The sequence below is a fragment of the Cetorhinus maximus genome, chromosome 9, assembly GCF_964194155.1.
Source record: "Cetorhinus maximus chromosome 9, sCetMax3.hap1.1, whole genome shotgun sequence".
Lineage (NCBI taxonomy): Eukaryota > Metazoa > Chordata > Chondrichthyes > Lamniformes > Cetorhinidae > Cetorhinus > Cetorhinus maximus.
Genome location: NC_135887.1, coordinates 9935512 through 10007600, shown reverse-complemented (window position 1 = coordinate 10007600; position 72089 = coordinate 9935512). Strand labels below are relative to the sequence as shown.

The window sequence follows — 72089 nt, the reverse complement described above, 5'->3', positions numbered from 1 at the left end:
CTGACGCACAGTGGCAACAGTGTGTACCATCTACAAGATGCACTTCAGCAACTCACCAAGGCTCCTTTGACAGCACCTTCAAAGCCTACGACCTCTGCTACCTAGAAAGACAAGGTTGCAGATGCATGGGCACACCACCACCTGCAAGCTTCAGTCCGAGCCACACGCCATCCTGATTTCGAACAATATCGGCACCAGAGCAATATCCTGGAACTTGCTTCCTATCAGCACTGTGGGCGTACTTGCACCAAATGGGCTGCAGTGGTTCAAGAAGGCAGCTCACCACCTTCTCAAGGGCAACTAGCGATGGGCAGAAAATTCTGGCCTTGCCAGCGATGGCCAAATCCTGTGAAAGAATGTTAAAAAATAATTCATTGGATTTGGGTGTCACCAGCCAGGCCAGCAATTATTGCCCATTCCTATCTGTGCTGAATAAGATGGTAATGAAGACCCGCCATATGGTGCATGTTAAGGGCTGAATATTACCAGCCCTTTAGGGAGGAGGCTCAAGAAAGTCCCAGTGGTTCAAGAAGGCAGTTCACCACCACCTTCTCAAGGGCAACTAGGGATGGACAATAAATGCTGGCCCAGCCAGCGAAGCCCACATCCCGTGAATGAATAACTTTTAAAAAAGATAGGTTAGAAATTGGGAAGGTTGGCAAAATGGCGAGGGAAAGCATCAGGTGCATGCCTGTTATCACCATATGCTGAGGCCCAATTTCAGGTGAGCCTAGCCTTTGGCTCCAGACACGCCCTCCCTTTGCAGCACTCACTTCAAGTCCAAAGTAGGGCACAATGAATTTCCAGCCTACAGTTTTTATTGAGGCAAATTAAGCTCATGTTATAGAAAGTAGCAATTTGGTTGCATCTGTGTGTGTGTGCTCTGGAGGTGCCTTCAGCACCCTCCAAGAAATAAGCTAGCAAACGAAAAATACTCAGCTAACTGCATTACCTCCTTAGCACATTGCTAGTCAGTTTCGGACTGTAGAAGACAATCTGAAAATGCACAAATCTCTTGACAATTGAATAGGGGATTCAACTGTTTAGTTATTAAATGAAAGCAGGCTTACCGTATAGAAAATTCAGGAGTTTGTTCATTCCACAAGCAACATATTCGAAAGTTAAGTCCTAGTGTGAACGCACCACAGGAGTCTCTGACTATAGGAGAGAGGGAGGGAAACTGGATTGAGGTATTGGGTGGTGGCTGGTGATTAGGTCGTGTGTAACCTGATAGCTTCCAAGAACATATCACATACATAACCTAACAGTGCTCTCATTGGGTAGATCTTCACTTTGTGCAGCAGATTATAACTGGTGATAGCAAGCCAGCAGCTCATGGCCTCCCTATCTCTGTAAGCCCCCCCAGCCCTACAACCCTTCCAGAAATCCACTCTCCTCCAATTCTGACCACCTGGAGCATGCCTGATTTTAATGGCTCCACCATTAGCAGTTGTTCCTTCAAGTTGTCAAGATCTTCCTAAGCTCTGGAACTCCTTTTCTAAACATCCCCGACTCTCTAGCTCTTTGCTTCTTTAAGATGCTGCTTAAAACCTGCATCTTTGAGCAACTTTTGATCACCTGTCTTAATATTACCTTATGTGGCTCAGTGTCAAGCTTCATTTGCAAATGTTCCTGTGAAGCGGCCTGCGATGTTTCACTATGTTAAAAGTGCTATATAAATGCAAATAGTTGCTATTATTTTGCATCTCTACTGATTTTTTTTCATTGACTTCAAGACCTACTCCACTGTGTGGACCGTAAGGAATTTCTCACCCAGCACTCAGCGCCAAAAATAATTGGAGATTTTGTCTTGGCAGATATGTGATGAATGGATCACAGATTTTCTATCTGACCATTCTTCACTCACTTCACCACAGCAGAACTTAAATGAACCCTTCCTTGCTCAGGGTCCATATACATATGCATTTCCAGCAAGGTCACTGGAAAATAATCAAGTAGAAGTCTTTGTTAATATTTATATTTCTTCCTCTCTAGCACAGGAGCATTTGAGGGTCAATTGTAGCCACCCTAGTGGGGATAAGTTAATCCATCCAGCCCAGGCTTAAATCTGGGAATACACTTCAATCTCAGCAGACTGGTAAGGTTGCTTCAGCGTACCAATAAACAGAAGCTTTCCAGGGCTATGGACGGGGTTGAGATAAAGCGGTTATAACACAATTAATGCTGCCACGATCAACCAAAGCTCAGTGGCTAGCACTATTGCCTCTGAGGCAGAAGATCATGGCTTCAAGGCCCATTCCAGGGATTTGAACCCGCAATCCAGGCTAGCACTCCAATGTAGCACTGAGAGAGTGCCGCAGTGTTGGATGCGGCGTCTTTCAGATGTTAAACCGAGGCCCTCTTGGGCGGGTATACAAGATCCCATAACACCGTTTTGAAAAAGAGCTCGAGTGCCCTGCCCAAAATTCACCCCTCACTCATAAAATGGAAACAGATAACCTGGTCATCAGACCTGCTGAGTTTTTCCAGGTATTTCTGGTTTTGTTTTTAACCTGGTCATCATCTCATTGTTGCTTGTTGGACCTAGTGGTGTGTGCAAATTAATTGATACATTTCCTACATTACAATCATGACTACAACTTCAAAAAGGTTGGCTGCAAAAGCAGCTTAGGATGTCTTGAAGTTGCGAAAGGTGCTCTACAAAATGTAATCTTCCTTCATCTCCTATCACAGCCTCTTTGCGATCCTAATGTAGAAAACAATATGGTTGCAATTGAGTTTTGAGCAGATGCTGCTGTTTATCAAATTGAGAAATGCCTCTTGACATGTAGCATGTGCTACGGTTCAACAGTCAGCTCCCCGGACCCAGTGGAACTTTTAATACATGGTCTATGTAATGAATAATTATTACCCCGGGAGCTTTAACACTTTACTGAAACACTTGTGAATTTATTGTGGAAACATCTCCAATCATCAGTAAAGGCTCTGCACTGAAATCTGAGGAATAAATATTATCTGTGTATAGCGACACCCTCTTTCTGGCTCCAGGATGGAAATGATTGTGTAATTTCCCCATCAGTCATGCATCGAGATCGTACTGCTGTAAGTGACTAAGTCTGATTTGCCACCCAGAGTTTGTAACTGTCCTCCAATTATTTCATTTTGCTGCTTTTATGGGGAGACTTTGCTGGAATTTCAGTCATGTGCCCTGTTTGCTGTAATTCTTGGAGACTCTTAAAATAGACTCTGTAGACAGTTTGCCACAGTGCATTGTTTAAACTGACTCTGTTTGCTAAGTAAATAGACTTTGTTCGCTGTAACATGGACCCTTTGCTGTGAGTCCTGCCATAAGCCCTGCCGTCATTGGCTGACACAATGGTATCAGTCAGCATTCTGTGAAATATCAACTCCAATTTTAACTCTCCTGCCCACAAGGTGAAATGGCCAAGTGAATTCAAAAGCACCAGAATGGATTTTTCTGTTATTTTGCACTCTTCCTTTGCTGCCTCCCTTTCGTCCAAATATCCTTCCTCTCTTTAAAAACAGTGGGGTAAATGGTTACTCCGAGTGCACAGCTTTGCAGAGCACTTATCAAGAATTTGAACCTGGAGGCCAGAATACCCAGTTTGTGATGTGCATCAGTTTCCATCCATTACATTTGACTTGTGCGGTGAGCATGAGGATCCCTGCAGCCAAACTCCTCATTGCAATTTCGTTCCTACAAAATGAAGAGCAAGGAGTGCTCAATTAGGAAAATACCATAATAAATCCTGCTGGGTTCTGAGGGTGTTAAAGGTCCTTCAAAGCCTCACTAAGATGATATTCCGAATGTGTGAGCCTAGCTTGTCAACGTAGCCAGACTTGGTTAGCTGTGATGGTCACTACAGCTGACCCCTGACCCCTGTCCTCACCTGGCATCAGGACCAGTGCAAAATTTCCACCCCACCGATGCCGCCACTGTGCTCAGCCCAAACCAGAGATTGAACCTTGAATGTACCTGGAATTGTTGCTTAATGCCTCATCCGGCAGTGAACTGGGATGGCTTTGTTTGTTTTCAAATGGGTCCTCCTGGTCTAAAAGAAACCTCGAATGTTGTTGCAGCCAAAGACTGACAAGAGTTCAAACAGCACTGCGTTATGAAAAAAAGGAAGTAATATTGAGCAATGTCTTTTGAGGTTCAATTCACTGAGCTAATTAAGGAGGAAGTAGTTGTGCCAGAATGAACATTCTGGGCCAGGGAACGATAAGGCTGCAGTACATGAGTGTTCGGCTGCATCTCCCACTATATTCCACAGGTCCACAAACTCCACCCTAATAATGCAGTCCAGACACATGAACAGCTCCAGGGTCAGGAAACGGCCATCTCCTTCTCAGCAGGTTATAATTTGTATTTCAAATGCTGCAAATTCTGACGAGCTGCGGCTGACAGCATTTCTTCTTTCAGCAATCCAAAATATAATTACGGGATGATGAATTGCTGGTTTGTGAATGTTCCAAGGGGTTGCACTGGCGGTAGTGCATTGTATTCTGATGCCAGCCGTATTCCTACTAATATTAAATTCTAGCTCGTACCTTTGACCTCAAAGGATGGCAGGGTAATCGGAGTCTTAATGTGAAATGGAAAAACCATGTTAGCTGTGACAAGTATTTCCCATATCTGGTGCTTCAATATATTAACAGGCGTGTGACCTATGTGAGTTGGGAAAATGGTACAAATCATAACTGGAAAAATCATCTGCTTGTGTGAGTTACCAGAACAGTGCAATAGGGTCAACCTGGGTCAGAGACTTCAAGTACCTATCTATGCGATATTTTCTTTGATGCACTGAAACATAGCATATATATATATGTGCAGGATCCATGCACCTTTTAGATTCACCAGTAGTTGAGATGCTATTGGCCTCTCCCTCCTCAAATTTCTTTATTTGTGACACTGACTTTGCTCCTCATCTCTAAAAAGGTCTAGTTCCCACCCTTTGGGACTGATTTTAACTCAGTCATGAGCCAGTCACGGAGTTAAAATTGCGCCCTTTATCTTTGAGGAATTGTGTAGTCCAGATGCATATTTCTCATGATTTTTAGGGTTATTCTCATCGTTCTTCTGTCCTGACAAAATAGAATGGCATTACATCCACTTGCAATATTGAAATGTTGGTTGAGGGATAAATATCAGCCAGGATCCCTGTTCTTCTTTGAGCCACTGCCATTGGATCTTTTGCATCCACCTGAGAGGGGAAACAGGGCCTTGGTTTAAAGTCTCCAGTAGTGCAGCACTCCCTCAGTGGAATGTCAGCTGAGGCTTTGTGCTCAAGTAGTGCAACTTGAACCCATAACCTTCAAACTCCAAGGCAAGAGCGCTACTAACTGGGCCATGACAACGCTAGTCTCCTTTCCCAGAACTCCTCTATTCCTACCCAATTATATAGCCTGAAGCAGCCCCGACTAGAACCTCACGAAAGCATAATATAGAGACTTGCCCAATTATGCACCCAGTGAGTATTTGGGCACACAGCACATGCAAGGGAATATACACTGATCTATTTCTCTTTGTTGTGTTTCATTTAACGAATGTATGCACATATGAACATAGGAATTAGGAGCAGAACCTGCTCCGCCATTTAATAAAATCAGGCTGATCTGACTATAACCTCAACTCCACATTCCCAGCTACCCTCTATAACCTTTCATCCCCTCGCTTATCAAGAATCTATCTATCCCTGCCTTAAAAATATTCAAAGACTCTGCTTCCACCACCTTTTGAGAAAGAGAGTTCCAAAGACTCACAATCCTCTCAGAAAAAAATTCTCCTCAGCTCTGTCTTAAATAGGCAACCCCTTACTTTTAAACAGTGACCCCTAGTTCTAGATTCTCCCACAAGAGGAAACATCCTCTCCACATCCACCTTGTCAAGACCCCTCAGGATCTTATGTTTCAATCAAGTCGCCTCTTATCCTCTAAACTCCAGCGGATACAAGCCTTGGCTGTCCCAGCCTTTCCTCATAAGACAACCCACCCGTCCTGGTATTAGTCTAGCAAACCTTCTTTGAACTGCTTCCAATGCATTTACATCCTTCCTTAAATAAGGAGACCAATACTGTACACAATACTCCAGATATAACTGAAGCATAATCTCCCTATTTTTGTATTCAATTCCATTTGCAATAAATGAGAACATTCTATTAGCTTTCCTAATTACTTGCTGTGCCTGCATGCTAACCTTTTGCAATTCATGCAGTAGGACACCCAGACCCCTCTGCATCTCAGAGCTCTGCAATCTCTCACTATTTAGATAATATGTATTTTTTTATTTTTCCTGCCAAAATGGGCATTTTCACATTTTCCAAAATTATACTCCATTTGCCAGATATTAGCCCACTCACTTAACCTATAAATAACCCTTTGTAGCAACCCCCTTGTGTCCTCTTCACATCTTTGTGTCATCAGCAAATTTTGCAACTATGGCCAGGATTTCCCGAGTGGGGGGGCGGGGTCTGCTCGCCGACGCGTGAAATAACGCGGGATGACATTGGGCAAAACTCCCGATGTCACCCCGCCCCATTTCAATTTTCAGGAAGGCGAGGGCTCAGCAGACTCAGCTGTGCACCCGCTGACCTGTCAATGGCCAATTGAGGTCATTGACAAAGTCATTAAAGTAATTAGTGGACCTGCCCGTCCAACCTTAAGGTTGGCGGGCAGGCTGGGAGCCCTGGCGGCATTAGAAAAAGCATCAAACCTTATCCACGGGCGGGATGAGGTTTCATGTTGGTTTTAAAAAATGTAATAAAAGTGTCTTTTAAAGTGATGAAAATGTCCCAACAGTGTCACATGAGGGGACATGTCGGGGATTTTTTTTTTTCTCTATTTTTAAGATTTTTTATTGTGGAGCTGATTTCCCTGAGGCAGCACTTAGCCTCAGGGAGATGAATGCGCTCTTTCATGCGCATGCGCAAAAGAACGCACTCTCAGCTCAGGGAATTCCCCCACCACCCGCACTGGGAGTGCATAGCGCTTCCTGGCGGACGTCACACTGGGCGGGCCTTAATTGGCCCGCCCACATAAAATGGAAGCGCGCCCCCGATTGGGGGGCACCGATCGGAGGCGCGCCTCCACGTGCCCGCTCCTAAACTTTCCCCCCAACAGGGGGAGAATTCTGCCCTATATCTTCTGTCCCTTCATCCAAGTCATTTATTGTAAAAACTAATTGTAAAAGTTGAGACCCCAGCACTGATCCCTGTGGCACACCTTTCATTACATCTTGCCAACCATAAAAAGACCCTCTTACGCCTACCCTGTTTCCTGTTAACTAGCCAATCTTCTATCCATGAGCTTTTATTTTTCGCAATAGCCTTTGATGTGGCACCATATCAATTCCTTCTGGAAACCAAAATACAGCACATCCTCCGTTTCCCCTTAATCCACAGCACATGTTACTTCTTAACTCCAATAAATTGGTTAAACATGATTTCCCTTTCTCAAACACTCATTGACTCTGCCTGATTACCTTGAATTTATCCATGTGCCCTATAATGTCTTTAATAATAGTTTCTAACATTTTCCCTAAGACAGATGTTAAGCTAACTGACCTGTAGTTTCTTGCTTTCTGTCTCCCTCCCTTTTTGAATAAAGGAGTTACATTCGCTATTTCCCAATCTAATGGAACCTTCTCTGAGTCTAGGGAATTTTGGAAAATTAAAACCAACACATCAGCTATCTCCCTAGCCACGGTATTTAAGACCCTAGGATGAAGTCCATCCAGATCAGGGGACTTGTCAGTCTGCAGTTCCAAAATTTGCTAAATACCACTTCCCTGGTGGTTATAATTTTCTTGAGTTCCTCCCTCCCTTCCATTTCCTGATTTATAGCTATTTCTGGGATGTTACTTGTGTCCTGTATAGTGAAGGCCGTGCAAAATGCCTGCATAATTCATCTGCCATCTCCTTATTTTCCATTATTAATACCCCAGACTCACTTTCAAGAGAACCAACCCTCACTTTGTAACTCTTTTCTTTTTAAAATATCAATAAAAACTCTTACTATCTGTCTTTAAGTTTCTAGGTAGCTTTCCCTCATACTCTAATTTTTCCTTCCATCTCGATCTTTTAGGCATTCTTTGCAGTTTTTTATATTCTGTCCAATCTTCTGACCTGTCACCCATCTTTGTATAATTATATGCTTTTTCTTTAAGTTTGATGCTATTTTTTACTTTTTTAGTTAACCACAGATGGTGGGTCCTCCCCTTGGAATTTTTCTTTCTGTTGGAATGTATCTATTCTGTGTATTCTGAAATATCCCTTTAAATGTTTGCCAATGCACCTGTATGGATCTATCCCTTAACCTCATTTGCCAGTTCACTTTAGCTAGCTCTACTTTCATGCCCTCATAATTGCCCTTATTTAAGTTTAAAATACTAGTCTTAGACCCCTCTTCTCTCCCTCAAACTGAACGTAAAACTCAATCATATTATGATCGCTGCTACCTAGGGGAGCCTTCACTATGTGGTCATTAATTAATCCTATCTCATTGCACAATACCAGGCCTAGTATAGCCTGCTCTCTGGCTAGTGCCAAAATGTGCTGCTCCAGGAAACTATCCTGAAACCATTCTATGAATTCCCCTTCTCGGCTACCATTGCACATCTGATTTTTCCAGTCTACATGTAGGTTAAAATCCCCCATGATTATTGCCATGCCTTTCTGACAAGCTCTCATTTTCCTCCTTTATACCCTGACCTACCATATCATCACTGTTAGGGGGCCTGTTCACCACTCCCACAAGCGACTTCTTGCCTTTATCATTTCCCATCTACCCAAATCACTTCTACATCTGGTTTCCTGAACTTAGGTCACTCCTCTCTGTTGTGCTAATACCATCCTTCGCTGACAGTCATTCCTCCACCTTTTGCTAGCTTCCTAAGTATCATGTGCCCTTCAATATTTAAGTCCCAATGTATGTTATCCTGCAGCCATGTTTCTGTAATGGCTATCAGATCACATTTATTTCTATTAGTGCTATCAATTCATCTATTTTGTTTCAAATGCTATGTGCATTCAGATACAGAGCTACTAGTTTTGACCTTTTATTATTTTTGTAACCTCTATCATTATCTGCTGATTAACTCTTAGATTTGTACTCTCTGCCCCTTCCTGTCATGGTCTGTTTATCATTCCCCACATTAGTACCGCTCTCTCTTGCCTTGTCTCCACTCTTTGGTTTACCACATCTTCCCAAATTTGATCCTTTGCCCCCACTACTTAGTTTAAAACCCTCTCTACTTCCCTAGAGGTGGAGTCTGCTCCGCCATTCAATGAGATCATGGCTGGTCTGATTGCGCCTTCAATTTTAATCTTAGGGCACTGGTCAGCCAAGTAGTTGATAGAAAATGATGGGTCGGAAGCAAAGCAGTAATGGGAACACGAGTGTTTTTTTGGGGTGAGAGAAAGGAGTCCTTCAGTTTTATAGATTGTTAGTAGAACAAAGCACGACACCAGAAGCAGCAGCAGTGGCTGCGAACTAAGCTATTAATGTCCATATGCTGTTGGAAATGGTGTTTCAGCTTATTTTCACCTTCCCCAGATTATTAACACATTCTGGAGCCTTTGTTAGGTGACTGCTGCTCGATGATTAACACTTCAGGCAACAGGACAAAAACACTCAACGTCCTTTATTTCATCAGTTGACCGGAGGCCAAGTGAAGCAAACTTGTGTCAATGCTGACACTGTTGGTGAAGCTGGATCCCTTGACCCATCAGGAGACCCGTAGACCCATGAAAGCCTGGTCTCTATTGCCGGAATAAGGGAGTCGGAATTAACAATGTAATCACTGAGAGCTGAGGGGCAGACACTGGTATCCAAGTGACTGTTTGTGTTTCCCTTTATAGAGTCACTACCCACCTGACTTTGAACAAGGCAGTCTTATTTTCAAAGATGCCGTCTTTAAATTTAAAGTGGGAATTATTCACCAATAATCTGGCTGTTAAAACAGAAGTCTGTTATTTTTCCCCACCAATTCTCTTTTTTCTCTCTTGGTCAGGTGCCTAATGAGATAGATAGGCTCTTGATTGGTAAGGGGATCAAAGGTTATGGGGAGAAGGCGGGAGAATGGAGTTGAGAAACTTATCAGCCATGATTGAATGGCGGAGCAGACTCGATGGGCCGAATGGCCTAATTTCTGCTCCTATGTCTTATGGTCTAACATACAGAAACTCATTATAAAGTCTTCAGTTCAAACTATTAAGAAATCCATGTAAGCAGTTTCCATTTGCCTGATATAGAGTGTGCACTCCTCCACTAAACAACACCACTCATTTGTCTAAATCTAAAGGATTTGGGTACAAGAGCCAAGACTTAGGAATTCACAAGTCTGCATAAAGTATATTGTTGTGTCTTCTAGTAAAAGTCACATCGACTTCATTCTGCTTGGCCATCTAGGGCTATCCATTACTGCATTGGCTTACAGAATTATCTGGAGCTGAATGGAAACATCAGAGAGAGGTATACCCCTCAAGGTCCCAACAAGGGCCTAGATTACCCAATCAATCAACAACAGTGCCTTGAGTGTTTTGAGCCTGTCTGTTTCAGGTTTTACTTTATAAAATCCCCTACAGAGAATGAAATCAATTCCAATCCCTAGATCCAAAATATCTTGAAGCCAACTCAATCCAAGTCGGTTTTTTTTCTTTGCCCCTTTCATGTCTTGGGTAAATGAGTTTGTTAGCCAGCTGAACTCTAAATGCACGCCTTCCTACGTTCTCATCAATTACTGCTTGCAATCAATAACGGGGAGAGACTGATGTAAGAATAAACAGTGATGGTTTATTGAGACATAGGGCAGAGCACCAGATCATACGTGCTCACTCAGAAACCTCCAGAACTAGGCTTACAGTTCCCAGTTGCCCACACTGTACAGTGACTCATCAGTGCTGTCACATGATCAGTACACTTGCATTCTCTTAAAGGGACAGGGTACCTCACTTTACCACAGCCCCCAACCCCCTCGCCCCCACCCCCCCAACCCCCCCACCACCTGTCTCAATTACTCTGGTTCTCTAAACATAACAGCATTGGTTATTAGGATTTATAATGAATCAAACTCATGTCATGGTCCCACCCTCTGAACTTGATCAATGGTGGCCAACCAAAGCCGCATTTGACGCAATTAGGAACTTGACGCAGGAGCCTGAAGAACTCAAAACTACAGAATTAAACCCCATCAAGGTTGGATCGTTGTCAACAGGAGGATGTTGCAGGAAAAGCTGACAGATTCTGAGCCTTCAGCATTGAATTGGATTTCTCTATTTAAAACCACAGAAAATGGATTGTATTTATTCTTGTCAGTGAATGTCATTTGTACCCAGTAATTTGTAAAGTATGAAATTTTGTTCTCACTCTTCCTTCGCAGCTGTAAAAGGGCATTAAAAGACAATCTCAATGTTTGCCACAGAGAAACTATTAGAATAAACTGCTTGCAATGATAATTGGAAAAAAATTATTTATCTTCCCAGATTTATGGCCTTGCTGAGATTTTGATTATATTCTTTAGAAGGAGGTATAGACAATGCTGTAACTGCTGTTTTTTTTATATTGATTTATTCATGGGTTGTGGGCGTCACTGGCTAGGCCAGCATTTATTACCCATCCCCAACCTTGTCCTGAGAAGGTGGTGGTGGTGAGCTGCCTTCTTGAACCGCTGCAGTCCATGTCCAGGTACACCCACCGATGCTGTCTGGAAGGTTAACAGACATGTGGATGAGCTACTGAAGTGGTATGAGAGGATTGTGTGACCCAGTGTAGCAAAATCAAGTCGGGGCTTGGATATTTTCCCCATTTTTGCTTTGTCACGTTCAAGGCATTTCAGTTTTGTCTATATTCACTACATTGACTGTATTCGGTATTGACCAGGCTGTCAACCTTCCTTGCCTTCAACACCAAACTAGATTACCCTTCTCTGGCACACCATCTGCATCAAAACCTCCTCCCCAAACATCAGAGACAGCAAAATACTGCGGATGCTGGAAATCTGAAATAAAAACAAAGTGCAGGAGAAAATCAGCAGGTCTGGTACCATCTGTGCAGAGAGAAACAGAGCTAATGTTTTGAATAGTATATGACTCTGAAGAAGAATCATGTTTGACTTGAAACATTAACTCTGTTTCTCTCACCACAGATGCTGCCAGATCTGCTTTGCTTTTTCCAACACTTTCTGTTTTTTGTATCACAGAGACCAGTGTGACCCACATGTGGCATTATAAGCAACTTAAAGTCCACTTTAAAAAGTGAAGCCTCACCAGATTTCATGCTTCTCTGGCAAATGTGCTGTAGGCAAAGTTCCCTTTCCTATCGAGCTCTCCTGTCCCACCCCCCTCTACCAGCTTATATTTCATCTCATTTCTATATGTCTTAGTTCTGATGAAGGGTCATACGGACTCGAAACGTCAACTGCATCCCTCTCCACAGATGCTGTCAGAACCTGCTGAGTTTTTCCAGGTATTTTTTGTTTTTGTTCCCTGTCCTTATCATCTTTTGCCTTTTCCCATGTCACATGGGTTCACAATGCTGGTTGACCACCTTGAGGTCAACCATCATATTTTGAATTTGGTGGGTCATTTCGGAGCCAGATACCCTTCCTGCCGCTAACCTTCCCCATTTACCGGGGGCTGGGAACCAGAGAATGGCTGACCAGGAATCTCTCCCACTCTTACTGCCTCCCATTGTGAATAAACCTTCCTTGGCCATCAAGTCCTGGAATCCAGAGCTTCTGGCTTAGAAGTAGGGGCACCACCCACTGCACCACAAGACCCCCTGTGCCTTTCCTGTTCCTGTAGCCAATTCAAACCAGGAAGAACGCTTTATAACTGAAAACTCAAGGCTGACACCCCAACACAGTACTGAGGGAGTGCTGCACTCTTTGGGATGGGACATTGAGCCAATACCCTGTGCGTCCTCTCAGATGGACACCACTTTGAAGGATATCAGAAGAGTTTTACCCAGTGGCCTGGCCAGTTTTTAAACCCCAACCAACGTCATACAAACAGATCATCTGATCATTATCACCTTGTTATTTGCGGGAGCTTGCTGTGTGTAAATTGGTTGCCGTGCTTCCTACATTCCAACCGTGTTTACGCTTCAGGAGCACTTCATTGGCTGTAAAGCACATTGGGATATCCTAAGGTTGTGAAAGGTGCTATATAAATGCAAGTCTTTCTTTGTATCTTTAAATCTTTTGAGAAGCCACCCCCTCCCACCAATCCCTCCCCCCACCCCCACCAACCAATCCTCCCCCCCACCACAAATACACACACCATTGTTTCAAGTGCATTCGTTCTGGGTCTGTGCACTAACCTAATAGAGGCTGGTGTTTCTGGGTGATTGAAATTGGCTGCTAGATAGCAGCAGACACTTACCACCAGACTGTGTGGTATGGGAACATATCGGAATGAGACAGTAATGCTAGACCTGCCCGTGCAAGAGCAGCTTACAAAAAAATTCCCTGTAAGTGGCTAGAGTAATGAGTTATTTCCCTTTAATTTCATTCAAACTGGTCAGCAGAGAAACTGGCATCATCGACTGAAAGTAAGTAGGGCTAAACGGTCCAAGTGACAGGAACAGGCAGCAATAAAACACAAAGCCTTTCCCAATGGCCCAGTTGGCAAATCCCCACCATATGGTGCAACATACAGGCCAGGAACTCGAACAGCTGGAGGAGGGGGGGCGGTTTTCTCTGTGCATTTGTAATGCTTGTCTTTATGAATGGGTTTATGAATGATTGCAAAGCAGATAGACGAAGACTTCACTGCCAGGATCCTGCCCTAGCCTGAGTCTAGTGAACTGATTTCGGGTTGGACTGGTTTTGGGGCGTGCGGCAAGTTGCTTGAGGCCCTGGGTCAAATTGAAGAGAGAGGGTAATAAAATCGGTCAGTGTTGCTCCCTCCCTCGCCCCGTGATTAATACCCAGTAACCCTTTCCATTGCATAGGCGTGAACAATATAAGATTATACACATGGTGTCCCGGAACTAGCACAATAGTCCCACCGATGGCCAACAGAATTTCCCAGCAACGAATAAGGCTCCAGTTGCACTGACTCTCTCCGTGTTCCAATTTGGCCTTCGGAGAGACAGAAGCTTCCACTCACCCTTTACAAAGCAAAGAACGCCGGAGGTGCTGATTTCACTGGGGTTCTGAAAATGCATGAGCTGCAATCTCAATGGATTGGGCCTTCTCACGTCCTCGCACTCACCTCACAAACTCCAGTGAGGTCAGCACTGAAGGGGCCTGGGATTGGCAGCAGGCGGGGCGTCTGTGAGGCCTTCCTGACCACACCACTGAGATTCCATGGGGCTCCACCCTTAGCTCCTTGTGTAACCGGTCTGACTAGAATTTATGTATTTATCTTCAAGGGTCCTGCATGGCCAATGCCTTGGCTTGAACATTTCTGATCTAGGGTCATATCAGCATCCCAGCCTCCCATCTTACACTGGGTCAAACCAGGATTTCCATCCTGGGGATTTGCTTTTTTTCATTCATTCGTGGGATGTGGGCTTCGCTGGCTGGGCCAGCATTTATTGCCCATCCCTAATTGCCCCTTGAGAAGGTGGTGGTGAGCTGCCTTCTTGAACTGCGGCAGTCCACGTGGTGTAGGTACACCCACAGTGCTGTAAGGGAGGGGAGTTCCAGGATTTTGACCCAGCGACCGTGAAGAAACGGTGATATATTTCCAAGTCAGGACGGTGAGTGGCTTGGAGGGGAACTATCAGGTGGCTGTGTTCCAATGCGTCTGCTGCCCTTGTCCTTCTAGGTGGTAGAGCTCATGGATTTGGAAGGTGCTGTCGGCAACACCTGGACATCAATTACCCTGCAAGGGGCAAGCAGGTGTTTGGCTGAGGGAACTCCCGGGGTCAGTGAGACTCAATATATCCATTGCCAACACATTTTCCATTTCTAGGCTGAGAGCCCAACGGAATCATGTTGTACATATACCATCCTCATGGGTACACACACACACGCATAGAATGCTCAGTGATGTAATACTCTCCGCTAGCCTGGATGAGTGCAACCCCAACATTCAAGAAGCTCAACACCATCCAGGACAAAACAGCACCCCATCCACCACCTTAAATATTCACTCCCTTCACCGCCAATTCACAGTGGCAGCAGTGTGTACCGTCTACAAAATGCACTCCAGCAACTCACTAAGGCTCCTTAGCCAGCACCTTCTAAACCCGTGACCCCCTCCTACATAGAAGGACAAGGGCAGCAGATGCATGGGAACCCCACCACCCGCAAGTTCCCCTCCAAGTCAAACACCATCCTGATTTGGAACCATATCTTTGTTCCTTCACAGTCGCTGGGTCAAAAGGAACTCTTTCCCTAACAGCGCGGTGGGTGTACCTACACCACACGGACTGCAGCGGTTCAAGAAGGCAGCTCACCACCACCACCTTCTCAAGGGGCAATTGGGGATGGGCAATAAATGCTGGCTTAGCCAGCGACACTCATATCCTAAGAACAACTAAAGGAAAAAACAGAGCAGCAGAAGGTTGGGGGAGATGGGACAACATTGACTGATTTTACGCCTGATCTACTTGTAATGCTCTTTCATCCCACTGACTCGTATTTTCCAACCTCACACATGAAGAATGGCCATCTTGGTACAATGCAGGATATACGCTGATGCTTGGCACAATTGTTTGCTGCCTCCAGGGAACAAACGAGGAGAGTAAAACTCCAAACCTTTTGGAAATTGTGGATTATTACTGCCCCCAGGTGGAAAGTCCTGGTACAGCAGGCTTCCTCTGATGGCCATAATTTGAGAACACAATCATCCATGAGAAAAGGTCAGAGTTCATGGCATATAGGCCGTTGTGTGTTGCAAAGCAGTAATGTACTTCAGACATCAGATGGTGGCAAACACCAGCTGGAAGTGAAGGTCAAACTGTCCATCAACATCGTCTGAGCTCTGTGATGTGTAACTAGCTGCTCTGAAATGTGCTTCTGCCTGAATTATTCTGTATAATAGCGTAGATTTGGTCATTTGTATTGTTAAAAGAGAAAAACATTTAAAACCGATAAATGGAGGGTGCAATTGATTCATGCGAAATAAATTGAAGGAGAATGGAACAGAATTCACACTGCAGTTACATTTCAGCTGTCTGTGTGGTTCTCAGTCAGATCCCCTGCTAAGAGCTACCACCCTCCCAACCTTTAACCTCGTTCTCGGTGGCAAGATTTTTTGGGGTGGGGTGGGGGGGGTGGGGGGCAAAGATATCGATTAACTGCATTTGACCCTCCACCGTTCGCTTCAAATGAGGCATCAACGCACAAACTCGCAGGAGAGTTTTCTAACGTGTGGGACTGTTGTTGGCAATGACTTAATGTTAAAGTTCTTAACCCGCAGCGTTTTCAAAATCTTCCATGGGCTCTCCCTCCCTATCTCTGTAACCTTCTCCAGTCCTTAAACCACTCTGCAGCCCTCTAACTTAGGCCTCTCGCGCATCCACAGTTTTAATGCCATTGGTGGCTGTGTCTTCAGTGGTCTCAGTCCTGAGCTCTGCGATTCCCTTCCTACACCTCTCTGCCTCTCTACCTTACTTTTCACTTTTATGATGCTAGTTGAAACCCACATCCTTGACCAAAATTGGTCACCTGTCTTAATATCTGATGTGACCCAATCTCATTTGATATTGCAAATGTACCGTAGCTGATTGATGTACAGAGTGGCAGGCAGAGGGAGGGGAAAGTGGGGGAACAGAATTCTATTAAATAGATTCAGTGAAGCTAATTCTCCTGTTTAGGGGAATCCAGAACACGGGGCACAACCTTTAAATTAAAACTAGGTCATTCAGAAGTGAAATGAGGAAGTGCATTTCCACACAGACGGTGGAAAATCCCAGTAGCGAGCAGGAAAGAGGATGTTTGACCCGCTGGCCGCAATGGTGGGTTTTCACGCTGTATCATTCCATCCCCAGTGCGTCCCACCTCATTGATAATGCAGCCCAGGGAAACACGCCGGATCGCTGGTGGGGCAGCCCCTGATTCGCCCGCCCCGCCATCACCTCAGGCCTTCAGTAATCCGGGCACCATATTTAAAGGGTGTCCCTGCACAGAGCCAGCTCTCTCTCTCTAAGGGATCAGAAGCTGCTGCAGAGTCATGGCTGCCAAAGGGAGGAAACATGCTACCCCCCAAATTTAGCGACACCTCCCTCGGGCACCTACTAGATGCAGTGGAGGCCCACTATGAAGTCCTCTACCCCCCCGGTCTGGGCAAAGACCAGTAAGCAAGGTCACCGATCCAGCATGGGAGGCGGTGACAGCGGTGTTCAGCGCCAACGCCCTGCAAAAGAGGACAGCCACCCAGTGCCGCAAGAGGATGAATGATCTCCTCCGCTCCACCAGGGTAAGTCACTCTTCTCATCACTCTCAACTCACGCACACACAAACCCATCACACACCCACAGGGATCTCTCTCACTGCCAGTTCAAGGGACATCACCATTCACTCTCTCACACACACCTTCATCTGCCCTGTGGATCATGTCCTCATCCCATCCATGGCACCGCTCACCACCCACAATGCCAGGCACCTTCTCAACTAGCCCAGCAGGCATTCTGCTTACACTCTCCATCTGTCTTCATGCAGGACAAGCTGGCACATAACAAAAGGAAGAGGTTGCAGACTGGTGGAGGAATGTCCGACATCAAAGTCCTCGCGGACTTTGAAAATAGAGTCATCCAGCTGGCCAGTGAGGATCTGGAGCGTTCCTGTGCCGATGGTGAGGTCAGCGTTGCTCTACCAAGTGAGGATCCAACAGTGCAACATCCATCAGACAACCATGCTGTGAGTCACTTCCCCTGTTCCACAGTCCCCTGCCACACACTAATTATCTCTCCTCACTTTCACAGGCACATCTGAAAAGCAGCATCCAAGGGGATCCTCGACCCAGGTCCTTGTCTCAAGCCCTGAAGACACCTCAGAAGAAATATCTGATGACAGCCTAATTGAAGACCTGTCACAGCGCTCACCCACACCCTCCACCAGTGCAGAAACACACACCTAAGTGGGACCTAGTTCTAGAGTGGCCTCGGAATCACAATCTGCTGAGCACACCGCACTGTCTGATCCAGAGCAGGCAGAAGCAGGGACTCCCCGGGTTTCCGGCATTCAGAGGGCTGCTGGAGACCAGAAATCTGCTGAGTCTGAGTCAGATGAGGAGCCTCTGGACTCGGTCATACCCCAGTTGCTGGAACTGTAAAGGCAAGCTCGGGAACATCAGGAAGGGATGTCCGCTGCATTCCTCAGATTGCAAGGCACGATGGAGGAGTTCATCCACCTACAGACTGAGCTGATAGCGCCGGTATATCAACGCACCGAGGTCAACACTGGCAGGATGGCAAGATGGTCATATCATGGAGAAGCAGCCCTGAAACTTTAAATGCACCTGATCCTTTGTCAGCCTTCAGCACCTGTCCCCTTCAGGAGCACAGCGTCACTGGTCACAGGGGCTGAAGAGATGGAGGGCCAGCCCCACCTCAAGGTGCTGAAAGCTGGACCATCACTTTGGTGAGACCTTGGTCCAGGGTATTGGCCCTGCGCTGCTGCACAGGCTGCACTCTATCGCTGACACCATAGCTGGCCAGTGTCAACGCAAGAGGGGTTGGGGGCAGCTCGCTCTTACTCCAGCTTCCCCTTCTCCTCACGGAGTCAGCCAGAGGCTGTCGGGCACCCATAGGGAGGAGGATCAGCAGGTGCACACTCCGGGGCCATCCATCCAGGTGACTCCAGGAGTGTCTGGCCCATACCAACCCCCTCTTCCTGTGGCCTCAGCAGCTCCAGCTCCACAGGCCGATGAGGGTGCCACTCCCACACAGCAGGAACCAGAAAGCAGGTCCTCCAGACCTCAGCCTTCCAGAGGACACCCTTCAAGGTCATTCCAGACAGTGTGTAGCAGTCAGCAGCTGCCTCCACCTCCACTGTGGATGTTGGGGGAGCACCAAGACATAGCAGCAGAGTTAGGCAGGTTAAGAAGATGTAACTCTTTTGAGTTATCAACAGATCGCATGTAACTCTTTCGAGTACATTCACAGTTCTTGGTTTCCGGGAGTGGGACATGAACCCACAACCTTCTGATTTAAAGGCGAGGGTGCTATGAACTGAGCCACAGCTGACACCTCGTTAAGAAGATGTAACTCTTTCGAGTACATTCACAGTTCTTGGTTTCCGGGAGTGGGACATGAACCCACAACCACTTGTACATAATGTTCACTCTTGTTAATAAACTCCCAAGAATGACTCCCTGTCTATGGCTCCTTGTTCTGATGAGCTGTGTTCTTGTCACTCAGATGTGAAACCTTGGTTCCTGCACAAGATAAAGGCAGGTGTCTCAGTCCAGGGCCTCTTCCCTGTGCTTTGTGTAGCCTTCAGACCAAAGTGATGGTCCGGCTTCACACTCACTGGACACATTACTGATGTCTGCTCCTCGATGGTGCTTGTCATTGCTGCCAGAATGTCGTGGGCGGGTGTCAGAGTTCCATCATTCTCTCTGTGAGCTCTCAGCACCTTTGAGCTGGAGCTGGCCCCCCATCTCTTCAGCCTCTGTGTCTCTGAAGGGTTGTGTTCCTGAAGGGATCAGGTGCTGAAACCTGACAAAGGATCAGATGCATTTAAAGTTTCACTGCTGCCTCTCCATGATATGACCCTGATCACAGAGCGCAAGCGAGCTGCCCCCGGCCGGACAGGAGTCCGACGTTCTCAGAGGCTGTGTGAAGATCTATGGAGTGTCCTCACTGCATCTCGTCATCATTCTCCTGGAATCTAGTGACTATTAGGGCCTCCGCTGCGTCTCCATGACATGAGCCTGAGCACTGAGGTTATGTGCGCTGCCATCAGCCAGACAGGAGTCAAACGTTCACAGATGCAAGGTGAGGATGTCAGGACTGTCCTCACTGCATCTGGTCATCATCCTCCATGGGCCTTGAGACTATGAGGGCCTCCCGAGCAAGCCTGCCTCATCTGGCCAGTGCAATGGCCTCATCGCCAGCACCCTCACATTCGAGGACCTCATCACCATCATCCCCTTCGACGCCTTCCTCATCGGAGGAGATGAGCAGCTCCACCATTTCCTCCTCCGTCAGGTCCCCCCACTGTGGCAGCGCCAGGTTGTGTAGCGCCCAGCAAGCTACAATGTTGTGTATCACCCTGTGGGGACTGTATTGCAGAGCTCCACCAAACTGTCGAGGCACCAAAACCTCATTTCAAAAATGCTTATCATTTGCTCCACCAAAGTCTGGGTCACAACGTGAGCTTCACTGTGCCTGCAGTCTGCTGTAGTCTGAGGCTGCCACATGGGTATCATGTGGGGGTGCCCCTCCCTTTGCTGAGCCAGGCTCCTCCGCCGCTCTCTTTTTCTTCTTCTCTGCTCCCTGTAAGCCATGAGGCATTTCGCTAAATCACCAGGCTCCATGATCCTGATGTTCTCCTCCTGCAGGATCAAAGAGAGAGACGTGGGTTAGCATATGTGTCCTAAGAGCCTCTCTTGGCTAAGTCTGAAGGTCCCTTTGCACATCCAGGACAGTGCTGGCCACCACTTGGATGGCCAGTGTGTAGTGCAATTCATGGCTGTCTGAAACCCCACCCACCTCCACCCCACTCCACTGGACCGATTGGCAGCAGCTTTGCCCATTGGACCACATGCTGTGCTCTCAGCTCAGGTGCAGACATTCTCCTAACCCGCCTGCAAGGCTGAGCTGTTAGCTTGAACCATGAGGGATACTGTTCCAAACCTTAATAAAGACATTACAAGGGGCTGTGAGCATCTCCACCAGTGACTGCACCATGGCCCTTTCACAAGGGGATTCTACAACCTGCCCAGTCGCCAATTGCTCTGCTGCCCCCGAAAACACATTAATTTTCAGTCTGCGCCCGAGGGGGATAAAGTTCTGGAGCATTTTGGTGGCAGTCAAGCGTTGCTTGAGTGGGCAGATAAGCTTCAGAGTCCCGATTCAGAGCATGTGAATGGAGCTGCAGCTGAATGATCTCAGCTGCAGAAGGATGCTCACTTTTACACGTTTTTCCGTGTGTGTGGCCACTTCCCTCACCCTCCATCCCCCCAAAGCGTGTGCTTGAGTAATTCCTTCAGTCAGTCTGTGCTGCCTTGCCCCCCACCCCCACCCAATGCCGCCTGACCCACACGGGAGCCCTTGCCCGGGCACCGCACTGAAAACCAGCCGGGAAAAAGCGACTTGCTTGTGCCCCCCTGTGAATGTGCCGCCTCTTCCTTGATGTCCCCCGGGCGATGTTCACAAGCGCCGCGCCAGGCTGTGCGCGCTCGCCGAATTCCCCTCAAAGTTCAGCTCACCAGGCGCACGCCTGTTAAAGGCAGTGGTGAATCATGCCGTTCTGAAGTCACGCCATAAGACCATAAGACATAGGAGCAGAAATTAGGCCATTTGGTCCATCGAGTCTGCTCCGCCATTCAATCATGGCTGATAAGTTTCTCAACCCCATTCTCCCACCTTCTCCCCGTAACCTTTGACCCCCTTACCAATCAAGAACCTATCTATCTCGGTCTTAAATACACTCAATGACCTGGCCTCCACAGCCTTCTGTGGCAATGAATTCCATAGATTCACCACTCTCTGGCTAAAGAAGTTTCTCCTCCTCTCTGTTCTAAAAGGTCTTCCCTTTACTCTGAGGCTGTGCCCTCGGGTCCTAGTCTCTCCTATTAATGGAAACATCTTCCCCACGTCCACTCTATCCAGGCCTTTCAGTATTCTGTAAGTTTCAATCAGATCCCCCCTCATCCTTCTAAACTCCATCGAGTATAGACCCAGAGTCCTCAAACGCCGAGGTGGGGGGTAAATTTGACATGGGGGCGGGGGGAACGATTCCGGCAAGCGGGGCTGATCATTAGATGTAAATGTATTAAAATGATGTTCCTGACATGCGGCGGAGTAAACGCAGCCCTGCCATTGGTGGCTGGAGCGGGCCATCGCAAACTGGTTTCACCACGGCGCGAAACTGACTTTTGGCCTTCCCGCCATATTGTCCCCCCCCCCCTCACCTCCCCACCTGCCGTGACCCCCCCCACGACCCCAATGGGGCCAGAAAATTCCAACCACAGAGTAGTGAAAATTTGAGAGCTCTCTTCCCCAAAAGGCTGCTGTTCGATTGAAAGATTAACATCAACACGTAAAAATGTCAGTATTTGGCGGGGACACTTTATAAGATGTAAAGCGGGCAGCTGCTAATGAGCTGTGGCTTGTTGCTGGTACACTCGCCTCCCAGTCAGTGGGTCGTGAGTTTAAGTCCCATTCCAGAAACCTGAGCCTTATAGGCCAGACTCCGCTTCGGCGAAGGAGAGCTCAATTGTCAGTGCTGTCTCTCCGGTCTAATGTTAAACTGAGGCCCCATCTGCTCTCTCTCTCAAGTTGAAGATCCCACGGCACTTCTTTGAAGAACAGGGGAGCTCTCCCTGGTATCCTGACCCAGTATTTATCCCTCAATCAACATCACTTAAAGCCAATTAATCTGGTCATTATCTTATTGCTGTTTGTGACCTCTTACTGTGCCACATTTCCTGCATTGCAACACTGACGACTCTTCGCAAGTACTTATACGAAAGCAAGATACTGCAGGTGCTGCAAATCTGAAATATAAATATAAAATGCTGGAAATGCTCCGGAGGTCTGGCAGCGTCTGTGGCTGACCTTAGTGGGGCTGCCAAGGCTTCAGAGCCGCTAGGGCCTCCGATTGAGCTGGCAAGCCTGCCTTAAGGGCAGCGAACTCATAGGCAGCTAATTAGGAGCCCGTCCATGGGAAAACAGCTACCCAATCCCCCTAATCCCCACCCGCATCCCCACCACCCCCCCACCAACACTCCTCCCAGTCCCCTTGGCAGGCAAGTGCAGGATGTCCCTCATTTGGCCCTGGCGCCAGAGTTCCAAAGCCCAGGGGGAAAATCCGGCCCCTTATCTCTGCTTCTCTCTCCGCAGATGCTGCCAGACTTGCTGAGCATTTCCAGCATTTTCTATTTTTAACTTCAAAAGGTTCGTCGCTGGCCTGTGAAGTGTTTTGCGACGGCAGCTGCCAAAGGTTGCGCTACGGTGCGAGTTTTGTTTTCCCTCTACAGGGGAGCCGTCCCTCTGCCATTGCCCCCGCAGGGAACTGACTATGACTCAGTCACAAAGACAGAGGGAATGGGGTGGAGACTGGCATTGCTGGCCAGCATTGTGCCAGCACTTTCACCATGCCAATTGCAGCAGCTGAAGAAGCTGACTCACCGCCACCTCTTCAAGTGAAACTTGGGGTCAGACAATGAGTTCAACAATCCCGGCAATGCCCATCCTCCGAGAATAAATTTTTTTAAAGAAAGAGCAATACAGTTACATGACATTGAGTTAGAAACTGAAAGTGTGCCACATCTCACAACCCCAGCAGTAAGCTGTCGACATAACACCATCGACCAAAGAAATGGGACTTCATAGAGCTGTGATGAGCCCAACGGGCGGAAGCCGCTCCCATAACCCGGAAAGACTACAAAACAAACAAGGAAACTGAATGCATATGGACTGTTCCAAGATTAAGAAAAAGGTGAAACCATTTATCTATTTCTTGATTGTTGTTGCCTTTTATTTCCGGAGGGGTTTTATCAGCATTGTTGAGCCGCACTCTTCTTATTAAAATAAGTAAATGGAGCACCCATGGTTAGCTCAGCTGTTTAATGGCAGTGTTCAATATAATTGCCCAAACAAAAGCCCCATGTGCCATGTGTTTGTTTGTTTTTATCTCTGTGTTTAATTGACTGCCACTTCTCTTCAAGGAATGCCTACCTTGAAGAAGTATTGTCCTACTCTCCGTTGGGATTTTCGTATCTCTCTTTTGCCTTGTTCACCTTCATTGCTTTCAATTTCTCTCCTGGTGTTTGACAAGGTGTTTACTAAAACCCGCTTTCACAGCCATATTTCCTTCCTCAGTGAACTCTTAATTAGCACATTCCTTTAGATAATATCACCACCTTCAACACCTCTTTGTCCTTTTGTCTGTGACATCTTTTGGTTATCTCCTCCTATCACTGCTTGCTTGTCCCAACAACCCCCCCCCCACCTTCTCCCACTCCCCCACCCCCCCTTTAACCAGCTTATATTTCACCCCTTTCCTATTTTTACTTAGTTCTGTTGAAGGGTCATGAGGACTCGAAATGTCAACTTTGTTCTTCTCCGCCGACCTGCTGAGTTTTTCCAGGTATTTTTTATTTTCTGTTTTGGATTTTCAGCATCCGCAGTTTTTTTGTTTTTATCCCCATGTGCCCATGCCAAGCATAAGCTGGGGCCAATCTTATTGACAAATCCAAAATGAGAAAATGTAATATAACTGTTGCTGTTAACGGTGAAAGCAATTGGAGGACTTCTCACTACTTTGGTTCATAGCTCTGCTGGACTGGTGGATAGAGGAATGTCATGTGAACTCAGTAAGGGTGCATCAAGTTAGAGTTAGAGTCATACAGCACAGAAACAGGCCCTTCGGCCCATCGTGTCCGTGCCAGCCGTCGAGCACCTATCTATCCTAATCCCATTTTCCAGCACTTGGCATTTCAAGTGCTCACCTAAATACTTCTTAAACGTCGTGAGGAGTTAATCTTGTGAAGAGTAACTTTGAGACTGTAATTTCTCAATCTGTCCCGTCTTCAAACAGCAACGTTTTATCTGTAATACATTAACTGGTTCTTTTTAACAAAAAAAAAGACAATTGAACTGAAAGAAAGAGACTGTGTTAAAACCCACGCACGATTTCTGAAAATTTATTTCCACCCTTTTCTGGTGTCCACTTAACATCTCTTACATTTGCTGCCGGCTTGTCATATTTTATATCACAGCCCTATTTAAAACATTCTTTCGCAGGGCGTCGCTGGCAAGACCAGCATTTGTTGCCCATCGCTAACTGCCCTTGAACTGAGTGGCTTGCTAGGCCGTTTCAGAGGGCCGTTAAAAATCGTCCACATTGCTGTGTAGGCCAGGCCAAGTAAGGAGGGCAGATTTCCTTCCTTAAAAGACATCAGGGAACTAGATGGGTTTTTACAACATTGGTTCCCCTAGTCGCCATTACTGAAACTAGTCTTTTAATTCCAGGTTTATTAATTGAATTTAAATTCCACCATGTCCCCACAGCATCAGCCTGGAAGCCTGATATTACCATTATGCCGCTCCCCCCCCAATTGCCAACTTACCACACATTTCAGTGTCACAGTCAGGAAGAAAGAGCTTGCATTTCTGTAGTGTCTTCCACAGCTGCTGGCTGTCCCATGAGCAGAGAAAATAATGCACGTCACTGCATTACGCAAAAGCGTCACCTGACTAAACCGGCAACTGTGCCCTGTGCTCTTGCCTCGTGGAGACTTCCGCGCATTCCAACGAGAGGAAAAAAAAAACCAACCAAAAATATTTATTCCTGTTTTTGACAAAAATGTGTGCGAGTTTTGAGGAAGCTAAACATGGAACCAAGGTATCATCGTTTTTTTTTATTACATCTTTTATTTTTAGCGCTTTCATCAGATTGCGGCCTTCACCTTGGGTTTGCAGCGAGCGCCATTTCGAGATGCTGCTGACTTTTTAACCATCCCCCGATTTGCATCAGCGCAAAATCCCACCCAGGTCCTGATTCAAAAAATAGCCTCGCCAAACCTGGCACGCTATTGTGGGGTGCATTGTTCAAGTGCAGCATCTATTATTTTGCGAGTTGAATTGAGAGTATTGTGAGTTGTTTGAACCTGTGGTTTTACTGGGGCCTTACAAGGATTATGATGGGCAGAAGGGCTTGGGGGGGGGTGCTAGCTGACCACCCAGATTTTAAATATTTTGATCTGGGTTCAAAATAGTCTTGCTGCAGCATCTGTTGGAATCACTTTATTTCACCAGATGCTAACCTTGTAACAAGAGTGATTTCCAACTGAGACATTGCACATCAGCATTTTTTTTTCTGTTTGTTTTTCGTGCAGTTTAAAAATACTTGTAAGACATACCACCTTTCCTTCAATTAGTTCACTATGTAGTGGTGGCCCCTATAGGATTGTGAGGCTGATTGATTTGCAGAGGTTGCATTGATATAAAAAATATACAGGCCTGAGGCCTTGTCAGAAATAATCCCCAAAAAAAGCACAGGAATGCAACAACTCCATAAATCAATCAATTTCCGTGTTCACGCTTTGAATTTGACATTAAATGATTTGAATTTGAAAAACATCACAGCAAAGTGGGAATTAAACGCTTAAAAATGTTGAACGATTAAATAATTTGAATAAAGTAACTTTGAAAGATGTGTAGGTTGTACGTGCAAAGCTAGTATATCATTCAAAAAAACGCTGAGCACCTAAATTTATAAAGTGCCTTGGACGTGTCCTAAAGTGCTTTGTCGGGCTTATTTCCGACAAGGCCTCAGGCCTGTATTTTTCTGTCAAGGGGGCCTCTGTAAAGTGGCACAACTGTTTAATGAACTTAACGTGGGAAGGTTGACGAGTTTTCCAAATATCCATAACTGTGTAAAACAGGTGCACAAAAGACTTTTGAATATCTCACTGGGATCTTCTTACAACATTGCCTTGAAATAATGGACAGGATTTTGCACTTTGGACCAGCACCCCAAAGTCAGAGTCTAATGCGGGGTCTCGACCCTGCACTAACTGCGTCAGGAGCAGTCACCCGGCTGTGATTTTCCACACGGCGGGTGGGCTCTCCAAGCCGGAAGGCAAGTAGGAGGCCTATGCAGGTAAGGTAGGGAGGGAGGGCACTTCCATCTCGAGGCACCCTCTCAGCAACTTTAATAATTTTGAAATTAAAAAGTGGCCACGGCTTCCGGGCCCACCATTGCAGAGCGGGGCACCTTTCACAGGACAACCTACACTCACAGCTGTAGCCAAGTAGATGGTGGGGGTAGGGCCTCAAAGTCTGTCAGGAGTGCTAGCCCCCTGGTCTACTGCCAGACGGTGACCTCCAGGCAAATGTCATCCTGTCATGCAGTGGGAGGCCTACAGGCCAGCTGGAAGATTCCAATTCTTCACTAATTTATTAGCCTTTGAATTAGCTTAACACAAGCTACTTGCTGCTTATGCACAGGTAGGCATTCCACTCCCAACCCATCCTCCTGCAAAATGGCAGTGTGAGAGGTTGGGGGGGGGTGGGGGGTGGGGGGTGGGGATTGTGTCCCCATTCATGCCCACCTACTTCCTTTCTCACTCCCATATCAAGGAGAAAACCCTCCCCAGTGATTCGAACAGTGATGCGGCAGTGACTATTTTGAACTGAGATCAAAATATTTAAAATGTACATCAGCAAGGACGGAGGCTGATGGGATATAGGCAGCAGAGCTCTGGATCGTAAGATCTAAAGGAATAGGAGTGGGAGTAGACCATTCAGCCCATCGAGCCTGCCCCGCCATTCAATAAGGGCGTGGCTAACCTTATTGTGACCTTGGCTCCACTTTCCTGCCTGCCCCCATAACCCTTCACTCCTTTGTCGATCAAAATCTGGGAGTTGAAGCTTGCCTCGTATGGGTTGATGGGAAGCCAGCCAGGAGCGTCTTGGAATAGTCTAGAGTGAAGGTGATAATGGGTGAGGATTTCAGGGAGTTATGAGCCAGTTATCACATTACAGGTGTGGGTAAGCTAATTGAGCCTAAAATTTCCTAGTATAACTTCCACCTAAATTCTGGTTGGTGAGGGTGTAGGTGAGTCTGCCTGCCCCTCCATTATCAAGATGGCATGAGTAGGGCTGTTTTTCAAGACTTTTGCCCATGTAAGACCTTAGTGGAACTTGCAGCCAGTGCCATCTACCCACAACCCTTTCAGTTCAACCTCTGAAGTAATAGAGGCTTTAGTGAACTGATTTCTTAATGTGAATCTGAATTTTTGATGTTGAATTTTTTTATTAATTAGAGCCAATCTGCATTTCAGTTGACCAAAGAGCCAGATCTAACCTGGACTGAATCAGTCCAAATTCACATTCAAATGCAAATTGAAGGCTGAGGGGGTGACCTAATGGAGGTCCTTAAAATGAAGAAGGGGGTTTGATAGTGTAGATGTAGAGAAGGTGTCCCCATTTTTTAGGGGCCGGAGACTAGTATTAGAGGTCATGAATATTAGAGAGATCCACAAACAGATCCAGTGGAGAATTCAGGAGAAACTTCTTGGCCCAGAGAATGGTGAGAGTGTGAAACTTGCTACGACATAGAACCATAGAAAAGATGCCACTCAGCCCATTGTCTCTCCACCAGCCGAAAAAGAAAAAGTAAAATACTAGCTGCCCATTCTAACCTCATCTTCCAGCACCTGGTCCCGTAGTCTTGCAGGTTACAGCACTTCAGGTATTTTTTAAAGGAGTTGAGGATTTCTGCCTCCACTACCAAACCAGGCAGTGAATTCCAGACACCCGGCACCCTCTGGGTGAAGAAGTTTTCCTCATGTCCCCCTCTAACCCTTCTACCAATCACCTCACATCTGTGGAACAATGGAGTGATTGAGTCAAATATCATAGATGCTTTAAGGGGAAGCTGGATAAGTACATGAGGAAGGAAGGTACGGATGGAAATGCTGTGAGAGTTGAATGAAGTAGGATGGGGGATAAGCTCACATAGAGCATCATTACCAGCACTAACCAGCTGGGCCGAAAGGTCTACTTCTGTGCTGTAAATTATATGCAATATGTAATTCTCAAAGTCACCTGAATTGAACAGTGAGGTTAGTCTTGGCTTAGTGTTAGCACCCATACGTCAAACAAAATCAATTAAGTGGCCGTCTAGCTCCCCAGAAGGAAAAAAAACAGTTCGGACCAGTATTCTTATTTCCCAGTTTTACTGATGTTCCATTTTAAGGTCTACAAGACCAGTTCGGACCAGTACTCTTATTTCCCAGTTTTTTTTTACTAATTTTTCCTTCTGGCTCATTGTTAGTGAGGCCTTTACCATGTGTAAAACAGCTGTTATGTTTGCCTACAAAACAACAGTGACCACTTCAAAAAACCGTGAAGCCCTTTGGGATCAGAATGATCCTAGATAAATGCAAGGTCTTTCTTTCTCCCAGCAGGATGAGCAATAGGACCTTCCGCTGATCTCTTTTCCCTTTCCTATACCAGGGTAACTGAGACCATGAGGGACCCGCTGCTACCATCCTGACTGAGGGCAGCTGGCGCAGTGCAGACTGGGAATCAAAACTGGGACCCTCTGCTCCGCTTGGCTGGGGTGAACACAGCCTTCACAAACTGAGCCATTGGGGGGAAAATAATTGGGGCGAGAGCTGAAATCCTCGAGATGAAAGCGCAACTATTCACACGTTTCAACTAGTAACACGTTGGTTTCTGCTTCAGCTGCCAATCCAAACAGAGGATGACCCAACTGATAAAACTGTGCCAGATTTTGGATCACCAGATGGAGACTATATGTGCTTTAAACCTTGGCGGCAATGGACCAGGCAGATCACGGGATATGGCAATAAGGTGAGCTTTACCTTTTGAGGGATGAAAACTGTTAAAAATGGTTTCCAAGTTTACATCTTTTCATGTTTAGCTTGGACCTTTCAGCACACTGTGGTAAAGGTACATTGAGAAGCATGGGGGTTGACACTGGATCATTTGCATCCCAATTAATTCCATCTTTTTTGGACCAGGTATTACACCTGCCTGCTCACGTGGATATAAAAGATCCAATAGCATTAGTTGAAAACAGCAGGAGTTTAGTAAGAGTCCTGTTAGTGTCCTGGCCAGAAGCAAGAGAGGATGGTGGTGTTGCAGTATTGTCACTGGACCAATGGCCCAGGCTAATGGTCTGGGGCCATGAGTTCAAATTCCACCATGGTAGTAGCTAGAATTTAAATTCAATTAAAAAACCTGGAATATAAAGCTACTCCCTGTAATTGTGCCCATAAAGCTATCATCAATTGTGGTTAAAAACCCATCTAGCTCACTAGTCTCCCTTAGGGAAGAAAATCTGACAACCCAGCCAGTCTGTCCTCTCTTTTTATTCATTCATCAGATATGGGTATCGCTGGGCGTTTATTGCCTATGCCCAATTGCCCTTGAGAAGATGGTGGTGAGCTGCCTTCTTGAACCACTGCAGTCCATGTGGTGTAGGTACACCCACAGCGCTGTTAGGGAGGGAGTTCCAGGATTTTGACCCAGCGACAGTGAAGGAACAGTGATATATTTCCAAGTCAGGATGGTGAGTGGCTTGGAGGGGAACTTCCAAACGGTAGTGTTCCCATGTATCTACTGTCCTTGTTCTTCTAGATGGTAGTGGTCATGGGTTTGGAAGGTGCTGTTGAAGGAGCCTTGGTGAATTCCTGCAGTGCATCTTGAGAATGGTACACACTGCTGTTACTGTGCGTCGGTGGTGGAGGGAATGTTTATGGATTGGGTGCCAATAAAACGGACTGCTCTGTTCTGGATGGTGTCAAGCTTCTTGAGTGTTGTTGGCACTGCACTCATCCAGGCAAGCGGAGAGTATTCCATCACACACCTAACTTGTGCCTTGTAGATAGTGGACAGGCTTTGGGGAGTAGGGAGGTGAGTTACTTTCTGTAGGATTCCTAGTCTCTGACATGCTCTTGTAGCCACAGTGTTTATATGGCTGTTTCAATTCAGTTTCTGGTCGATGGTAACCCCAAAGATGGATAGTGGAGGATTCAGCGATGGTAATGCCATTGAATGTCATGGGGCAATGGTTAGATTCTCTTTTGTTGGAGATGGCCATTGCCTGGCACTTGTGTGGCATGAATATTACGTGCCACTTGTCAGCCCAAGCCTGGATATTGTCCAAGTCTTGCTGCATTTGGACATGGACTGCTTCAGTATCTGAGGAGTCGCGAATGGTGCTGAACATTGTGCTATCATCAGCGAACATCCCACTTCTGACCTTATGATGGAAGGAAGGTGATTGATGAAGCAGCTGAAGATGGTTGGGCTGAGGACACTACCCTGAGGAACTCCTGCAGTGATGTCCTGGAATTGAGATGACTGACCTCCAACAACCACAGCCATTTTCCTTTGTGTTAGATATGACTCCAACTAGCAGAGAGTTTTCCCCCTGATTCCCATTAACTCCAGTTTTACTAGGGCTCCTTGATGCCGCACTCGGTCAAATGCTGCCTTGATGTCAAGGGCAATCACTCTCACCTCACCTCTGAAATTCAGCTCATTTGTCCATGTTTGAATCAAGGCCTATATGTGAGTTCAGACCCACAGCAATGTGATTTCCCTTAGCTGCCCTCTAGCAAGCCACTCAGTACAAGGGCAATTAGGAATGGGCAACAAAATGCCCACATCCTGTGAAAGAGAAAAAAAATACACCCAATCCAATACCATCAAAAACTGAATAATGGCTCATTTATTTATTGTGCGAGCACAAATTGGCTAACCCCATCTCCCTGCACAACCTGTGGGCAATTTCCAGAGAAAAAAAACTCTGGGAAATTCTTCCTTGGTACTTTAAAAAAAAACAAGTTCCAGGTCCTACTGCTCATGGCCACGATTACTCAGGTCATATTACTGAGCCCTCCCTATCCACAGGTTATGTCCTTCTACCTGTCTGCCTGTTTGTAGTTATTCCTGGCTAGGAAATCTGCTGTCATGGTGTGCCACACTCGTCTGTCATGTGCCATCCTCACACATCCACTGTAGCTCGTCTGCAACTGCTCCATGAAGTCCCTTATCTAGCTATGTCTAGGTCGACCTCTCTTTCTGCTGTCCTCTGTTTTGCCCACTGGAGGGGATCGCTATAGCTTTTCAGCTTGGATCAAATGGCCAAAATACTGACATTTTCTCTTCTGCCTGCCACTTTTTAAGCTCTTTTTGCTCCTGCAATTCTGAATCGTCCTTTGCCCTTAGAAATGGGAAACAGAAAGTGCTTGAATTTCTATGGCACCTTCACATCCACAGGATGTCCCAAAGAACTTCAGCTAATGTCTTTGGATATCTAGTTACTGTCTGTTGTCAGGTAGCGAAATGTGCAGTGAATTTGCACACAGAAAGGTCCCACAATCAGCACGGAAGGTGAATGGTGCATTAATCGGGGGGAGGCGATGGTGTCATGGTATTGTCGCTGGATTAGTCATCCAGAGGCCCAGGGTAATGCTCTGGGGACCTGGGTTCAAATCCCACCTCAACAGGTTGTGGTATTTGAATTCAATAAAAATCTGGAATTAAAAGTCTAATGATGACCATGAAACCATTGCAGATTGTTGTAAAAACCCAGCTGGTTCACTAAAGTCCTTTAGGGAAGGAAATCTGCCATCCTTACCTGCTCTGGCCTACATGGTGTCTCCAGACCCACAGCAATGTGGTTGACTCTTAAATGCCCCCTGCACAAGGGCAATTAGGGATGGGCAATAAATGCTGGCCTAGCCAGTGATGCCCACATCCCATGAAAAAAAAAAAAAATCTGTTTTGAATCATGTACTCAAGTCTGTTGTGACTCGAACCAGAGAGAGACCTTCTAACCCAGGGGAGAGAAGACAGTCAACTGAGACCAACAGCCACTATAGATTCTGTGTCTAGGAGGCGATAATAGGGGCGGCTGTCATCTGTAGAGGGTTAAATAGTAGAGATGTGCTCCTTGGTGGATATTCTCGTTGTTACCTTGATTGTTTTTGGTATCAGGGAGGACTTTGCAAGGTTTTTCATCATGGTATTAAATAGTTAGGGCCAAGTTCATGAGAGGATAGATTGTACATTGTGGAAGGAGCAGGTATCCATTTCAAAATCCCTATCGGTCTTAGTGGAACAATAGAAAAGATGCTTGATCTTCCTTGCAATAATGTTGTCAGGAGTCACATAATTCATGGTCTCTTCCATTTAGGTACCTTATCCAACACAAACTGTTAGTGTACTAGACGTTGGAACTGCTGATAGAGACACCACAGAATACTCAGAGCACCTTAACCAATGGGGAACGTGGATAAATCAGTTAAGGTAAGAATGTTAGAACGTTGGAGAGCATTCCAGCTTTAGCAACATGTGCAGGAAAATAAGGGAACATCGAGAAAGGCTTAGTTGACAGGATGGAGTTTCACCAGCAGTGAGCATGGGTGGAAGTATCGAGGCTGTAGTGGTGTCGTAGTGGCAATCTGCACTCATTGTTAGTGGAGCTCAGCACTACACTGCAGCTTTACTGCATTTCCCCAAGAAAGTGAGATAAGGTCCTGCGGCCCATCAAACTCATTTCATCCAGAGTTTATGAACCTTATCCTATCATGGAATTTCCTGCTGTTGGTTCTTCTGTTTGAAGAAACATGAAATCCTTTCATTAAGTTCCCTGAAAAAAGGTCAGAGATGTTGTTAATGTCTTTGGAAGCTACAGTTCCACTTTTCAACAGACACCGGGGACCATTTTAACTTTTAGCATTTGTGTAAAATGAACGATATTGGCTTTCAATAGAAATGAAAATTTAGGCAGCGTGTGAGGTCAATCCATTCTCACCTATTTTATGGTTATCGGCAAAAGATAAAGTTGCCCCTTTTGATTCTGAACGAGTGTCAGCCAAAAAACAAAATATTCAAAACAAAATGTGACAGAGTTGGTTTTGTACACTCGACAGTGTCCCGGAGTTTTGAGGCGAGATCATGTGTAGCTCTTTCTTCACCAGATTGTCACCGTGCACTTTTTCGCAATGCCAAGCAAGAAATGCAGCACCTCGTTTTTGTGTCAAGTCCGGAATCTGTGCTTCTAGACTCCACCTGCCAGTTTACCACCTCCTGTTTCGTGAACCGATGGGACAGAGAATTGCACAGCGCACAGATCAGGCACTTGTCGACATGCACATGGGAGCTCTGAATCCTAAAACTGACCCTGTATCCCCCCACTCACCGTGAGCTATGGGAGATCTACCAGTTCTAATTTAAAACCTAATTAGACATTACCACTTGTAGCTTTCCCATATATTGTAATTAGCATTAGCGCACAGCACGACACTGCCTCGTGACTGCTCAAGATCTCTGGAGAAGTAATTGGCTCCTCTCGTTTTGAAAATGATTTTCTTGGCTATGGAAATGCCGGAAGGTGAACTATTGTCAGCAGAAAGATATCCGAGTATTATTACATGCATTGAAGAACATTTGTTCAGAATCTCCCTTTAAAGGGGACTCAGCCTGCATTAATTGCCTCGTGTCATGGCAATAGATGTTCCGTGATTGTTGTGGATCAGGCTGGAATGGCCTTGGGCTCTGCTACATACATCATATTTTACGTTCCCTCAGGGAAATATGCACAGAAGATTAGTAGTTGCTGGGTTTTATTAAAATTAGCACTACTTGTAGCATCTGTCAGGCAGTCAACACAATTATATTTACACGTTATTGAACTGTTGGCCTTTTAAATCTCTAACAAGAGTACAGGCTCCATCACCTCAGTGTTTCTGTCTAATTGCCTAGCACTCCTAACGCTCCCGTTGCCTTAGCTCAGTTGGTGGAGCTCTCCTCTCTGAGTCAAAACCTTGTGGCTTTCGGACCCCACTTCAAAACCTGAGCTCATTGTTTGGGCTGACGTTCCAGCGCTTTACTGAAGGAGTGCCGCACTGCCAGAGGTGCAACACTTCAAATGACAGGTTAATCTGTGGCTAAAGCAAAATGCTGTGGACGCTGGACACCTGAAATAAAAACAGGAAATGCTGGGAAAACTCAGCAGATCTGGTAGGTAGCATCTTGGAGAGAAGCAGGGTTAAGGGGCAGAATTTTAAGTGGCTGATTAATGGCCACCTAAGGGCCTGCTCCCACCACTGGTGGTACTTTACTGAACCCTGTGTGCCTGGATGCAGCCAGGGGGTGCCCCTCATTTCAGGCACCCTGTGCCCAATGGAGGCGCCCTCCACAACCCCACCCCTCCGATCCTCAGTGGTGATTCTTATCCCCGCTTTGTCTCCCCCATCACCGCCTAATTGTGCACCACCACCCCATTTCCCCCACCCCCCACCCCCCAACATCCTCACTAGCAGCTGCCCAACTGGCCCTGGCAAAACTATCCCACTTACCTTTCAGCCAGGCCTCCAATGACGTTCCTTATGGGGACCAGCTGCAGTCCCTGCTGTGGCCACCACTCCCAGTGGCGCTGCTGGGACTGGAGAGCTGCTCGCTTTCCGATTGGCTGATAGCTCTCAGAGGCAGGACCGGCTGAGGCGGGGGGGGGGATGGTGCACTGAACAAGAGTCATACGGTCTCGAAACGTTAACTCCGTCCCTCTATCTCCACAGAGGCCGTCTGACCTGCTGAGTTTTTGCAGCATTTTCTGTTTTTGTTTCAGATTTCCAGCATCCGCGGTATTTTTTCTTTTACGTTTTTTTAAATGTTCTTTCATGGGATGTGAACGTTTCTGCCCAGGTCAGCATTTGTTGCCCGTCCCTAATTGCCCTTGAGAAGGTGGGGGCGAGCTGCCTTCTCAAATCGATGCAGTCCCTGTGGTGTCGTCACACCCACACGACTACAGTGGTTGTGGGCGGCAAAGGTTAATTCATTGGGGGTATGAAGCATTTCTGGATATTTTAAGAGATGTGACAAAACCAAAATAACGCTGGACTTCTTATAATTTCGGGTCTGCGGGAGACATTCCCTCAGCTGCAGCATCGCTACTCACTCCTGTCAATGGAGCCTGCGCCCCTCTGTGATTAGGAGCGTAATTCTACTGCCCGACATCCATTTATTTGTCAGTCTGACCCACAGCCATAACAATAAGATTATTGGATATTGTGATTTCTAACGTGACCTGAGATGTGTTCTTCCCATCACGTTGAGACTAACATTTTAACAAATTGTACAAGAACAAACTGATTTATTTTAAATGTCCTACATGAATGAACAGAATGTCTTTTTCAAAGTGAGATTTGCCGTATTTCCTACACTCCTTGGAGCTTTGGAAATAATAAATTGCACAAACTTTGCCGTTTTCCATAAGGAACTACCTCATGTTGAAAATCATCATTGCCCCCACCCACCCCCACCCCCCTACCAGCCCACCCTTCATGTCAATGCCATGGCAACCACATTATTGGACCAAGCGAAGGGCCCCAACCAGACAGGAACCCGTCCCCCACGCTGGGGTTGGATTTTGTGGTTTCTGGGCAAGGCGAGGGAGGTCAGAGTGGGAAGCGCATGGTCTGCTCGTTCCCGACCCCGTTCCCGCCTGCCCTCTCACCACGGCGAATCAAACATCGTCCAGCTGACGAGCAGCCGCCCAATGGGAAGGCAGCCATGGCGTGTTGTCAAGGGGGGTTGGGGGGGCTCTGCGCCCAATCAGGCGTCTAGGGTAGGGAGAGGGGCTAGGCCGTGAACTGGAAGTCGCCACGGCCGCCAATTTAAAGGGCCCCCTGCCCTCTCGCTCTCCCACTGTTTGTTATGTCAGCCTAAAAACAGTGAAGGAATAAAGAACATTAATAACTGAACACTGCCACCTTCAGCAAGGGACTCTGCTGCTACATGAGGCCAAGGCCCCATTTGAAGGCCTTTTCACCCACCCCTTGTGCCACCTCCTCGTACCCGCCGGAACGTTTTTCCCTTGCAACCACTGACAAATGGGGCGGGCACCATAAAATCGCAGTCAATTGCCTCGTGACCCAGCTTGTTCATTGTTCTTTTTTTTTTCAAAATGTCGGACTTCAATTTCCAATTTCCAATTCCGACGCCCTCTCCTTTCCGTAACATCGGTGACCGCCGGAATGACATCCGATTCCTGACCCGTCGTCATGCCGTACTTTACCGCCGGAAAGCGACCGGGGTGGGGGGAGGGAGGGGAGGCGGTGTTGGCCCCTCCGATTGGTGGCCAGAAAACCTAGCCCTGGCGGTGCAAACATCGCTGGAGCACGCCAGCGACCCAACCCTTCCTTCACCCGCACCCTCACCCGCCTGCCAAATTTCCACATTCCCGTTGTATTCGTGAGTTTAGAAATAGCACAGCTTTCCTATAGTGCGTGACACATTATATACCACAACTGCAAATGCTGTAAAAAGTGTACAAAAACAGGGGAAAGAAACTAAATCTTTGGGCTCCTTTGACTTCAGTGCGACTTGCAACTTCCAGATGAAGCCAGGCAGCTGCTTGGAGTTCTGGAGTTCTGAACAGACTATCTAGACCACTTGCCAAGAGGGAGAACCCATCTGGTGGCCTTAAAGTAACAAGTCAATATAAATGCAGTGCCATCTCAGCATCACAAGTGTTCTCCTTCCCCCCCACCACCCCCTCCCCGGACATTGCTACAGATTGTCTATTGGTAACAATAAAAGAGACGTTTTCGTGTATATTGAACATTATCTTGCTTAACGCTGAATTTGATATGATGCATTTCAGAACACGGGGCCAGAATGTGCTGTCAAAGTACTGACGGGGCTAATGTTATTTATTCGCAAACGGCACAGCAACTTCAGACAAGAGGCAGATGCGCAGTCAAATGTGAATATCCAAAAGTTGCAGCCCAGTTGTGCGCCCCAGCATTAGTTTCGTGGAAACAGCATCTCACTGTCTGCCTCACCATGGAACTGAATTAAAGAGCGTGAAGTTGCACAGTTGGATATAAACGGAACCGGAAAAAAAGAGAGCCTTGTCATTTCAAGTTTAAATATACTTTTATCAACGTGATTACTGTTCATCCACCTCTCTGGCACTGAAAATTAACTATTACAAGTGTGGAATCTCATTCCTTCAGGTTTTAATTTTTGGTAGAGATCCATAAAATCTCATTTTTCCCCCTTGTCCTTTCTGCCTCTTTTCCCTTTATTTTAATGCATTCTTTCCTTCCCTCTCGTTATTTCTCTTCAGATATCAGATTTGATTTTGAATTCGCCCACTCTAACTTGCACTTCCTTCTCACTCCTGGCGCTGCTCTCTTCAACATCCTTCACTCTCCGAGCTTGGAGAGACTCAGTTGCTTGCCATGTTCACTCAGGTCCCAGATACCCTATTTCCCTCGCAGCACCAATCTTTGCTGGCGCTTTCAGCTATTTGCCACTCAAAATATTTAAAAACCCAAATGGGCAGGATCAGGTCTCACAAATGGTAGACACCGTTCAATGTCCTGCCACAGCCAATTATGGCCTGTGATTGAAATTTCATGCAAGGGCTCCCTCTGTTGGTCTTACAGCTCACTGCATGCATTACTGCAGTTACAGTCAAAATGTACACACTACAGAAAAATGGATCGCGGTGGGGTAAAATTCAAGGCAGTAATATTTATAGGTTAATGGAATCTGTCATTCTTTTATTACCATTTTATGTGCAATTGCATTAATATGACAAGGAAATACATGTTCTTAGTAACTCGCATTGAATAATGCAGCCAACTTAAACAGCCCACATGACAGGGTGTTCCCGTGGACGACTGCATCACAAGGGAGAAACAGTGGGATTGTATAAACTAAAGCAGGATGATTGATGGCTTTTTCACACACCTTAATGTTTTGAAGCTGTGTTACCAAGACTACTTGTGATGTCTCATGTACAGGGGTTTTATTTGGTGCGTTTATGCCTTGGTGAATTAAAGAGATCCTATCTTCAGACGTGTGCTCATATCTGTAATTCAGCACGACAATCTAGGTGAGATTTTCTGGGCAAGAAGTTAAAATAAATTGCTCTATTCATAAACGTTCAAGCACCTATCGATTCTTCGCCAGAGAGCAGTTCCACAGGGACTGATGGTCCTGCAGCATCTCACCCCTTGGGATCTGTATCTCTTGGCAGTGTCAGTAAGCTATTTGACTGTGGGGGCATCACTTCAGTGTCTGATCCTGTCCACGCAGTTATAGATCAGGAGTCTGAATTCAGAGGGAGTTGGAGTTGGGGGGGGAGAGTGTCAGTTAACTCAGCAATCAGACAGGGAGAGAGTTGATTAAATGAATGATTAGGCAGCGGCATATGTGAACTGGAGATGGTGGGAAGACAACTGAAAATGGGTTCTGACAGCAGAGCATTGGAAGAAAGCTTGCTTGCGAAACACTTTTCAAGCAGAAACACATGAAATTTGAAACTAGGTTAGGCATGGTTTATGACATACCATTAATTAAGTGTTCTGGAAACAAGACACAGGCATAGAACCAAGCAGTAAGAAGATCATCTGCAGATTGTTTGAATACAAAAAAAAAATGTTATCAGAAGGAAGAGGCAGTGAATATAAACCGTGGAAAGATCAGTAAACAAAGAACAGCTAATGTCACACACCAGTGAATTAACAAAATTATAACAGGTTAAGGTGTTGCACAATAATTAAAAATAAACAGACAGCATTGACAATTTATCACCATGTTAGTATAATAATACAAAGACTATGAAAGGTAAACACACAAAAGCTCAGTAGGACTGAGGGGGTCAGTGAGGGTAGATTAGTCTATGCATTTAAAATTATTCCTAATGAGTCGCCACATTAACCAGTACCAGTACTGGTAATCACATAATCGGTGTAAGTAGTGGGTAATATACAGACATATGAGTTAGGAGCAGGAGTAGGCTATTCGGCCCTTGAGCCTGCTCCACCATTTAATAAGATCATGGCTGATCTGATTGTAGCCTCAACACCACTATCCTGCCTACCCCCGATAACCTCAGATTCTTGACTAACAAGGGCATCTATGTAGCTCTGCCTTAAAAATATTCAACCTTACTTCTATCACTCTCTGGGGAAGAGAGTTCCAAAGACTCATGACTCTCTGAGAGAAAAAAATCCTCCTCATTTCCATCTTAAATGGGAGACCCCATTATTATTAAACTGTGTCCCCTAGTTCTAGTCTGTCCCACAAGGGGAAACACCACTCCAGCATCCACCCTGACAAGCCCCGTCAGGGCCTTATATGTTTCAATAGAATCACCTCTCATTCTTCTAAACTCCAATGGATATAGGCCCAGCCTATCCAGTCTTTCCTCATAAGATAACCCCGCCATCCTAGGTATCAAGTGTACCTTCTCTGAACTGCTTCTAAAGCAATTATGTCCTTTCTTAAATAAGGAGACCAAAATGTACACAGGACTCCAGGTGTGACCTCACCAATGCCCTGTACAATTGTAGCAAAACATCCCTACTTTTATATTCCATTCCTTCGCAATAAATGACCACATTCCATTTTCTTTCCTAATCACTTGCTGCACCTGCATGCTAACTTTTCCTGATTCATGTACCAGGACACCCAGATCCCTCTGTACCTCAGAGTTCTACAATCTCTCTCCATTGACATAACCTGCTGCTTTATAATGTGAATAGAAAACATTTCTCAGACATTTCGGTGTTACCCAGTTCTTAAGCTCGTTTAAAGAAGTCTGATTATGGATTAGCCTGTAAAAACCCCGGTCCATATTTAACCAATTAGGTGGGGGGGGGTGCAAAACTCCTAACAGGCATTACCTTAGTTATGGTGTGTTTTTTTGAAATGGCAGACTGACTGTTTAGAACACACTTTTGGAGTGAGGTAAGCGAGGGAGTGATGGGACTTCAGTGCAGTACCATGCTGCACTCTGATTTTAATATGGAATTTTTCTAATTCAGTGTGATTAGTTGAAATAAAGAGAGATTGTTTCCGCTGGATGGCCAGGAGGTAATGAGATGGCACAAACTTAAGATAATCATAAAAAGAACTGAAGGGAAATGGGGTTAGAATGTAAAAATCTCTGCTACAGACCATGTTACAGCCCATAAAGTCAGTTAAAAGGCAATTGGCTGCTGTCGTGAATTTTTGCTGCAATAATCTACTTGAAAGATGGTCGCTGGGTCTCTCAGCTTACTCACGGCTCTCCTTTTCTCTTCGGTAACTCACTCCTTTAGAATTCTACCAATCCTTTCAAGTGAAGCAGCATTTCACTTGCACTTCCCCCAATTTAGTCTACTGCATTCGTTGCTCCCAATGCGGTTTCCTCTACATTGGAGAGACCAAACGCAGACTGGGTGACCGCTTTTGCAGAACACCTTCGGTCTGTCCGCAAGCATGACCCAGACCTCCCTGTCGCTTGCCATTTCAACACACCACCCTGCTCTCATGCCCACATGTCTGTCCTTGGCCTGCTGCATTGTTCTAGTGAAGCTCAATGCAAACTGGAGGAACAGCAGCTCATCTTCCGACTAGGCACTTTACAGCCTTCCAGACTGAATATTGAGTTCCACAATTCTAGATCTTGAACTCTCTCCTCCATCCCCACCCCCTTCCCGTTTCTTCCCCCTCCTTTTTGTTTTTTCCAATAATTTATATAGATTTTTCTTTTCCCACCTATTTCCACTAATTTTAAATGTATTTCCACCCATTGTTCATTTCTACCTTTTATTATTCCCCCACCCCCACTAGAGCTATCTGTACCTTATCTGTCCTGTCTGATACTCTTAATTAGCACATTCCTTTAGATAATATCACCACCTTCAACACCTCTTTGTTCTTTTGTCTGTGACATCTTTTGGTTATCTCCACCTATTACTGGCTTCTTGTCCCAACAAACCACTCCCCCTTAAACCAGCTTATATTTCACCCCTTTCCTAATTTTACTTAGTTCTGTTGAAGGGTCATGAGGACTCGAAACGTCAACTGTGCTCTTCTCCGCCGATGCTGCCAGACCTGCTGAGTTTTTCCAGGTATTTCTGTTTCTGTTTTTGTGATGAGGAACGCGACACCACTTTCGAAACTGGCTGGTCATGAGAAGCTTTAGAATTTGGATTGGTCGGCGAACTGATGTCGTGGGCGGAGCCTGGAGCCTCTGGAGGCACATGGGGTGCACGGGGGCGGGGCTGGAGTACGTGGTGCACATGCTGGTGGTGGCAACAGGGCTGGTTGGTCTGGGTGAGGTGCGGTGTGGGGAAAAAGTGGTAAAGAAAGGCCAGAGGGGGAACAGCATGGGGACTGTGCAGTTGTTTTTTAAAATTCATTCGTGGGATGTGGGAATCACTGTTCTCAGTCAGCATTTGTTGCCCATCCCTAATTGTCCTTGAGAACTAAATGGATTGCTAGGCCATTTCAGAGCTATATGTATACCAGGCCAGGTAAGGCCAGCGAATTTCCCCTCGGAGGTTTTAATGAAAATCCGTCAGTTTTTTAATTCTAGATTTTTTTTATTGAACTCAGATTTCACCATCGACCGTGGTGGGAGTTGGACCTGGGTCTCCAGAGCATTAGCCTGGCTTTATTGGATTACCAGTCCAGTGACAATACCGCGACACCGCTGGGTAGGGTGGAATGGGGAAAAGTGATGGGATGGTATGTGAGGGTTGGAATGGGGATGGAGTGCGAAGAAGCATTGGGACGGTGGGGGGGGATGGGAACGATGTGAGCAGAATGAGAGAAATGGGATGGGGATGGCATGAGAGGGATGACATGGGATGGGGATTTAAATGTTATAATAAAGATACCAATTTCACCACAAATGTTTTGTGGGGTTTCTGCCAGTCTGAATAAAGCTATTGCAAATTGTTTCTGAATTCTGTCAGGTGCCAGTTTAAATAAAAAAAAGCTCTTTCCCATTTGCTGTCCTTTTAAAGGTATGAATTGATCATGGGATGTGGTTCAATGAGAGTTGACAACAGTTTGGTACCTCACCTAAAGAGATAAAGGGAATTTTTAATCTAGGATGATGCCAGGATTTAAATGACGAAATCAGTTTGCATCAACTGGGTTTGTATTTCGTTGAGTTTAGGTGATTTAAGGGGCGATTTAAACAAGGTCTTTAGAACAGTCAAGGGGTTTGTAGAGTAGAATACTGGCACGTTGGGCTCCATCTTCCAGTTGGTGAGCAGGGGGGTGGGATCCACTCGCCGACGCGTTAAATGGACGGGCGTCCCGACATCACCCCCACGTCATTTAGACTTTCAGGTCGGCGGGCGCAGAGACGACCTGTCAACGGCCACTTAAGGCCATTAATAAAGTAATTGAGCTAATCAATGGACAGACCGGGGAGCCCTGGCGGGCTTCTGAAAAAGCGTGAAACCTCATCCTCAGTGGGCGGGAGGAGGTTTCATGAGGGGATTTAAACATTTCAGAATATTCTAAAATAAAAGTTATGGACATGTCCCAGCTCATGTGACAGTGAGGGGACATGTCAGTAAAATTGTTTTCTATTCTTTCAACTGGCTTTCACATCTGAGCCAATCTCCCTGAGGCAGCGCTTTGCCTCGGGGAGATGAGTGCGCTTTTCCACGTGTATTGCACGGAAGAGCGCACAGACCTGCTCACGGAACCTCGCCCCGCCCCAACTACACAGGGAGTGCCACAGCACTTCCGGGCCCGTGTAAAATGCCGGCGTGCCCCCAAGCGTGGGCACTGACCGGGAAGCCGCCCGCTCCCACACAACCCTCCCCTCCCCCACCAACGGGGGGACGATCCTTTCCATTATTTCCTCTGGTGGCGGAGAATCCAGAACAAACAGGCACAATCTTAAAACCTGAGCCAAGTCGTTTCTAAGTAAACTCAGGAAGCACTTGTTCGCACACAGGGCAGTGGGAATCTGAAACTATCCCCAAGAGGCTGTGGATGCTGGGTCAATTGAAATTCTCAAAACTGAGATTGGTAATAATTTGTTGGATAAATATATGGATGGATGTGGATTTAAGAAAGGTAGAGGCTGCACATATCAGCCATGATGCTCCAGGGTCTACGTGACCCCAGGTGTTCTCCAGCTCTAACACTGAAAAATTTATAAAGGAACAAGGTTATTTTCTTCCATAGCAACCTCCTCCACCTGTTTAATCTTCTCAGAGAAAGTCCCTGATTCCCAAGCATAATCAAGGTTGCTCCATCTTGACTATTCATCCGAGCTGTCCCCTGCCTCTAAGGTCCCAATGTGACTTTATATGTGTTGCCAAAATTGACATTCCCAAGGTAAGGAAGAACAGATAGTGCTTAAAGCCACAGTTCAGTAGAACAGGACCATTGGTGTGTCAGTAGAGTACCTGGCACAATGCACCTGAATAGGGAATTCTTAAAGGGGGAGTAGGGGGAGTAGGAGGAGAGTCACACATCATTCTATGATGTTAGACAACATGAACAGGTTGTATTTTACATTGCACTTGTGTGTGAGAAATTGTGCTTCATGACCTGGAAAGTATCGAGACACATTGTATAAGAGAGAGCGCAGGTTTAATGAATCAAGGACATTCAAAGTCATTTATTGTAGGCAGGGTGAATAGACTATAAAAGGACGAGATTGAGGATTCCAACTTATGCTGTCATGCAGCACCTCAATAAAAATTTATTCCAAAGGCTTAATGACTCCAAAGCATTTTAGTTGTGGGAGCCAGCAAGGCTTTGCAGCCTGTGAAACGGGAAGGAAGTCCACCGGAGGATTGTTTATTATAGCCGAGTATGTGAAAAAGGCAGGTTTGCTTGGCTTTCAGCTCATTGCTGGGAAATAGTAATTCACAAAATGGGCCAATCCAACTGTGAAATTGCCTACTGGTAATAACATCTCTCTATGAACCAGTTGTTTTGCTGTAGTGTAAATAATTGCGCGTGAATGAGATGTGATGACTGACATTAATGGCTGGAACTCTGAAGACGGCAATTCAGAGAGTGTCCACTGGGCTTTTTACTCTTAAGCTGAAATGTTTTCCAGGTCAGCAGAGAGGCCACATTGAGAAAATGATGGCTGTTCTCGCCATTAGACTCTCCAAGCAAGGAGCAGCGCTCATGTCAGGAATTGCGGTGTGGTAGCACATCTAACAGCCTTTGCAGTTAGTCACACGTGCCCTTGCGTGTTTAGGTTCTTAAATGTTTTGTCTGGCGAGATGCTGAAGTGTGAACTGATAGCGACACAGCGAGGGCAGCCGGGCATCTGGGGCCTGTGTGAACAGGGCAAGCAACCTGGCCACCTCCTTAACTAATCAGTTTGAAAGATTGTGAAATTAAAAGTGTGGGCATTGAGAAGGAAGTGTAAATTAGGGTGGATGAATTCAAGATCAGATCAGGTACGGAGAGAGAAATAAAGGGAGAGAAAGGGAGACTGGGTTAAGAGAGAGAGGAAAGAAGAGACAGAAGGAAATATTTTTTTAAAAATTCAAATTTGACATTTTTAAAATCACCAACAACAGGTAAAACCTGGAGGAATGAGATTCCACACTTGTATTGGTTAATTTTCAATGCCAGAGAGGCTGTTTGATAGTCTAACACCAATCATATTGTACGATGGGTAGGTAGGTTTGAACTAACTTCCTGTGGCAAAATTTATTTTGTACCTACCATGTAAATATACCAACCTCATGCCATTCAATGCCAAACTGTGGAGTGGCACAACTCAAACAGCAGCTTTGGCATATTCACATTTGACTACACCCCTGGCCCTTGCCTGGAAGTTTCTGTGCCCTTTACACTTAACTAATGGCGAGCGTTATTAGCCTCCCTATTGTTTCATCAGCAAAACCTGGGCATGTGGGCTTGCAGCCCTCTCATTTTCCACCCATTTATATGAGTAGCTGGCCCATCATTTCCCAACTTGCACCGTTCATCGCCATTAGTGCCTGATTGTAGAGTCAGCCCCCTTGTCTGTGCAGCTTTGAAAGGTCTATCTTCAAATAGGCAACTGGTGCCTGGGGAAAGCAAACAAAAATGGCAAAGTTTTACTGCGTACGGCAATGGATTTGCAAGCTTTCCATATAAGAGGAAGAAGGATGCTTTTGACTATAGAGGCACATGACTAATGGGGAACTTCTTACAGGAACTCGCAGTGGGCAGTTAAGAGTGGATCCCATTACTGTAAGGGTTCTTTTCCTCTCATTGGAATATGGGGTATGCACCTCTTTTTTGTTATTGATTAAGAGCAATAAATAGAAATGTTTATTACTTCAGTTTTCCCCTGTGTAAATTATTGTATAGGATATCTACAGCCAAAACAACAGAATCCTGGCTTGCCTGCGATGATAATCCAGTTGTCCTTCTCAGGTGGTTTAACTGTCATCGAATCCGCTACCCAAGGACATCTGCAGTGCTCGATTAGTGGGAAATTGAAAGCAGCAGTGAATCTATACATCCTGATCGATGATAATATTGCCAGACTTTGAAAGACTAGGTTAAACGCCCAAAACGTTGGGTGGGACCGTCCCAGCTTTGCACTCAGTGCGGCAGTGAGCGGGAAACACAATGTTTTACTCACCAGCCGAAATGCCCAGCGATGGGGCTGGATGCACCCTCCCAGGCGGAGTCTGCTCAGGCTCCGGTGGCCAGAGGGCGACTGCCAAGTTCATCAGGGCCACCAGTCTAGCGGAGTCAGCAGCTGCCTCCAACGCCACTGTCAGTGAGGGAGGTGGTGGGGGGAGACACCAAGACACAGCTCCCACAGTCCGAAGTTAAAGGCACCTTGAGCAACGCAGGGGTGTGTCACAAGCTACAGTTTTTGTGTTAATTATTTTGATGTTTGTGTTAGGGATGGACACTTTGTTTGTTCATGTGAAGTACCATAAACATTTATTTGACTTAAATGGGCTGAGTTGGTTGGATTGTTTGAATAGGTGCGGATACAGCACAGGTTTGTAAAAGTCTGGCGTTGTGTGGTGCTGACACACTGGGCTGGGTTCACATTTATCGATTGTTAGCAAAGGAGAAGTGCCAGAGGCTTGACAAGGCATCGATGCCTTGGATGCCTAGCAGAAGGTTCGCTGGATCCAAGCATCCCTGGTGTCCCTGCCTCCATGAGGGTTCCTGTCCTCTGCCTCGAGGTCCTCACCCTGCCGCTCCCCAGGCTCTTCCTCTGATCCATCACTTGAAACATCGTCCATGGCCTGTGGAGCTGCCTCGCTTTCCTCAGCCTTGAGTGGGTTCCCCACTGCCAGAGCCAGGTTGTGCAGGGAGCAGCATGTGATAACTATGAGGGAGACACACTCTGGAGGATACTGCAATGCTTCCCCTGACCAATCCAGGCATCTGAAGCACATCTTCAGCAGCCCTTTGGCCCTTTCCATCACCGCCCTTGTGGGGGACATGGCTCCTGTTGTATCTATCCTCAGCATCAGGTCTTGGGTGACAGAGTGGGGCCATCAGTCGCTTCTTCGAGGAATAGCCCTTGTCACCCAGGAGCCATCCATCCACTTGTGCAGGAGCCACGAGCAGCCTTGGTACCTGTGAGTGCCGCAAGATGTAAGCATCGTGTGAGCTCCCAGGGCAACGGGCACAAACTCGGAGAATCCTGTGTGTCCTGTGGTCACAGACGATCTGAACATTCATTGAGTGGAACCTCTTTCTGTTGACGAAAGCTCCCGGCTCACCTGCTGGCACCTTGATGACCACATGAGTGCAATCGATTAGCCCCTGGACGGGGGCCCAGACATCACAGTGAAGCCTCGTGCTGTCTCCGTCTGGCTCTCCTCATCTGTTAGGAAATGGATGAACGTGCAGATGTGTCTAAAGATAGCATCAGTCACGAGCTTGACATAACCGTGCGTAGGTGATTGGGAAACGCCGCGCAGAGCCCCCACTGAGCCCTGAAAAGAACCAGAGGCAGAGAAGTTGAGGGCCACTGTGACCTTCAAAGCCACGAGCATGGGGTGTCCGCCCACATTCTTGGAGGTGATTTCCAGACCTATCATGTGACATATTGCTGTTACTGTGTCCCTGGAGAGGCGGAGCCTCCTGCGGCACTGGACCTCGGACATCTGGAGGTAGTTGGAGCGCTGCCAGAACACTCTAGGCACTGTGTAAGTGGTGTCTTTGGTATACCCTCCCACCTTGGCCTCCCTGTTGGCCCTGCACCAACTGAGCCCATGCCTCTCTTCTTAAAGGTCTGTCCCTGGGATACTGCCCAAGCTCACCTGGCCTCCTCTCCCTCCTTCCCCTCTCTTCCTCTTCAGAGGAGGTTCCACTAGTGGAACACACTATCCCCATTAGATGGGTTGCAGAGGAGCAGTGCCTTGAAAATGAAGGGACTCTGTGCTGTATTACTCAGGGGAACCTTCCAGGGAAGATGAAGACCTGAGATGCTGAAATACAGGCTTGACAATCAAACGAGATGCCAAGAAACTCTGGGACAACACTGTACTCACACAGCAACAAACTGGCAATGACAGAGAAAGTGCTGCTGTTCCAGGGGTATTTTAGCCCATCTGTGGATGAGGAAATGATAAAAAGGTGAATTCCGCCCACCCCTTTTGCCCATGCGACAAAATAGAGATCGCACGGGCAGTGTAAAATTGAGGTCAGTTGGCTTTTTAATGGCCTTAATCAGCCCTTTAATTGTCGGCGGGAATTGCTCCAATTCCAGCACGCGCCCGCTGACCTCAATATTGCACATGTGCACGATGACATTGGGACGCACGTCTAACATCTTTTTACCCAATTTTATGTGCGTTCGGGCCAGACACCTGCCCAGCCTCAGAATGCAAAATTCTGGCCTGGGGCTTGATCACAAAAATCGAGGCTGAAACTCCAGTGCAGTCCCCGGGGAGATGTCGCACTGTCAGAGGTGCTGTCTTTCAGACGAGAGGCTTAACTGAGGCACCATCCGCCTGTTTTGGTGGCAGTGAAAAGATCCCCTTGCATTATTAGGAGGAGAAGGGGAGTTATTGCTGGTGTCCATATCCCGATCAATATCACAATACTTATCCTTCAATCAACATCACAAAAACACATTTTCTGATCATTATCACACTGCTGTTTGTGGGATCCTGCTGTGCACAAATTAGCTGCTCCCTATCCTCCAGTACAATAGTGACTTGAAAAATGGACTTCATTGACATAAAATGCCAGTGGACATGAAAAGGCGCTGTATAAATGCAAGTCTTTCTTGTATGTAATATTTGTAGGAAAATGAAGATTATATTTAAATTAATTTCTGCTTCTTTTCACTTTAAATGATTTAAACAAATTCGCGATGGGATACCAACAAGTCAACTGCTGAGGATTGGGGAGGATCTTCCCGACCGTTTACCGCTCAATCTGTTCAAGATGCTCCACCACTCCCGCTGGCTGAAGTGTTGGTGAAGCTCAGCGGAGTGAAACGAAGGGATGAGCACTTTGTCTGCACTGGAGCCTGAGTTCCCAGACAGGCATTGTCTCAGCAACACCCAAACCAGCCAGTGTAAAGATCGCAGCAAACTCTCTATCGAGCAGGCGCGATGAATTAAGTCAGGCTCGGTGGGTTAGCTATTTCCTGCCAAAGAGATTTGATTCCCCATGTGGAAGTAAGGACATGTTTCTCTTCGCAAGCCCTTTTTCAAAAAGCAACAACACATTTTTTTCCAGGACTAAAGCTTCTGGGCGGCAATTTCCATCCCACTCGTTTTGGGGTTGAAAATGGGAAGTAGCTCAGAAAAGGGGGAAAAAGAGACACCAGCAAGTTTCAATTGATCTCCGAACCTTTAACAATGATCTCTGTTATCGCTGTTAATGAACAACAGCATCTTATTTATCCCCAAGCCCACAGCAAAATGGCTTAATTAAGGAGAATGCTGAATATCAATTCACACCAGGTTAATGTAGCGGCATCTTAAATACAAACTAATGAAAAATGCACTTATCACACGATACGATTCTTTCTGGAGTCCCTAATAAGTGTGGAGAATAATTCGCTGGGCAGTGTAACAGAACTGTTCTGTTGAAGGGTCATCCGGACTCGAAACATTAACTGTGCTCCTCTCCGCAGATGCTGCCAGACCTGCTGAGTTTTTCCAGGTATTTTTGTTTTTGTTTTTGTTTTGGATTTCCAGCATCTGCAGTTTTTTGTTTTTATCTCTGTGTTTAATTGACTGTCACTTCTCTTCAAGGAATGCCTACCTTGAAGAAGTTTTGTTCTTCTCTCCGTCAGGATTTTTGAATCTCTCTTTCACCTTGTTCACCTTCATTGCTTTCCATTTCTCTCCTGGTGTTTGACAAGGTGTTTACTAAAACCCGCTTTATCTCCACCTATCACTGGCCCTCTATCCAGCTCTACTTGTCCCACCGCGCCTCCCCCCCGCCCTCTTAAACTAGCTTATATTTCACCTCTATTCTATTTTTTACTTAGTTCTGTTGAAGGGCCATTCGGACTCGAAACGTTAACTGTCCTCCTCTCCACAGATGCTGCCAGACCTGCTGAGTTTTTCCAGGTGTTTTTGTTTTTGTTTTGGATTTCCAACATCCGCAGTTTTTTGTTTTTATCTTAGTGTAACAGAACCGTAGACTTCAGAATTGTTCAAATCCCATTTGGACATTACCCTGTGAAAGTGAAAGAGTATTACAGACTTTAGTAGATAAAGAAACCTTTTAATATTTCTAATGTTCCAATTGATATTAAAAAAATGTTCACAGAGCTGCATTCATTTTCATTGGGACAGACAGACCCAGAGGTGTCCTGATTGGAGGACACCGAGTAAAGTTGATTAATTAGTTTGGGCTGGGTGGAAAGCAGATGTGAAAAAACTGCACCATCAGCAAGATTCAAACTGGATTTAAGATGGGAAGGTATTTGCTTCTCTGGTACAGCATTAGGTCTGTGCCCTGCCAGTTATCCACTTGGCAACTGGGGAGCCGCATTGAATCTATTTGTAGAGGTGAAAAATGCCTTTGGAAGAACAGCAGAAACCCTGAAAATTGTTTCCACCAGGGGGCGACTCCAACCCAGGAAAACAGCTGGCCACATTTAACCACTGCCTGGTTAAATGGGGCCAATGCTGTCCAAGCTGGAGTGATGGAGGAGAGCTTTCAGTTTTCATTAGCAATACTAGAATTCTGAAACAACATCTTTGTGAAAACTACTGTTGAATCTAATTGCACCTATAATGTAAGCCATAAAGACATAGCCTCATTTCGGCGCAAAAAGAGGCCATTTTGTCCATCAAATCTATTCTGGCTCTGTAGAACAACCCAGTCCTATATCCCTGCTCGTTCCCCATAGCCTTGCAAGTTTATTTTCCTCCATACTTGGTTTTCCCCCAACCCATCACATCACTGCTTATCCTTAATTCCATTGCATTAACCATTACCTTCTGTTCCCTTGTTATCAATTCATTCATTACTAGAAATAATTTTTTCATCAAATCTTGTTCATCATTTTGAATACTTTGATTGGATTCTCCCTTAGCCTTCTCCATTTTTGTGATTACTGCCCTAGTAAGTTTAAGTTTCTCATCGTAGCCTTAATCTCTCATTCCTGATATTATCCTCTGAGACCATCCCCATGAAGTTTGTCTTGTCCGCCTCTTCCAGCTCACCAGCCTCCACATGAACAGACCACCCTCCACCATTTCTGCCACCTCCACCCTGACCCCACCAAGAACATCTCCCCCTCCCCTCTCTTTTCAGCATTTGAAAGGGAACGTTTCCTCCATAACCCATTCCCCAATCACCCCCCCTCCAACAGCACACCCCCCTCTTCACGCAGCACCTTCTCTTGTCAGCACAGGAGATGCCTTTATTGCGGGTCTCTTCCCACAGCCCAGGACCCCGCACATTGATTTACTTGTACCTCTTTCAATTCCATACACTGTATTTGCTGCTCATGAACTGATCTCCTCTACACCACACAGACTGGGTGCTCGTTTGACTGAACACCTCTGTTCAGTCTGCAAGCGTGACTGAGCTATCATCTTGAGTCGCCACTCCACACCTGGTCTCAGTCCTCAACCTCCTTCACTGTTCCAAGGAAGCTTGAGGAACAGCAGCTCATCTTTAGGTGCTTATAGATTTCCAGACTCAACATTGAGTTCAACAATTTCAGATCATAACCTCTCCACCCGTTTTTTTTTTTGTTTTGGACAGCAGCTGTTTAAAAACTCTACCACTGTCATCTACACCTCCTGTGGACCCATCTCTTGCATCTTTTCTTGCTCCATTACCACGTCCATTCTGCCTTGCTCCATCGCCCCTTTTGTTATTTAATCACCTCCTACCTAACTACTACCTACTTCACAGATCTTCCCTTTTGTCGCTTTTCCCCTTGCACCACTTACCCTGCCTCTGTATTTGCTTGAAACCTATTACATCTCTCATTTCTGATGCAAGATCATCCATCCGAAGCCTTGGGTGGGATTGTCCAGCCCTGCCTGCCGCCAGGATTGTCCAGTCCAGCCGAAAGTCAATGGGGCTTTGGCTGACCCACCGCATCCCCCAGTGCCACGTCCCATCACAACAAGACCAGAAAATCCCAGCCGTTAACTCTGTTACTCTCTCCAAATAAATAAATAAATAAATTTAAAGTGGTGTCACGGTAAATCTGTGACCTGATTGGCTGGTAGAGAATCTACACTGAATTTGAAACTAAAACATTGTTAAACTAATTAAACCAAATCAATTAATCACTTAATTAATAAATAGAGGGTATCTAGACCAGAATCGGGGGATTACAGTTCATAGAATTTAGCATTTATAGTAGGAATCTAGCCCTAGGGAACGTATTGTTAATAAGGAGTCAATAAGCGGTTATTAGATTTAAATTAATTTATTAAATAGTTCTAGAAATGGCAGTTGCTGGGGTGAAGTGCTTCACCTGTGGGATGTGGGAAATCTGTGATGCTTCAAGTGTCCCGGACAACTACATCTGCAGGAAGTGTACCCAATTGCAGCTCCTCACAGACCGCATGGATCGGTTGGAGCAGCAGTTGGATGCACTTAGGAGCATTCAGGTGGCGGAAAGCGTCATTGACAGGAGTTTTGGAGACGTGGTCACACCCAAGGTACAGACAGATAGATGGGTGACCGCTAGAAGGGGCAGGCAGTCAGTGCAGAAATCCCCTGTGGCTGACCCCCTCTCTAACAGGTATACCGTTTTGGATACTGTTGGGGGGATGGCCTATCAGGTGAAAACAACAGCAGTAGCCAGAGCAGTGGCACCACGGCTGTCTCTGTTGTTCAGCAGGGGGGGTCAAAGCACAAAAGAGCAATTGTCATAGGGGACTCTATAGTCAGGGGCTTAGATAGGCGCTTCTGTGGTCGTGAAAGAGACACCAGGATGGTATGTTGCCTCCCTGGTGCCAGGATCCAGGATGTTTCTGATCGGGTACGGGACATTCTGAAGGGGGAGGGAGAACAGCCAGAGGTCGTGGTACACATTGGTACTAACGACATAGGCAGGAAGAGTGACGAGGTCCTGCAGCGGGAGTTCAGGGAGTTAGGCAGAAAGTTAAAAAACTTAGGACCTCTAGGGTTGTAATCTCAGGATACTTCCCTGTGCCACGTGCCAGTGAGGTTAGAAATAGGAAGATAGCTAAACACGTGGCTGAACAGATGATGTAGGAGGGAGGGTTTCCGATATCTGGATCAGTGGGATCTCTTCCGGGGCAGGTGGGACCTGTACAAGAAGGATGGGTTGCATCTAAACTGGAGGGGCACCAATATCCTGGCTGCGAAGTTTGCTAGTGTCACTCGGAAGGGTTTAAACTAGTATGGCAGGGGGGTGGGAACCAGAGCAATAGGTCAGCAGGTGAAATAAATGACTGGGAACCAGTGAATATGGCCAGTAGGACTAAGAGGAAGGGCAGACAGGGAGAACTTACTGAACACAGTGGGACTGGGGGTCTGAAATGCATTTGTTTCAATGCGAGAAGTATAACAGGCAAGGCAGATGAGCTTAGAGCTTGGATTAGTATTTGGGACTATGATGTTATTGCTATTACAGAGACTTGGTTGAAGGATGAACAGGATTGGCAGATAAACGTTCCAGGATTTAGATGTTTCAGGCAGGAGAGAGAGGGATGTAGAAGAGGTGGGGGAGTTGCACTGCTGGTTAAGGGGAATATCACAGCTGTGCGACAGGAGGACACCTCGTTGGGCTCATGCAGCGAGGCAATATGGGTAGAGCTCCGGAATAGGAAGGGTGCAGTCACAATGTTGGGGTTTACTATAGGCCTACCAATTGCCGGCGGGAGATTGAGGAACAGTTATGTAGGAAGATTTTGGAAAGATGCAAAAGCAATAGGGTTGTTGTGGTGGGTGATTTTAACTTTCCCTATATTGACTGGGAATCATTTAGTGCTAGGGGTTTGGATGGTGCAGGATTTGTAAGGTGCATCCAGGAGGGCTTCCTGAGACAATATGTAGATAGTCCAACTAGGGAAGGGGCAATACTGGACCTGGTATTAAGGAATGAACCCGGCCAGGTGGTCGAAGTTTCAGTAGGGGAGCATTTCGGGAAAAGTGACCATAATTCAGTAAGTTTCAAGGTACTGGTGGATAAGGATAACAGGAGCCCTCGGGTTAAACTGCTTAATTGGGGGAAGGCTAATTATAACAATATTAGGCAGGAACTGAGGAATCTAGACTGGAGGCGGATGTTTGAGGGCAAATCAACAACTGACATGTGGAGGGCTTTCAAACGTCAGTTGATAAGAATTCAGGACCGGCATTTTCCTGCTAGGATGAAGGATAAGCATGGCAAGTTTCAGGAACCTTGGATAACGAAGGATATTGTGAGATTAGTCAAAAAGAAAAGGGAAGCATTCATAAGGGCTAGAGGCTGGGAACATATGAAGCCCGTGGAGAATATAAAGAAAGTAGGAAGAAACTTAAGCAAGGAGTCAGGAGGGCTAAAAGGGGTCATGAAAAGTCACTGGCAACCAGGATTAAGGAAAATCCCAAGGCCTTTTATACATATGTAAAAAGCAAGAGGGTAGCCAGGGAAAGGGTAGGCCCACTCAGTGACAGAGGTGGGAATTTGTGTGTGGAGCCAGAAGAAATGGGAGAGATATTAGATGAATACTTCTCATCAATATTCACCAAAGAGAAGGACTTAGCGGTCGATTTGTCTAGGGAAGAGTGTATAGATAGCCTGGATCATGTTAAGATCAAAAAAGTGGAAGTGTTAGGCGTCTTGAAGAATATTAAGGTGGATTAGTCCCCAGGGCCAGATGGGATCTACCCCAGAGTACTGAGGGAGGCAAGGCAGGAGATTGCTGGGGCCTTGACAGAAATCTTTGTATCCTCACTGGCTACGGGTGAGGTCCCAGAGGACTGGAGAATGGCCAATGTTGTTCCATTGTTTAAGAAGGGTAGCAGGGATAATCCAGGAAATTACAGGCTGGTGAGCCTTACGTCAGTGGTAGGGAAATTATTGGAGAAGATTCTTCGTTACAGGATTTACTACCATTTGGAAGCAAATGGGCGTATTAGTGAGAGGCAGCATGGTTTTGTGAAGGGCAGGTCGTGTCTCACTAACTTGATCGAGTTTTTCGAGGAAGTGACAAAGATGATCAACGATGGAAGGGCAGTGGATGTTATATACATGGATTTCAGTAAGGCCTTTGACAAGGTCCCTCATGGCAGACTGGTACAGAAGGTAAAGTCGCACGGGATCAGAGGTGAGCTGGCAAGATGGATACAGAATTGGCTTGGTTATAGAAGACAGAGGGTAGCAGTGGAAGGGTGCTTTTCTGAATGGAGAGCTGTGACTAGTAGAGTTCCACAGGGATCAGTGCTGGGATCTTTGCTGTTTGTAGTATACATAAATGATTTGGAAGAAAATGTAACTGGGCTAATTAGTAAGTTTGCAGATGACACTAAGGTTGGAGGAGTTGTAGATAGTGAAGAGGATTGTCAAAGGATACAACGGGATATAGATCGGTTGCAGACTTGGGCAGAGAAATGGCAGATGGAGTTTAACTTGGACAAATGCAAGGTAATGCATTTTGGAAGGTCTAATACAGGCAGGAATTATTGCAGTAAATGGCAGAACCCTTAAGTGCATCGACGGGCAGAGGGATCTGGGTGTACAGTTCCACAGGTCACTGAAAGTGGCAATGCAGGTGGATAAGGTAGTCAGGAAGGCATATGGCATGCTTGCCTTCATTGGCAGGGGTATTGAGTATAAAAGCTGGGAAGTCATGCTGCAGCTGTATAGAACCTTGGTTAGGCTACACTTGGAATATTGCGTGTAATTCTGGTCGCCACATTACCAGAAGGATATGGAGGCGTTGGACAGGGTGCAGAGGAGGTTTACCAGGATGCTGCCTGGTCTGGAGGTTATTAGCTATGAGGAGAGGTTGGAGAAACTCGGATTGTTCTCACTAGAGCGTCGGAGATTGAGGGGCGACTTGATAGAAGTTTACAAAATTATGAGTGGCATGGACAGAGTAGATAGTCAGAAGCTTTTTCCCAGGGTGGAAGAGTCAATTACTAGGGGACATAGATTTAAGGTGAGAGGAGAAAACTATAGAGGAGATGTGTGGGGCAAGTTTTTTACGCAGAGGGTAGTGAGTGTCTGGAATTCGCTGCCAGAGGAGGTGGTGGAAGCAGGTACGATAGTGGTGTTTAAGAGGCAGCTTGACCAATACATGAAAAGGATGGGAATAGAGGGATACGGACCCCGGAAGTGCAAAATGTTTTAGTTGACGGGCAATATGATCGGTGCAGGCTTGGAGGGCCGAAGGGCCTGTTCCTGTGCTGTACTTTTCTTTGTTCTTTGTTCACGTGATGCAGCCTAACGTGTTGATTTATTCCAACATTTTCTGTTTTTATTACAGAGCTATAAAGCCAGCAACAATGTAGGTATCATATCCGGATCAACAACAAAACTTCAACAGTAGCCTTTGAATGAACACTTTCAGCCAACTGAATAATTATCCAGACAAACCTCCCAACTCATTGTAACTGTCTGAATTCTGTGTAAAATAAAGAGATGACACGTTTGAGTGGTTAGAACAGAGGATTATCTTAGCAACCTGCATGGAGAGAGCATGTTCAACATTTGTCTGTCCATTTACAAGAGCAACAGATGACATATAAAAGCTTGGCAGATGAAGGAAAATGAAACTGTAAAGATGCCTTCAGATCTGCTGAATAAAATTGTAAAGTATTTTTCAACCCCAGGTGTGCAGTGTCTCACTGAGCCCTGAAAATGTTCTATCGGCTTACAGTTCCAGAAGCCATTTTGAAGTGGCAATATCTATTATTTGCATCTTCCTTAAGCAGACAAAAATGGAATTTTCAACGTTGTCGGGTGTTTAAATGAGCAGGATGTTCATCATTTGTAAACCTTTATCTCATTGTTTACCAAGGTAGGATGATTAACATTGTGGTTACCCAAGTTCCTTGACAGAATGGTTTGAACTTCAGCAGGAGAAATTAGCCCCATCACTCAAGAATCTTCCAGTACTCAGCAGTTTCTGGTCATTGTGTTCCATCAACATGTATCCAATACTCAAGACCATGAGCTGATGTTACAAGCTTCTGCTGCTGGAATGGTTCACCATTAGTTTGCAATAAGCGCTGAAATTTCAGACACAGTTCCTCATTCATGGTCTTCACTATAGAGGACTCCAGTAACATTCTGGAAATAGCTGTAAATCAGGAAATGGAAGGGAGGGAGGGACTTGGGAAAATTACCATCACAAGGCAAGTGGTATTGAGCAAATTGTTGGGGCTGCGGGCTGACAAATCCCCAGGTCCGGATGGACTTCACCCTAAGGTCTTGAAAGAAGTGACTCATGAGATAGTTGATGCTCTGGTTTTAATTTTCCAAAATTTCCTAGATTTGGGGAAGGTTCCATTAGATTGGAAAATAGCAAATATAACTCCTTTATTCAAAAAGGGAGAGAGACAGAAAGCAGGAAACTACGGGACAGTTAGCTTAACATCTGTCATAGGGAAAATATTAGAAGTTATACTAAAGATGTTATAGCAGAGCACTTAGAAAAATTCAAGACAGTCAGGCAGAGTCAACATGTTTTTGTAAAAGGGACATCATGTTTAACCAGTTTATTGGAGATATTTGAAGGAGTCACATGAGCTGTGCATAAAGGGGAACCAGCGGATATACTGTGCTTAGATTTCCAGAAGGCATTTGATAAAGTGCCACATCAAAAGTTATTGTGGAAAATAAAAGCTCATGGTGTAGGGGATAACATATGGGCATGGATAGGAGGTTGGCTCACTTACAGGAAGCAGAGAGTTGGCATAAATGGGTCTTTTTCTGGTTGGCAGGATGTGACGAGTGGTGTGCCACTAGGATCAGAACCTGGGCCTCAACTTTTTACAATTTATATAAATGACCTGGATGAAGGTATGGTTGCTAAATTTGCTGACAACACAAAGATAGGTAGGAAAGTAAATTGTGAAGAGGATGTAAGAGGGGTACAAAGTGACATAGTTAGGTTGAGTGAATGGGCAAAGATCTGGCAAATAGAGTATAATGTGGACAATTGTGAAATTGTTTATTTTGGCAGGAAGAATAAAAAAGAAGCTCTAAATGGTGAGAGATTGCCGAGCTCTGAGATTCAGAGGGATCTGGTTGCTCTAGTGCATGAGGTTGGTGTGCAGGTACAGGAGATAATTAGAAAAGCTAATAGAATGTTATCATTTATTATATGGGGAATTGATTTCAAAAGTCAGAAGATTATGCTTCAGTTGCACAGGGCATTTGTGAGACTGCTTCTGGAGTATTGTGTACAGTACTGGTCTCCTTATTTAAAGAAAGATGTAAATGTGATAGAAGCAGTTCAGAGAAGGTTTACTAGACTAACACCAGGAATGGATGTGTTGCCTTATGAGGAAAGGTTGGACAGGTTAGGCTTGTATCCACTGGAACTTAGAAGAGTAAGAGGCGACTTAATTGAAACCTTTAAGATCCTGAGGGGTCCTTGACAGGGTAGATGTGGAGACAATGTTTCCTCTTGTGAGAGAATCTAGAACTAGGGGTCACTGTTTAAAAATAAGCAATCACTCATTTAAGACAGAGGTGAGGAGAAATTATTTCTCTCAGGGGGCTGGAAGTTTTTGGAACTCTCTTCCTCAAAAGGCAGTGGAAGCAGAGTCTGAATATTTTTAAGGCAGAGCCAGATAGATTCTTGGTTAACAAGGGGGGTGAAAGGTTATCGGGGGTAGGCGGGAATGTGGGGTTAAGGCTACAATCAGACCAGCCATGATCTTATTGAATGGCGGAGCAGGTTCGAGGGACTGAGTGGCCTACTCCTGCTCCTAATTCATATGTTTACAAGTCTGGGGGTAGCAAAGGCATAGACGAGGGTTTCAGCAGTAGGTGAGCTGAGGCAAGGTCAGGGTCAGACGAGGTTACTGTGGTGGAAATAGAAGGTCTTAGTAATGGTGAGATATGCAGTCGCAAGCTAATCTCAGGGTCAAATATGGCACCAAGGTTGTGAGCAGTCTAGTTCAACCTTAGAGAGTTGCCAGAGGGAGGAGTGGAGTCGGTGGCTGGGGCATTGGGTTTATTGCAGAGGGCCGAAGACAATTTGGTCTTCCCAATATTTAGCTGGAAGAAATTTCAGCCTATGCAATATTGGATGTCGGGCAAGCAATTTGATCATTTAAAGACAGTGCAAGTGTCAACAGAGGTGATGGCGAGGTAGCACTGGATGTGGCCAGTGTATGTGTGGAAACTGAGACTGTGCTTTCAGATGATGTCACCAAGGGCCAGATTGTCAATGAGAAATAGGACGAGGGATGATCTCGATCTCAGTGACACAGTAGTCCAGGAGCTTCTCACCTGGAGTTGGAGATGAGGGTGGAGGAGATAGCGGAGAGGGGTTTAAGAAGACCATTTGCAGTAGAAAAAAGAAGCCGAGGTAATATTTAGTGTTCCAAGATGATCCTGAAATAGTGATCAGTTTTGGAAAATGAAAGCTGGACCGATTAGTTATTTAATAAGAACAGAAAGTTCTGGAAAAACTCGGCAGATCTGGCAGAATCTTTGTTTTTATTCGTTCATGGGATGTGGGCTTCACTGGCTGGGCCTGCATGTCTTGTCCATCACTAACTGCCCTTGAGAAGGTGGTGGTGAGCTATCTTCTTGAACCACTGCAGTCCATGTGGTGTAGGTATATCCACAGTGCTGTTAGGAAGGGAGTTCCAGGATTTCGACCCAGTGACAGTGAAGGAACAGCGAAACATTTCCAAGTCAGGATGGGGAGTGGCTTGGAGGGAAACTTCTGGGTGGTCGTGTTCCCATGTGTCTGCTGCCCTTGCCTTTCTAGATGGGAGCAGTTGTGGGTTTGGAAGGTGCTGCCTAAGGAGCCTTGGTGAGTTTCTGCAGTGCATCTTGTAGATGGTACACACTGCTGCTACTGTGCATCAGTGGTGGAGGGAGTGAATGTTTGTGGATGTGGTGACAATCAAACTGGCTGCTCTGTCCTGGTTGGTGTCAAGCTTCTTGAGTGTTGTGGGAGCTGCACTCTTCCAGGCAAGTGGAGAGTATTCCATCACACTCCTGACTTGCGCCTTGTAGATGGTGGACAGGGTTTGGGGAGTCAGGAGGTGAGTTACTCGCCACAGGATTCCTAGCCTCTGGCCTGCTCTGGTAGCCATAGTATTTATATGGCTAGTCCAGTTCAGATTCTGGTCAATGGTTACCACAAGGATGTTGATAGTGGGGGATTCAGTGATGGTAATGCCATTGAATGTCAAGGGTCGATTGTTGGATTCTCTCTTGTTGGAGATGGTCATTGCCTGACACTTGTGTGGCGTGAATGTTACTTGCCACTTGTCAGCCCAAGCCTGGATATTATCCAGGCCTTGCTGCATTCAGAATGGATTGCTTCAGTATCTGAAGAGTCACAAATGGTGCTGAAGATTATGCAATCATCAGCGAACATCCCCACAGCAGCTAAAAATGTTGAGGCCTAGGACTCTACCCTGAGGAATTCCTGCAGTGATGTCCTGAAGCTGAGATGATTGACCTCCAACGGCCACAACCATCTTCCTTTGTGCTAGACATGACTCCAACCCGTGGAGAGTTTTCACCCTGACTTCCATTGACTCCAGTTTTGCTAGGGCTCCCTGATGTCACACTCAGTCACATGCTGCCTTGATGTCAAGGGCAGTCACTCTCACCTCACTTCTGGAGTTCAGCTCTTTTGTCTATGTTTGAACCAAGGCTGCAATTAAGTCAGGATCTGAGTCGCCCTGATGGAAACCAAACTGAGTGTCAGTGAGCAGGTTATTGCTAAGCAAGTGTCGCTTGATAGCACTATTGATGGCCCCTTCTGTTACTTTTCGGATGATCGAGAGTAGACTGATGGGGCGGTAATTGGCTGGATTTGATTTGTCCTGCTTTTTGTGGATGGGACATACTTGAACAATTTTCCACATTGCCAGGTAGATGCCGGTGTTGTAGCTGTACTGGAACAGCTTGGCTAGGGATGTGGCGCACAAGTTCTGGAGCACAAGTCTTCAGTACTATTGCCGGAGTATTGTAAGGGCCCATAGCCTTTGGACTATCCAGTGCCTTTATTTCTTGATATCAGGTGGAGTGAATCAAATTGACTGAAGACTGGCATCAATGATGCTGGGGACCTCTGGAAGAGGCCAAGATGGATCATCCACTCGGCACTTCTGGCTGAAGGTTGTTGTGAATGCTTCAACCTTATCTTTTGCACTGATGTGCTGGGCTCCCCCATTGTTGAGGATGGGGATAGTTATGGAGCCTCCTCCTCCAGTGAGCTGTTTAATTGTCCACCACCATTCACGACTGGATGTGGCAGGGCTGCAGAGCTTAGTCTGATCCGTTGGTTGTGGGATTGCTTAGCTCTATCTGTCACTTGCTGCTTGTGCTGTTCTAGCTTCACCAGGTTGTCACCTCATGTTTAGATTTGCCTGGTGCTGCTCCTGACATGTCCCCTGCACCCTTCATTGAGCCAAGGTTGATCCCGTGGCCTGGTGATAATGGTAGAGTGGGGGTATGCTGAGTCATAAGGTTACAGATTGTGGTTAAGTACAATTCTGCTGCTGCAGTGCCTGAGAGAGAGAGAGAGAAACAGAATTAACATTTCAAGTCCAATATGACTCAAGTTCTGAAGAATAGTCGTATTGAACTCGAAACGTTAACTCTGCTTTTCTCTCCATAAACGCAGCTGAGTATTTCCAGCATTTTCTGTTTTGATTTCAGATCTCCAGCCTTTTGCTTTAATTTCTGATAGTTCTTTGCATGGTCCAGCCAGATTTGGCAGTGAATGACTAAAAGTAGGAAAACTGCATGTCAAACAAATTACTCATTGTTCTGTGTAATATCTGGGGTAGGTTTCTGCTTCTGTGCAATATCTTAAATTGCTTAGACATTGTGTTAATTTCTTAGCCTATTTCAAAGAGTACAACACTGAGAATTTTCACATTCTGAATTGACCGGAGGTGTGGTTATGCTCACTGGTGAGAAATTTACTGTTATTGGTGTCACCCAAAGCTGCTTTGAATCAATGGACAAGTAGCGATACAACAGTACCCTGCTTGGAATGACACAATTATACAGTGCAATAGGCCACCTCTGGATACTATGTGCAGTTATACAAAGCTCACCCAGTTCATGGCATTCCAATCTCAAATCTCCAAGTTCAAGCCTGCCTTGGTTCCTTCAACAGTTCAGGAAAACAGAACATCAAAATAACAAGATGATCGGCACAGACAGCTCTGAAAGGTACAATCAGTTAAAAAAACGCCATAATATTTAATAATAATATCATAGGTTCATTGGAATACAAGATAACATCAACCCGCTTTGGGACTGCCAGAGAAATGAAAGGCTTGTGGAGCTGTACAGGTGTTGAGGTTGAGGTGTGGGTACCTGCAGAGTTCACACTTGAGAACAAAGGCAAAATAAGTAAAGAGGACCTTAAGGAAAGGGGTGAATCACATCAGCAGATGTCTATGTGCCGTGTGTAACCAAACACTGTTCCAATCGTTTATTAGACGATTGTTTCCATTTTCCATCCCAGTCTGTGTACCTGCTGCAGAGTTTCACCTCGCCCTTCTGCTCCATATTCCTGTGTCAAAGTTTCCTTCTATAGGAATATGTTCCTGCTTCAGCCATTTTCCCTCTGTACCGGCCGCAAAGAAAGAAAAACTAAAGCACAGCCACTGGCCCTTCACAAGCTCAGGGCTTCCAAAAAGGGCTAATTTACAGTCAACGAAGTACTTTTGAAAACTAGTCACTGTTGTAACGTAGAGAACCGCAGCTACCATTTTGAGCACAGCAAGATCCCACAAACACCAATGAGGAAACGCCCAGACAATCTATTTTAGTGATGCTGGCTGAGGGATAAATATTGACCACAATGTCGACTTAAGTTGTTGACTCCCTTCACCTATCTTCCTCAGAGACTCTCAGCTACTCCACCTGTATAACCCAGAGCCCCCCAGCTACTCCACCTGTATAACCCAGAGACCACCAGCTACTGCACCTGTATAACACAGAGACCCCCAGCTACTGCACCTGTATAACACAGAGACCCCCAGCTACTCCACCTGTATAACCCAGAGACCACCAGCTACTGCACCTGTATAACACAGAGACCCCCAGCTACTGCACCTGTATAACACAGAGACCCCCAGCTACTCCACCTGCGTAACCCAGAGACCCCCAGCTACTCCACCTGTATAACCCAGAGACCCCCAGCTACTCCACCTGTATAACACAGAGACCCCCAGCTACTCCACCTGTATAACACAGAGACCCCCAGCTACTCCACCTGTATAACACAGAGACCCCCAGCTACTCCACCTGTATAACACAGAGACCCCCAGCTACTCCACCTGCGTAACCCAGAGACCCCCAGCTACTCCACCTGTATAACCCAGAGCCCCCCAGCTACTCCACCTGTATAACCCAGAGACCCCCAGCTACTCCACCTGTATAACCCAGAGACCCCCAGCTACTCCACCTGTATAACACAGAGACCCCCAGCTACTCCACCTGTATAACACAGAGACCCCCAGCTACTCCACCTGCGTAACCCAGAGACCCCCAGCTACTCCACCTGTATAACCCAGAGCCCCCCAGCTACTCCACCTGTATAACCCAGAGACCCCCAGCTACTCCACCTGTATAACACAGAGACCCCCAGCTACTCCACCTGTATAACACAGAGACCCCCAGCTACTCCACCTGTATAACACAGAGACCCCCAGCTACTCCACCTGTATAACACAGAGACCCCCAGCTACTCCACCTGCGTAACCCAGAGACCCCCAGCTACACAACCTGCGTAACACAGAGACCCCCAGCTACTCCACCTGTATAACCCAGAGACCCCCAGCTACTCCACCTGTATAACCCAGAGACCATCAGCTACTCCAACTGTATAACCTAGAGACCCCCAGCTACTCCACCTGTGTAACCCAGAGACCCCCAGCTACTCCACCTGTATAACCCAGAGACCCCCAGCTACTCCACCTGTATAACCCAGAGACCCCCAGCTACTCCACCTGTGAAACACAGAGACCCCCAGCTACTCCACCTGTATAACCCAGAGACCCCCAGTTACTCCACCTGTGAAACACAGAGACCCCCAGCTACTCCACCTGTATAACCCAGAGCCCCCCAGCTACTCCACCTGTATAACCCAGAGCCCCCCAGCTACTCCACCTGTGAAACACAGAGACCCCCAGCTACTCCACCTGTATAACACAGAGACCCCCAGCTACTCCACCTGTATAACCCAGAGCCCCCCAGCTACTCCACCTGTATAACCCAGAGCCCCCCAGCTACTCCACCTGTATAACACAGAGACCCCCAGCTACTGCACCTGTATAACACAGAGACCCCCAGCTACTCCACCTGTGAAACACAGAGACCCCCAGCTACTCCAACTGTATAACCTAGAGACCCCCAGCTACTCCACCTGTATAACCCAGAGACCCCCAGCTACTCCACCTGTATAACCCAGAGACCCCCAGTTACTCCACCTGTGAAACACAGAGACCCCCAGTTACTCCACCTGTGAAACACAGAGACCCCCAGCTACTCCACCTGTGAAACACAGAGACCCCTGGATATTCCATCTGCATAACGCAGAGACTGCGAGTTATTCTACTCGCGTAACCCAGAGACCCCCAGCTAGTCCGCCTGCCTAATCCAGAGATCACGAGCTATTCCACCTATGTAATGCAGAGACCCCCCCCCCAGCTATTCCAACTCCCTAACCCAGAGAACTGTCCACAATGGATGCTCCTTCAAATTCTTTCCACTTTGCCATGTGTCTGCCTCCTCCCCCAGTCCACGTGGTCTCCTCAGAACTCTCCCACTCACTCGATGTGCTGGTTGCATTTACCCCACCTCCACCTGCTCCAAGTGTACCTGACGAGTAATAAGAAAGAAAAACATAAGAAATAGGGGCAGGAATAGGCCAGAGAGCCCCTTGAACCTGCTCTGCCATTCACTAAAATCATGGCTGATCTTTGACCTCAATTCCTAGCCTCCTTCCCAATCCCTATACCCCTTGACTTCCTAAGAGTGTAAAAAATCAATCAATCTCTGCCTTGAATATACTCAAAGGCAGAGCACCCGTAGCCCTCTGGAGTGGAGAATTCCAAGGATTCACAACCTGCTGAGTGCAGGAGTTCCTCCTCATCTCAGTCCTGAACAATCAGCCCCTTATCCTGAAACTATGCACTCTAGATCTAGACTCTCCTGGTGGGGGAAGCCGCGCCTCAGCATCCATCCTGTCAAGTCTCTTCACAACTTTATATGCTTCAGCGAGATCACCTCTCTTCATCTAAAGTCCAGGCAACCCTCTCGTTCAATCAACGCACTGAACCTTCACTGCACAGGCTCAAAGCAAGTATATCCTCCCTTAGGTATGGTTCCAGGTGCAGCCACATCTTGCCCAATTGTGCAAGACTTCCTTACTCTTGTACTTCCAATCCCTTTGCGATAAACCCCACATAATAATGGCCTGAACCTTATTTTAAAAAAGGATTAACCCCCCCCCCCAAAACTACATCTCTGTGTTTCAGTTTATCTTTCATTTTGCACAGATCAGCCAGGAGTAGGTATAACAGTGGGGCTGCAGGCCAAGTTCCCTCTTTGAATTAATTACATTTGGTCTAAATTGCACTAAAGGAAAAGAAACAAGAGAACAGCAAAGGCAAAAATTGAAGTGTTCATGCATCGGGCTGTGGTTTCCTTGAAACATTCAGATTAAAAGTACATAATTGTTTTTTTTAATGTGCTGTGGTTGGACCTGCACTGAAGTGTGAAAATGGCGTGCAATTTTAAAAAAAGATGTGGCTTATTTCTACCTACAGGAAACTTTGGTTAATTTTGAATGTATCAGATATCTTGTAGTCAAAAAGAGCCTAACACAGCTATAGTATGCTCTGCCAATCATCGCCACCAACTACAAAGGCCATTTGTTTCCAAGACAGTGCAATTTCCCCAAGACAATCCCACAATTGAACAAGCTGCCAAAGGAAATAGTCACAGTCCCCATCACTTGAAATTTTCAGGACCCATCTTTCGATTGTTTCCATTTAAGGATATTCTCATCATCAGGGCTACCATCTCAGCAAGGTCATGCCTGGTTTGGCTGGCGCTGCCCATGTAAACGTTAGCAGAAAATGGATATTAGCCCGTGATGCCAACACAACTAAAGCAGAAGCAGAAGTTCTGACAAATTGCCTGACATTAATTGTTTGAGCCGCATTGGTTCAGACACCCTGAATCTTAATCTAAATCTCCCAATCCTCACTGCCAAAATTTTTTTTTTAAATGAATAATGAGAGAGTTGAATTTATATATTGCCTTTCACGACCTCAAGTTATTTAAGTAGTTTTGAAATGTAGGGCAGAATTTAAACTGTCAAGGGGTTGGGTGGATGGGGGATGGGGGTGGGGTGAGGGGGGCAGTGTGGCTAAACCTCAAAAAAATGCTGATGGGTCAGAAACCCAAGGTGATCCCACCCGCTCCCGGGTTTTACCAGACTGGGTGTGGAGCGAGCGGGAAGGCTCTGTGAAGCTATTGGGTCAGTCATTTAAATACTTAAATAATCAGTTAATTCCTTCTTTCACCCTGAATTTTGCCTTTAGCAGCCAGTGCACAGGTTTCCCGAGTTGTGTGGAATTCACCAAGGTCAACGGGGTGAGGGTGCAGTGGGGAGTCATTGATCAATGAAAGTGACAGGCTGGGAAGCCTTTAAATAGTGAAGCCGCACAGCTGCGGACAAGCCTATGTGAAAGGCGTCTGCTCGCAGCACTTCTTCTGAGAGCGTACTTTCACTGCTTCACAGATGACTTCTAAGTTTTTGGAAACTATTTCACCGACTTCTGCCTCCACCCACCTTGACCTGAACTTCCCTGCTGCCAGCCTTTATGACAGCATTGGAACAATTCATGCAGCTACAGCATGGCCCTCTGATGAAGGAGCAACAGGAGCAGCTACACCAACATCTGGAGCATCAGGAGCCCCAGCAATAGCAATAGCAGCACCATGAGCCACCACAACAGCACCGGCTCCAGAAATGCAGCTGCCTTTACCTCGGCCATATTGCTACTCCACAGCACAGAGGAGCTGGACACAGAACTCCAGGTCAAAGGAGGCGATACCCCAGCACAGGATCAACAAGAAGAGAGGAGCAACTTCCTCGATATAATGGAGCAATATTGTCTCAGAGGGCTGAGGTTATCACAGAAAGTCACTGCTGATGTCTGCAGCCCCCTGGAAGAAGATCGTCTTCCGAGAGGGCAGGTGGACACACATTGCCAATGGTCACCACAGCCCTGAATTTCTTCATCTTTGGTTTTCCCAGGGGTCTTCTGGTGACACTTGCAAGACTTTGCAATCTGCTATGCACATGTGAACCAGCCCAGGCGGCTGATGCCATGTTTGCCAAGGTCACTTATGTCCACTTTGACACTTATGCGGCCAGTCATTCACAGAGGACTATTAGATTTGCTGCAGTGTCTAGATTTCCATTGTTACAGAGAATCATTGGCACATGTGCACAGTCAATCAAGGCACCCTCAGATCAGCCAGGAGTGTCCATCAATCGGAAAGAATTTCACTTCCTTAGCGTTCAGCTTGTTTGTGACCACCTTAAGGTTATCATTCTAGTGAAGCCCAATGCAAACTGGAGGAACAGCACCTCATCTTCCATTTAGGCACTTTACAGCCTTCCGGCCTTAACACTGAGTTCAACAACTTCATAAACTCTCTCCTCCATCTTTACCCCTTTTTAATTCAATTATTTTCTTTATTTTTATTTATTCATTTATTTTATTTGTTTTTTTTATCCTTTATCCCCAACAGACCACCCCACCCACCCACCCCCACAGGATCATCTGTCATTTATTTTTATGTTTTCCTTTCACAGAGCGTTGATCCTTGCTCTGCTATTAACACATTCTGCTATCTTACCTTTATGCCACTATCAGCACCTTTAGTCTTTAACACTACCATTAACACTCCTTTTGTCCTGTGTCCATGACATCTTTGTCAAATTTCTCCTTAGGTCCACCTGCTCCACCCAGTCTTAAACAGTATAATATCCGTCACATTTCTACTTCTCTTTAGATCTGAAGAAAAACCATGCGGAGTGGAAATGTTAACTCTGTTTCTCTCTCCACAGATGCTGCCAGACCTGCTGAGTTTTTGCAGCATTTTCTATTTTTATTTCAAATTTCCAGCATCCGCAGTATTTTGCTTTTATCTTTAAGGTTATCATTCATGTCTGTGCAAGATGTCCTGGAAAGTGCCATGTTTCCTCCATTTTGTGACTGTTACATTTCCCACAGGTCTTTGAACCTCCACACGGTATGAGTAGGTGTCTCCTTGGAGACGTAGACCACCCTCTGAGTCTCCTATGAGGAGCCCTACCACTCATGCAGAGGGGAGATACAGCAGAAGCCACTAGACCACACAAGTGATCACAGACCAAGCGATTGCTGCTGGTATTCAGGTGCCTTGAGAGATCTGGGGGTGCCATTCAGTATTCACCATCAAAGGTCTGCAGAATGGCTGTGATCTGCTGTGCCTTGCACAGCATTATATGGCAGAGCGGGCTGGAGCTGCGGGAAGAGGAAGGTGCAGGCTGCTCTGCATCATCCAAGGAGGAGGGGAGGAAGAAGGCAAGGAGAGGAGGAGGAGGAACCAGATGTGGCCAGGATGCCTGCAACTGCACACCTGGTTGCTAGCGAGGCCAGTGACTCCCTCATACAGGCACACTTCAGCTAATCTGAGTGCGTGAGGCCATATAATGCAGTCATAAAACCAACTGCCCACCACCCCTCCACAAACGCAAATCATTCCCGCAGTCAAAAATCCAACCATCAAGTTCACACCATCTCCTTGACCTGGCCTCCTGAAAGAATTCAGGATGCAAGAAATTGGACACCAGAAGAATGAAGAGTTCTAATAAAACACTTGATTCGTTTAAATAGGCATATACATAAGGTGATGGGCATTGTTATACACATTCAAGTGAATCTCCTTGTTGGATTAATAGCTCTCTTCTCTCACTATGCCCTAAGAGGGCACTGGAGACTATAGACCTCCGTGTGTTGGTCATGTCTATGCTTGGCAAGGTGCTGCAGTGGTTTTCCATTGCCTTCTCTGGGTTCTGGTTGACCAGGAGACTTTCCCACTCTTACCACCTGCCATAGGCTTACTGGAAGGATTTGTAGGTTAATAATCAACCTCTTTGGCCACGTTATGAATGCACCTTCCTTAACCATCAAGTCTTAGAGGGGGACTCAAGCCTGGAGGTTCTGGTTTAGAGGCAGGGATGCTACCTGTTGCACTGCAAGAGCTCTGCTTTGGAACTACTAACCATTTCTCATTATTTCCTACTGGTATAACCCATGTGGCTTTAGCAGTGTGAGAGGCAGGCTGTTCATCCCCCTGCTCAGACAGGTCAGATGCCGGTGCAGTTAGGTTTTGGGTTTTGGAGCTGGTGAGGGCCCCATTGAAGATTACCCCACCTGCGCCTGTGCAGGGGCATGCTTGGTTATCGTGGCAGGAGGCAGCTTGAGGGGGATCGGTCTGAGCGACAAGGACCCTTTCTCCATATTCCCTCTGAAGGCCCACCTGCACCTCCCTACTAGCCAAAAGCTAGAGAGTGCTTGGCTGCATTTCAATAAGTCAGTGAACAAGCAAGGCAAGGCTTTTATCCATCAAGGCAGTCCGAGTGTGCAGGCATTGGCCTGGACCAGCATACACTCAGTGACCTCATTCCCCATGTGGGTGACCACCCCATCCATGGAGGTGGACATCAGCACCAATGCTTGAGATGATACGGCACTCAAATTGGAGGACACCACCAATCTCTCTCCCCAGGGCTGGAAATGCTGAGAGAAGCATACACATTTCCCATTGCTGCTCTAGAAGTTCCTCTTTGCATGGATGATCCCTGAGGATCTGCATTTACGTTCAGCTGAGCAGACCTTAGAGTACCCGGCCCACCAGCAGGGACTCTCCACTGCTGTCCCTGTCTCCATCCCCTGCTCCTGTTCACATATAATGTGTGCCTCACTCGCCATGTGACCACTTGGCTATCTCTACTACAGTTACCACCATGGTGTGTGGGACTGCACTGATGGGAGGTGTGCAGGAGTCATGGGATGCTGCATCCTCAAACTGCTCGCATTTCCCTGATGACTCATTGGCTCCCTCCCATTGCTGCTCCTCTGTCACTCTTAAAGGACCTGCGGGAGATGAAAGACATTTATTAGAACTGGAAGGTGGGAAAGGTTCAGATTCTACTTTATGCATCTCTGGACATTTCAGTTGGTGGTGACAGTAATTCAGAATGAGTGATTGTTATGTGCTAAGTGACAGCGTAACATTGAGCTCTGTCACCAGCTCACCATGGAGACCCCTATCTCTCCATTGTCGATGCCCAATGATTGTGCTTCCCTGCCGATCTCCAAGGCATCCTCCTGCAGTCAGGGTGTCTGTTATCATTGTTGTGGGTCTTAGCTTCCGTTGTTCTAGGTCAGGATCGATGGAGACTGCTAAAGATAAGACTGTTGGTAAACTTTACCTTTTATTAAACATTCTGTAACTACATACAGGGCAAGGCTTAGCACGAGGCTTCACATAGAACCATCCCTCAGTATACTCTATTGTCATGTGATCTTACGTCACTGAAGATGTGGCCTGTCTATTTACATATTTAACACTAACCCTTTACACTACAGCTCCCCCCCAAGTCTCTGACTCTATTCAACGCAGTAGTTACATTATGCCACAGATGACTGTGACTGCAGGGCCTTCCCCACTTCTCAGCCCTTCCCTGGAGATGCGCACTCTCTCCTGTAATGAGAGAAAGCAGAGTTGGGAGTGTGAGAAATGCAAGGTGTGCAGATGAGTGAATGGCGATGTTTGTGGAGGATGACTGTGAGGGACGGGTACAAGAGGGCACTAAGATGAGAGTGAATGTCAGTGTTGGTTGTCCAGATGGAGATTTGAGGAGGTGCCTGGAGAGAAAATGGAATGAGTGGAGCTCCGACATGTGTTCTCCTGAGCAGTGCAGTGCAGGAGAATGCGGGGCAAGTCAGACAGTGAGCATTGGTACCTGAAAGTGCTGTGCTATTCAACCACCCAAGTTACTAAAACCTTTGTAACACTGGATCCATGTCAGCGGGGCCACACTCCTGCTGCTAACAGCTACCGAAGCTTCCAATCACGCCTGCTTAGTCTGTAAGGCTAGGCCTCTTCCTCCCATCCACAATAAACAGTATGTCCTGTCTGGCCCTCACTGCCTCCAGCATCACCTGAAGAGATGAATCAGTGGGTGAGGAGGAAAACAGCCGCCCCACCTCTTCCGTCTATTCCTATCCTTCCTCTACACTTGAGCAGCAATGTTGGTTTCAGTCATTCTGACCCCTGCAGGAGTCCCTTTAAACAGGAATCTTTCCTCTGACAGAGTCCAGGTCAGTCAGCCATAAGTCAGGAGTGAGGATGTTCCCTGGATGATTGCACAATGTTCAGCACCACTTGTGATTCCTCAGATACTGAAGCAGTCCATGTCCAAATGAAGCAAGACCTGGACAATATCCAGGTTTGGGCTGACAAGTGGCAAGTAACATTTGTGCCACACAAGTGCCAGGCAATGGCCATCTCCAACAAGAGAGAATCTAACCGTCGCCCCTTGACGTTCAATGGCATTACCATCACTGAGTCCCCCACTATCAACACATCCTGGGAGTTACCGACCAGAAGCTGAACTGGACTAGCCATATAAATACTGTGGCTGCAAGAGCAGGTCAGAGGCTAGGAACTTAGCAGCAAGTAACTCATCTCCTGACTCCCCAAAGCCTGTCCACCATCTACAAGGTACAAGTCAGGAGTGTGATGGAATACTCTCCACTTGCCTGGCTGAGTGCAGCTCCAACAACACTCAAGAAGCTCAACATCATCCAGGACATAACAGCCTGATTGATTAGCATCCCATCCCTTCAACATTCAGTCCCTCCACCACTGACACACTGTACCATCTACAAGATGCACTGAAGCATCTCACTAAAGCTCTTTGGACAACACTTTCCAAACCTGCCACCTCTACCACCTAGAAGGACAAGGGCAGCAGATAGATGGGAACACCACCACCTGCAAGTTT

General features: G+C 46.3%; 1 long non-coding RNA gene across 2 annotated transcripts; it reads left to right on the top strand.

The window, feature by feature from the left end:
- Positions 1-23392: 23392 nt before the first annotated feature.
- On the top strand, positions 23393-56549 carry LOC144684155 (uncharacterized). Of its 2 annotated transcripts, none has more exons than XR_013577415.1 (4): positions 23393-23542; positions 29302-29430; positions 32786-32898; positions 56277-56549. It is a non-coding gene; the product is annotated as an uncharacterized LOC144684155 (long non-coding RNA). The 2 variants fall into 2 exon arrangements; XR_013577416.1 differs by lacking the exon at positions 56277-56549 and adding an exon at positions 37327-37968.
- The last annotated feature ends 15540 nt before the right edge of the window (positions 56550-72089 follow it).